Consider the following 72089-nt stretch of genomic DNA (forward strand, 5'->3'; position numbering starts at 1 on the left):
TATGAAAGGAGAGTGAACCCCACAATCAGGGCCAGTCAGCTGCTCAAGGAAGCCATCCAGGACCTGAGCTTCCTTCTAGTTTCTTGGGCTGCTATCTTTAGCCTGCACTTTGCATCCATGGTTAAAAGAGAAGAGCTCCAGTCATTCAAGGTAAGGAGGGCAGAAGGCAAAAGTGCATGGCAGCTGATTTGGTCTTTTGTTATCAGTAAAGTAAGAGCTTTTCTGGAAGTTCTATCACGTGCATATTTGCTTATGTCTGGTTGACAAGAACTAGGTCACATGGCTAAGGAAGTCTGGGAGGTGTTTTTAAGCACATTCAATCAGGCTAATGTGAAAAAGAAAGAAGGAAGGATGGATATTAGGTAGGCAACTAGCAACACCTGCTAAAAAGGGATTTAGAGAAAGAGAAGTGAATGAGGAATAAAGGGTCTCTGATCTAAAGGTCAGTCCTGAAGCCACTGCTGATGAATACAAAGAGTGAAGAAAGTACCACCTGGACAAAGCAGCCTTGGTCTTGACCTTGTTAACTCACCATGATTCTGAACTTTCAGATGCAGAAACTGAACTGTCAACACATCATTGGTGACACCCAAAACTGCAGAGGCAGGAAGAAAATGGCAAGATAATTTATTAGTTTACAACGAGAATGTTGCCGACAAGTGTGCCCTGCGTTGATGCTCACTAACCAAACAATCTCTCCCTGTAGGCAAATGCATACACGAAGCCAGGGCAAAAAGGTATGTGAATAGGGTGACTCTGATGGCTAATCTAGTAGAACCAAGCCACAGGTAGCCTGTGGCTCTCATCCTTCCCATGTTCTGCAGGTAGTAGTACGAGGAATAAAATACTGTGTCCTTGACCAACGCATGCTCACCTCTAGGCAGTGCAAGGGATGTGTTACCTGTTTGCCCCCCTGGTTGATGAACTCTTCTTTTTGACAGTCCCATGCTTTCCTTATATATGTTAATATATTCACCCTGGTTACCCCCAAGGCTCCATCTGGTAAATCAGTCAGGGAACTGACATGAAACATTTGGGAACTATACCGAATATCACTTGTAAAATTCTTAATCCTTTAGCAGGAAATGATAAGGGACATCTCTTGTAGAGTTCTTAATCTTTTTAGTAAACCTAGTTAAGTTTTCTTCCCTCCTTTCTTGGAAAAAAGGTCCTCTTCCTCAAATCCCGATAATTACCCTGAAACTGATGACTCAGATCCTCTGGCTATTGATAAGGGTCATCAGCCCATTGTTAGCAGAAATGGCTTTAGGCCAGATAGGGCCCTTAGAGTCTCAGAGGGGAAGGGACTTTAGGCCAAAGGTCTTTTTTTACTCTTTAAGAAATATATTAACCAAGCCTGTTTCCCTTTACTCGTTTAATAGGCAAATCAATAATAGAAATGATTTGATATATGAATTTAAATAATCAGTTTGTATCTTCTTTTCCTTGTCTAGGGACCGAGGCAGCACTTTAGCAAGAAACCCAAGACCCCACCCTGACTGAGGCAGAAAGGGAAAGAGCTCCACGAAACTCCAATAGTCAGGGACTATACGACCATTCTCAGCAGGAAGCAGATACAGGAGAAGAGACCTCCCGTCTCTCGACATCCATACTAATAATAAGGGGGTTCATGACTCTCAGAAAAGAGTTAGGCAGGAAAGTTAGTTAGGGGGTTTCGGGTCTGCCTGCAAAGACACTGAGGTCATCTTATCCTGGAAGGGGTCCGCCCTAATCCGCTCACAATTAAGTGAGCCAGAAGGCATTTTCTTAACTCAAAGAAAGAAGTAAGCAGAGAATTAGGTACCAGTTTAAGCCAGTCACTCACACCTGCGCAATGAAGACCCCAACGACCCTCAATTCACCTGAGCCTCATTATACCATCATTATAATATGATGCATTTGCCCAGAAGTTCATTAATATCATTAAAACAGACTGAATTATGGGAACGAACATGCATAGAAAGCGAATGATGAATCACTGGGTCCTGTCAATCTTAGTTGTCAATCAAGGAAGCCCACCCTTCTAAGAAAAGTAAGCACTCGCAGCAAATAGAGATAAAAACCTCAAAGGCTACCAGGCCTTTTTGAGCCACGTTTCTCTTGCTTAGTCTCGCTTTCACGCATGGAAGTATATTTTCCCTTCTAATAAAGCTTTTCTTTTCTGCTATATTTCGATGTCTTGCTCAATTCTTTGTTTGAGACATCAAGACCCTGGACGACGAGCCGGGAGAGGATCCTCACTTTCCAGTAACAGGACCACATACAAAGGTGAAGGCAGCTAATCTGCCAAGGGGCAGTGATGCACCCTGAGGCTGACTAAGGTGGGAAAGTATCATCATCCCTAGAATGATGTTGCTTTGGCTATAGCTCTAGGTGAAGGTTGCCTGACAGGAGCTGGAATTTTTGGTAGAGGAATACAGCCACAGCCAATCTATGACCTGTCAGAGAGAAAGCTGTGTTCCTGATGACACCTCCCATTACCAGAAGTGAGGGAGCATGGGAACCCCTAGATGCTGTGCCTAGAGGCCTCTCTCCTGTGGCACAGAGCAGGGTAGAGAAGGGCTGATGAGGGAATCTGGAGTGGCCAATGATGAAAATCCAGCACCCTCAAATGATGGTTCTATCTCTTTATGGTAGTATCCATATGTCTTCTCTGACTCAACAGGTCTTATTTTGTAGCTTTTAAATCACAGAGGTCAGTCATTCTACTCCATTTCCAAAGTTCTTCCTACACATGGCAGTCCAGTCCAGGGAATGGGCTGTTGTAATGAGGGTCAAAGCCTGTGCTCATTTTCTCTTCTTCTCTAGGATTTCAGTACTTCTTCCCTCACTGCGGTCACTTCAGTCTGAACCCCCAGTTAGCTCATTATTGACTTATCAGCTTTCCTTTCATACGTGGCTGCTAAAAAGCTACAGATAATTCTGTAGCTCCTTTCAGCCAACGGTACATGTTTTGTGATACATGGTTTTAGCTTCTTCTCTGGTTCCGTTGTATTTTCTTTCCATGTCTCTTTTTTCTTTTATTCCTTTTTTTAAATTTATATACATATTTCTTATATTGGAACACGAGGACACCTATGTCTGGGTTTCTCAACCTTAACATTATTGACAATTTGAGCCAGAGAATTCTTTGTTGTGAATGGGGAATAAGGTGTCTTTACTCACCGAATATTTAACCATGGGGATGTCTGTGCATTGTAGAATGTTTAGCAGGATTTCTGGCCTCTACCCACTAGATACCGGTACCCCAGCTCCCTCAATATCTCCTGGGAGGGTAAGTTTGATTTCTGTTCAGAACCACCACTCCAGATGAAGTGTATGCCAGAAGTGAAGTGAACCTATGAGTTATAATATGGTGAGGGTATATCCTCTACCTTATCTCTACTCTTTGAATCAGTTTACTAAATATATATATGTTTGAGAACACTTATTTAAGCAAGCATATTATGGAGTAGAATTTAATACTTGCATGAATTTTAAAGATAAAAGATCAAGAGCTACAGGCTATAATCCTTGATATAAACATCAACAAATACATGTAACAGCTGCGAGGCTGGATTTTTCTATGTCCTTTGCAGACATGTGACTATGGCTGAAGGCTCTGCATGTACTGTTTCTACTCAGCACCAAACACAACTGTCACCTGCTGCACAGGAAGGCGCTTGCAGCAAACATTTAGTAACTTTACCATGGGCTTGAGGAATTGGTTACCTCAAGCTTTGTGCAGTTTTCTGTTATCTTTCTGGCTCCAAATCTACTCCCTTCACTCGCATCTCCTAAATTGGATGCAGAGCAGTCAGGCTACCCCAGAATCCCGAGGGTCCCAATTCTATCCCCAAGCACTTATATCTATATAGATACAGGTATAGATATACATCTAGATACATCTTCATATGTATGTATATATTATATGTGTGTATGTATATCTATGTCTATATAAAGTACGCTTTCCGGCATTAGCTTCTGAGAGAACAATTTCTCTACTTCATTATATAAATATATATATAGCAAAGTGAGGGAAATTTGGGGTACAACTAATCTATAATTGAGGAAAGTCTCAAGTGTCAGATCAAGGAGCTTGACACAGGTTTAAAATTAAATAGTTTTTTCTACATATTTTGTTTTATTTGAACTTCCCTCTAAGCTGTGATCATTGGGGTTCTGGTTCTTCTTACAAAAGACTTAAAAAGACCTCTACACACTCCCTTCCACGCCTGGGATAAAAGTCCAAACTCTTGGCACAGTGCATGAAGCCCTTTCCATTCTGACTTGGTTTTATTTCATTCTGTAGTTTCATTTTTCCTCCTGGCCCTACGACACACCATAAGTTCTAACTCAGTACTTTTAAAGTGTGGTTTCAAGACCACCCGCATCACTATTAAAAGTGCAGTTCCTTGAGTTCCACTCAGCCTATGAAATCAGAATCTTTAAGAGTCTGCATTTTAACAAGTGCCTCAGTCTTATACACACTAAAGTCTGAGTCATTCCTACCTACCTTGATGTTCTCAACACCTTGGTATATGTTGTAAGACTTTTCAAATAACAAAACATACCAGAGTATATGTCACCATTTCCAAGCTAGAAAGTATGACCACCATATTCCTTCCAAATAGCAGGGTCTGGTCTTCCTCTAGAAGAAACAGCAAAGGTGTGAGAGAACATAGAATATAATTCCACTGGCTGAGGGTGGAAGAGCGAAGCCTCAAAAACTCTCATATGTGCATAAGAACCCATCTTTTCATGGTCTATGCCCAACTGTTCTTCTTTTTCACTAAATATTTGCACCCCACCAGGAACTCAGGCAGTATGGAATGCCATCTGCCTTTTACCTTTGGACTTGCAGACTCCTGGACCCTGCCCTTAAAGATTCTGATTTCCTAGGATGAGTGCTCTTTCTTCTCTGGTCTGCTGGACTCATTCTTTCCACAGAAGATCTAATGCAAATATTACCTCCTGCCCTGATTCTAGGCATAGTGAATCACTACCGCTTCCTCGCACTCCTGTAAAATTTCACTTGTCATTTTCTCACATATTTTGGATCTAACTCAAATGTCCCTCAGTCCCATACCCTGTGAGTATGAATGCAGTCACATTCATGACAATACCTGACTGTATCAGCTTGGTAGCCTTTTTTGTTGTTGTTGTTCTGGGAGCTCCAGCGCTATTTTCCTGTGTACAAGAATGGGTCTACACACGCTAGTGCTACTGCTGTTCCGCCACCAATTTCTCTCTCCCCTCTTGTCTCTCATCTCTCCCCCTCCCCGTGAACTCAAAAGCCAACGGCAGAATCCCTTCACACAAATCATCCGGACTCCAGTCCTGTTGGCTGGCATGGTGGTCTCCGTGTGTTCACATCTCCCTCCATATGGATAAGCATAAGCTTTGCCACGTGCGCATCTCTTTTCACAGAGACAGGGCTTTGAAGTCCAGAGGTGCTAAGTGGCTTGGGAACTGGATAAATACCAGAATAAGCACCAGAGGATGAAAGCCCGACTACGGCTTGAGTTGAGACGGCTGACACCGCTGGGCGCTGAACCTGACTCCAAGTTTCCTGGCAGCCACAGTATAAAGGGAACACCTGTTAGCCAACGCCGTTGTTTTCTTTGTTAGACAGAAGTAGGGCTGCCAGATGCTTTCTACAAAATCCTGGACGCACTTGATGCATTCCTATCAGCAAGCTAAAATACCTCCCGAACCTGGGCGCCCAGCTACACCCATGGAGCTTCCAGAAGCAACCCCTGAAGGGTCCTGGGGAGGGACGTGGGGCGGGTGCCCGTCCTCCTTCCAGATGGTCGCCGGCACCCTGGGCTCTCAGTGGCTTTGCTGGATGTGCGTGTCCTAGAACCACTTGGGGCGAGGAGGCAGTCAGCCTTTTCCTTTCCGCCCTTAGTAGGGAAGAAGGTGGTCCTCGGGTGGCTTGAACGTTCAGGCAGCAGGCTGTGATCCCAAGGGGGCGCCAGTCGAGGACCGCATCACTGCCTCGTCGGGTGCCCGTGCGGTGTCTCCCCGCGACCCTCAGCCTGGGTTTCAATCACCAGGATTCCCGCGGGAGCCCGCTGGCGGACTGGATCCTCTCGAGCTCCGGGGCGGAGCCTCCAGTGGGGGCGGGGTTTCGGCGCCCCTGCGAGGGAGGGGCGGGGCCCCGAGAGGAGGGCTCACGGGGCGGGGCCTCGAGGGGGCGGAGCGGGCCCTGGAGAGGGGCGTGACCAAGAGAGGCGGGCGGGGTCTCGGCGCCGGGAGGCGGCCCGGGCCGCGGCGGCGGAGCGGAGGGGCGGGGAGCCGAGGGGCGGGGGGCGGCCGGCCGCGGGGAGGCAGTGAGTCACCTGACCGCTGCCCGCGCCGCCCGCCGGGCTTGCTAGCTGCCGTCAGTCGGGCCGCGCGGCGCCTCGGCTCTGGTGAGTAGTTCGGCCATCCAGCCCGCCCTTCCCCGGGAGGGTCGGGGCGGCGGCGCGCGGTCTGTGCTGCAGGTCTTTGGGGGGCGGCCTGCAGGTTGCTCTGGGGTGGGCGGTGAGGCGGACCCGGGGCGGCTGCTTTCTGGGCAGGGGGCGCTTAGCGGGGCCTGCGGGGGGCGGCTACGGCGCCCTTTCCTAGAAGGCGCCGCGTCCTCCGGAAGGGGCGACTCGCCTGCTGGCCCGGGGTGCGCGGTCAGTTGTTTACGGGCCCGCGCTGTACTTTACCTCCGGGCGGGGCGGGGGGCGGGGATGTGCCGGCGGGCGCGCGGTCTGGGGCGCCGGCTCACCCAGCCCCCGCCTCTCGGTCACCCGGGTCCGAGCCTGGCTCCCCCCCGCCCCCCCGGCCCGCGCGGCGCGCCCGGCTGTGACACATCAGCACCGCCCGCGCGGCCGGGCCCCGGCTCGGTATTGTCCTCCTGCCCCCTCCCGCCTCCCTCCCTCCCTCCGCAGCGGCGGCGGCCACCGAGCTGTTCGCCTCCGGTCCTCCCAGCTTCGCTGTGTGTCGCGTGTAATCAGTCACGTAAGAACGGCCGAGTTCGTGGCCGGATTAACAAGACCACCTTGCGGGGCTGGGTTTAGCCCAGAGCGGTTTGGAGGACCGGAGCGCCCAGGGCTCCCTTTGTTGGAGTTTTGCCCACACGTTGTAATTAAGACTCCCACAATATGGTGAGAGACACCAGCTCGGTGCTGGTCTCGTGTAACACGAGTGCCACTGCTTTCTCATTCTTGCACGGCAGTTTCATGTCATTGAGTAGAATCTTGGGGAGTGCTTTTGTGCTTCAGCCTTCTGCGTTTAACTTGGGCTGATTCAAGGTATAGTGTAGTAGTAACTGTGAAAACGCGTGTGGGAAAAACAAGCTACAATGCTTGGTTGAAGGAACAAAGGCTGTTTTGGAGGGATGCTTATCTTTTTGGAGCATTATATCAGTACTGGGACAGTTACCCATGGAGGATGTCAGTACTAGGAGCTTATTCGCATATTTTAACACTCGTTACATCCCAGAGGGTATGCATTTAAGACAATTCAGAAAAATAAAGGGTGGAAAGAGAGGGCGTGTTAGTGACTGAGCACTTGAGCGCTTCACACGGTCAAGAGGAGAAATGGGAAGAGGTCCGCCTCTTCCTGGTCTTGGGTCATGGTGCAAGGGCTGGGCTGGGCTTGAAGACACTTGCCACTTCTGCCTTTGGGTTAAAGAAGCCTGGGGGGGGGAGGGGGAGACACTCGTGGTGAGTCATCTTGAAGTAGCATGGTCTTGGTTTAGTGATTGCTTTGCGTTGTGTAGTATTTAACCAATGGCTGTGTCCAGTGGTAGTTTATCATGGTTCAATGTGTTGGTTGGATAACAAGGTAGATTGACTCCTTAAAAAAGTTGGGTTGCTGAGTCATTTGTCCCAGCCTGAGAGGTAATTAGAAACAGCTGGTGTGGATACTGTCATCACATGCCTCCACTATAAAAGGCCAAGGAGCACTCAAGAGGGGTTGCTTCAGAGGGCTGAAAGGGATCCAGCTGGGGTTGTCTGTTTTGATCCAGGTAATCCGTTGGTGAAGTGCACAATCACTCTTAGGAAGTGGCCAAGTAGAGCTGAGGTGGTGTTTAAACACAGAGCAGCCTCGTGACCTACTGCCTGAGAATGAATTTGTGCTGGAGGGAGCTAAAACTGAGGAAGAAATTTATAGCTAGTGGTAGGTAACCTAATAGTATTTTAACAAAAATATTTCTCATACGTACATAGTTTTTTGTTTCCCTTTTGTGGTTTTGTTGTTGTGTGGCTTATGCATCTCACAAAGTGAACTTAATTTGTTCTTCATAAAGATTTCTTTAGGAGAACACAGAAGGAGACTTCCCCTTGGTTTTTAGCACATATACTAGTAGTTTCTGGTGGCAGAGGCAATGGTATGGATAGTGTGAATGGGATTAACAGGTCTCATTGTGTAGAGTATAGAAAGAGCTGTCTAATGAAAAGCAAACGTTTTCCTGTCTCAATCTCTTAGTTACGGTGCTAGTGTCTTTACATCTTAGATTGTTACTTCTTGCTTTAAAAATGACCCAGGCTTACCAATTCCCAGAGCTTACAACATTCAGGAATGAGGAATGTGGAGGAGGGAATCCGGCCCTTACCTGTGGTTAAAAGATTACTTCTTACTGATGGTTTATTTAAAACATTTGTCTTTGAAAAAATGGTTAATTTTATTGCTTTGGGACTAGAGGAGACTAGAAATCATGATTTTAAAAAAAGTATTAGGATCTCTAAGCTGGGCTGCAAAATTATTCATTTGGAAAAACATGAAAACTTTGATTTTTAAAATTTTACTTTTCTCTAAAATAAGAAAGACATTAACTTCAAGATACAGATTAATAGTAGTACATGCATATTATATAATGTGGGTGCATGCCCCCCTTTTCTGTTGGAGAACATAAAGAGTTTTTTAATCATTGCCAATAACATTCTTTCAATGACTGGAATACTTAAAAAAACTTACTTCCTCTTAAGACCTATCATTCTTTCAAAATGTTCTTAATATTCATTTAATTTTTATTTCGTATTTAGTTCTGTCCTTTTTATACTATAAAGTTTAGAAGCTTGAGTGTAAATATTTATTACATTGTTGATGTCAGGGAAAGGAAATACAGACAATACAGAGTTGCCCATTATATTTGATACCATGTATTTGAAATAGGAAAGAAGCCAGGTGGTTGGTTTGCTTAATGCATATGCTCTGGAGTGTAATATGTGAAAGGATCCGATGAGAATACCTGACAATTATCTACACATTGGAGAGTAATTTTTATATAACAGATTCTTTAAAATGACTCTGTACTGTTACTCCTTGAAGTCTGCATTTTTTGGGCCAAGTGTACACCCTCTTTATCAAGGATTAATAAGAACACATTTAGCAAATCATTTGAGAAGTGACATTTCCCCCTGTAGGAGAATGTACTACTTTATTTATAAAAGCAACCTTCTAGACATATTGGGAGATGTTTACCATTCAGTTCAGTCTCCTAGTCCAAATGTCTACACTCCTGGACTCTGAGAAGTGATGCTCAGAATAAAGATTGTGAAGCCCTTTTAAATGACCGCTTGTCAGAATTTCTCTTCACAATGCTTATCTCTCCAAGACTTATGTTTTAGGAATCATCTCCTCCTTGTAATTTTCTGACTAATGTTCTGTTAATGGGAAAATTGCTTTAATCCTCAAACTTGCATTTCCTGAGGGTTCTGCTAAATGGAGGCTATATTTTCTGTGGTGGATTGGATGATTTATGAAACTATTTTCTCTTAAAAAATATGCCAAGTAAGGTAATCTACTGGAGCCCAAGATATGGATAATTTGAGCACTATTTGCCCAAATCCAGGACCCTTGGAGAGAGAGAATATTTCAGGACTACAGATGAAATACATACTTACACCACAGTGGAAGCTGGACTCCTAGGTTACTCAGATCATAGCATTAACAGAACTGAAGTTACGAGTTTGACTGTCAATTGACAGAGATACTTTAAGTGAAGTGGTTAAAAGTGAGAGATCTGGAGCCAGACGGTCTAAGGTCAAGTTCTGGCTCCGTTACTAACCTGCTGTGAAGCCTTGGACAAGTTACTTGACTTGTCCAAGTAACTTGTGCCTGTTTCTCATCTGTAAAATGGGGATGATGATAATAGAATCTATACCATAGAGATTGTTTACAGATTAAGTCATTAATATGTGTTAAGTGGTTAGAGCATCAATACATGCTAGGTGTTATTATCTGTTGTTTAAAATCGGGGAAGTGCTTGGTTGCACAGCCACCTTTTGGCAGCCTCCTTGGGCTGAATTGCAGCCATTGATCAGAAGGATGGAGAAGAGCATGTGGGTGTCCAGCAGGTAGCTGCCACCAGAAAGGCAGCTCAAGTGAACATTCTGATGATAAATCAGTAGTAGCACCTCAGACACCCAACTTTGAGGGCCAGGTGGCGTTAACAGTCATAGCAAAATGCTCTAGAGGCAGTCATTACCAGTTAGTTGGAACTGACTTTTGAAGAAATCAAAATGCTTTCCACCTGCATCTAGTCTCTTCTCCCTGTTATACTTGAGGACGTCATGGTCTGGCAAATTGAGTAACTTGCCCACTCCCTCCCTGTTTATTAACATCAGGACATAACTTGTTTCTCGATTCTCATTTCTGAAGAGCTTCTTGGGAACATTTGAAGTGTGAGTTTACCTGCCAATTATTTCTGAGTATTTTTTTTCCTTTAAATGACATGCCTGTGCTAACAGAGAAAAATTATCCATGATAGGCAGTGGATATGTTTATCATATGATTTCTTGCACCTGTTAATAATTGAGAAAGGTTGTATCAAACATGGTGACTGTCCTTTCTACTGGAATGTAAGTTTCTTGGTGACGAAAGGATGTATCTTCTGTCTGTCTTCCATGGAACATTGAATGTGCCTCAGCTGTGCATGTTCGGTAAACTGTCGGTTGCTGCACTGGTGGTATAATAAAGGATTCATTTTAGTTCTGTGGTTTCGAAACTTGGAAATTTTTAAAGGGAAGGAGAGAACATTGTGTTGTATCTGTTAAGCTGTGTTAAATATGTACTGGGTTGAAACTGTTGATTATTTAGAATTCTGCTTTCTGTTTTCATCATTGGTGTAAGTATTGAGGAAGCAGCTGGATTTAAATCTTTAGTTCATCTCCTTAGAAAGAAAATTTGTCTCATGACTTTGAATTGAGCAAAGTATAATTTGGATTGTCTAGGTGTGAAACCTCTTACGCATCTAATAATTTTCCTTTAATATCATCGTTCCTCTAGAACATCCTTTGTTTTATACAGGGTCAGGGACAGTTTAGAGAATATTAATAGGATAATAAAAATTGCCCCTAAGCAACAAAGACATAGTGGTTGCCAGTACCTTGGTGGTTAATGATCGTTGCGGGATCACAGTGGGCATGCGGTGAAGTTAGCAGGCTGCTGGTTCCTCTCTCAGTGCTGGCACAGTTTAGAAAATGTTACCTTAATGCAGCTGAAATTGTGTGTAAATTATGTTCTTTTAAAAATTCAAATTATTTTCTTAATGCCTTAGGAAACTCGTTATTCAAAAGGATATTTTTGTAATAAAATATTCACAGCTATCTGGTAAAGTTATCTTCACCTTTTTTTTTTTTTCATTTATTAGATTAGATCAGAGTTATAGTTGACAGCTGCACACCATTCCCCATCCCCTATTAAAGTGGAATTACACTAAAAAGTGGTCTGTGTAGAGGGGTCGTTTTTTCAGTTCCTTTTTAGCTTGGACATTGGCAGTATCTCACCTCCAAGATTATTGATTATAGTAAGAGAGATGTCTTGTACCCCTCTCCTGCCTTTTTCCCCCGCTGATTTCTTCTTTTTACTTGTCTGCTTCCAGGATTCCCAGTGGGGATTTTTTTTTTTCTTTTGGCTTAAGGAGTTGAATGAACTCTTCTGTCTCTGTTGAAATGGGGAGACTCATCCACTCCACTGTCTGTTTACTGTTATCTTCATATCCTTATTCTTTATTCAGTGCCTTATTCCTCCTCTAAAGAATGCCAGCATCTTCCGGAAGTCAGCAAAATCAATGAAGGGAGTTACTCATCCATCAGAGAATTTGTTATAAAATATGTGGCTATAAAAGATTTATTAGTCTTTTAATAAATTTATTAGGTTGTAATTATTAGGTTGTCATTCTGTGGTAAGTGGTTTTTGGTAAGATCAGTAATTTCATTAGTGTGTATCTTGCCCTTAAGTCTTATTTTTAAAAATGTAACGTGGCTATCCAAGCTTGGCCCAAGACACTTTTAATTTTCAAGGTATCTAATATCTCTTTATTTACTCTTTTTTGAGAAGTATTTCGAGCATGGCTCAGGGTTCTCCTCTAGATAGAATTTATCACTTAAATTAGAAGAAAAAAACCATTGGCCCTTTTAATCATTTTTTCCACATTAGTCAAAGACTTTTGAAGTAGAAAATCGCCCAACCGAATAAGGTTACATACCTTCATTCCTGCCTGTCAACCAGAGAAATCAAAGGAAATGCCAGATAGGGATGAGTCTCTAGCTGTCAACTTTGCCTACTTAATTGGCTCTTTGTGGTAAAGGACTGTTACAAGTACTATTAAAATTCTAGATATATTTACATTGTAGAAAATGTGTTTGCCTCTAAGGGCATGCCTGTTGTCATTGGCCTAGTTTATTGTTCGTTCTGGACCCCGGGGGTGGAGGAAGCTAGGGTACCTCTTCCTTTCTGGAGCAGGTTGGCAGCAGAGGAGCCCAGGTACTGGCAACATCTCTGCCATTGCTCCTCAGACTCCGTGTGGTATGTCCTCCCCCTCTTGAGTTGACTTTAAGCAGCTCTTTAATCCCTGAAAAGTAAAGAATAAGTGTGTTTTTAAGTTTCAAAGCATTTTAGTCTCTTACTGTGCCTGCTGCCCCTCTCCCCAAACTTACACACAAACACAGATTTAACTTTTGGTGTGTGTAGAGAGTTGGGTTGCTAACTTCAACATTCTTGGTATGCTTACATCTTTGGTATTAGGTTTACGTTTGATTTATGAAACAAATATTTATCCCTTCATACGCCAGGAACTTTTGTAGATATTGGCAATACTGAGCTTTTCAGAAATTACAGTCTCGCAGACAAGCAAACCATTGCTATAGCTTGTGTTAATTGCTATACTAGCAAGATTGTCAAGTGTGCCTTGGAACCATAGAATATGAGAAGCCTAAATTTTGGGAAATCAGGAAAGCATTAGGCATATCAGTGATAAATGAGTAGTTTAGTGGGGGGAGCAGCTTGTTTTGACTGCTCTTTTGAGAGGCTTAGCAATAAAGAAGAGTAGAGAAAGATAGATTTTAGTAGGGGGAGTTTGGGTTTGCAGGTTGTGTGTCTGTGTATGTATACATTTAAAAATACGGTCATTGGGAAAAGGTTGAAGATTTAGGACATGTCTTTTTTTGCCTTAATGGTTGCAGGATGGCTGCCACTTATTCAAGTGTCATAAGTAAATAGGACTCAGTCTCTTGGAAGAAGACAATTTTTTTCTGGGATATCTCTTTATCAGGGATAAAAACCTCTTTCCCCACTGCCTCAAGTGGATGCCATCTCTGTCATCTCCTCTCTATTCATGAGCCAACACTGCACAAAGGCCCATGTCTAAATCAGCCAATGTCACGGGAAATGGGACCACTGCGATTGGCTTAAATGGATCGTGTTTCATCTTGAGTTGGAACTGGAGCTGCTTCCCTAGAAACGTGTGGCCTCCGACAGGGAGTAGATCTGTGAGTACAGTCAAGGTTCGGTTAGAAAATGAGGGGATGAAGGCACTGGGCAGTCGCTGCGTCATCTTTGCCTGCCGCTTCTGCCACCAGTCTGCACAGACACAAACTTCTGAGTAGAAAAAGAGAATGCAGTTGTCTTTGGAATTTTTTGGTGATTTCTTTCCCCTTTTATCTCATTATATTTACTATTATACCAAGTATTACTTTCACAATCAGATCAATCAAATAAATGTTTTATTTAAAAATTATTTAAAAATTGAGAACGCCATTCTAATCCCCTGAAATACATATAGAAGAAATATATTTCTTTCAGTCTTCTAAACAGTGCTCAAGTTCTTTGTCCTTCTCTTTAACACTTTCAGGGAAAAGAGAATATATCATTATATCTTGTGGCTTCTGATTGTATATATACCAGAGAACTGCTCTCTTTTAATCTGCCGGGCGTGCCCACCTGTTATATCTGTGACTCCTACTGACTGACAAGGCTGGCCTGGCTCCAACAGAGTGGTCGTTTCTTTGCCTGGATGGGCGGGCATTCTTTGGAACCCAAACTCTTATATCAGGGAAAGAAATGGAAATATCATTTCCTCTCTACACACACCCCACTCCTAGTAGGAAAAGCTGTCCTGTGGTTAGCTTCTTTGCCATTCTTTTCAGATTTCAAGAATAATGCCACTTTAAGTTTATACATTGTTCTTGTAGCACTCCTAAACTTTTAGAGCACTTTGATATGTTCAGAGCACTTTCATGTGTCATTCTTGTTCCTTTTTCTAAATCTCAGGTTTTGGTGCTTTGTGTGCTATATGAAAGGCAAACAAATGATGTAAATACATAAACACTTTGTTGTACATTTACAAAATAGAAATTCATTGCTAATGGATTTTATACTATTTGATAATAACTATAAGGCTATGATAGAGTGGGCTTCTGAAATGGTATTACGTTTTTGTATAGAATTTAGAAAAGTTAGAATACTGCCAAAATAATTTTGTCTCAAATAAAAAAAAACAATATCTTTTACCCACTCGGTTGTTCCTCAGATAATATTTAAACAGAAATATTTCAGCTTTTTCTTTCTACAGGCCTCAAATGATTACTTATTTGACTTAATCTTATAATTATTATATTTTGGAAAGTAGCTATTGAGGGCTTAGGTGGAAAGCCTACAGCTTGGAAATCCCCATTTTAGAGATGGTAACTTGACTCCCAAGTTAACATAAATAATAAGAAATTGATTTAAACATTTTAGTTTTAGCTGTGTACATTGAGATACTACTGTATGTAGCACTATGGGAGCTGCCAGGGATTAGTGGATTAGGTTATTTTTAAATAAATCATTTTAATTTAATACCTCTACTTAAAAAGTTTCAAATCTGTGATTCAGGCAATGTTTTAATTTAATTATTCCACTGAAACCGCTGCTTTATTTAATGAAAATTGTTGCTTAAGATTATTTTTACTCTTCATCTTATAGTTTTTTTTTGACTCAAATTTATAATGAGTTGGAACAAGATGGTGTTTAAGGAATGGTTAGAAATTTGAAGGGCACGTTTTTGGTTATTGTTTTGTCTTGCTTTTTTTTCAGTTACTTTGCATACTATGTGTGTTAACTCTTAGACCTACAGAGGTTACTCTGACCTTGATCTTATTTTAGGGCTTTCACTTACTCTAGGCACATAATTAGATTATGGTTATAATTATTACAGTTTGAAAACAAAACATGAAGAATCTTTAATATTTCAATTTGAATATAGGAGATGGACACTTAATACTTTGTATTGAAAGTAACCTTTAGCGAATATCTCCTAGCAGTCCTAGAATTTTCCATGTATGGTATAGCTATTGACTTTAAGGTCAGCATAGTTTAGTGTCAGATTCCTTTTAGTGATATGTGAAATTTTTAAAATATAATCTAAGAAGTATTAATAAGAAATTAACCAAATATTGAGTAATAAATATTTGCTATTCCTTTAATGCCCTTTTAATCTGTTTACCATTGTTCTCATCACACACAGTGTACTTCTATTACTTATTGTTCTACCTCTCTTCACTTTTACCTTCCCCTGCCCCGCCCCCTCCGCCCCCCTAAACACACACATGTACCCACGCCACTTAGGTCATGTGGTATAAATTGAAATGTAATATTTGGACCTGGGGGCCAGAAGAGCTTTTCAACCTTTAAGTTACTGACCCTCTCAAGGACTTCAGTTTCTTCATCCATAACAGAAGTGGGGGAAGTGGGTCATCCTGGAAGAATGTGCTCTTTTAATTAGAAATCTTTAGCCCTGTGAAATCAGCAGTTATCTTGAGCAGATTTGTACAGTTTTATATTTTCTTTTTACCTCGTTGAGATCTTTTATTAGGCTTACCAAATTTTTATATTTAAAGGTTCAGGAATCTCTTCATTTTGTAACTTAATTCTTGGGTTAGTAAAACCTTTTAAAATGCAGTTTTCTTTTGGTCACTTGCATCGTAATGGCAATAATAATAATGATGATTAAGTATTAGCAATCCTGTGCCAAGCACTGTGCTATGAAATGCACCAAACCGTTCAGTCCTTACAGTCAAGGTTGATGTCGTTTTCCTTATGGGGAATCTGACGAGTGTCGTACAGAAGGTCACACAGTTGTTAGTTTCCACAGTCTTCATTATAGCTGAGTACGCCTGTTCTTTTCAGTATTATCCTGTCAAGTAGTGTTACAACAACCTAAAACTGATTTTCTTTTGCATTTCATAATTCTGTGTATTAGTTTAGCCCGTTATCCTTTTCAAAGGGTTTTGTGAAACCAGTAGGGCAAGAGCTGCCCACTGAAGGCTCACGAACGCACCCTGCCTGGTCCACACGGCTAGACCTGACCTGACGGTCTTCCCCATTCTCTTCCTTTAACAGGGTTCTTTTTTCCCACATCAGATCATTTTATTTTAGATTTCTGTGCAATTTAATTTTGTTCTTTTGTGATTACTGTGAAGATAGCAGTGGAGGGTACTATGTTTCAGAGTTGCCCATGAATTTTGTACATAGTGACATTCCTCCACTGATGACTGGAGGAATTATCCATGATTAAGGGGGAAAAGTAATGGACATGTTTTGGGAGGCTTCAAGACAAGCGAAATAAATGTGAACTGCAATTTTAATGAAAGCGAATTTTTGTTTATAGTTATTGTCTATTTTAACATTTTTCTGATTATAAAGTAATATGTGTTTATGGTTTAATAATTTAAATGCAGAAACAAAGATTACCTAGATGTAAACATTGTTAATATTTTGATATGCCTCCTAACTAGAGGTGAAGGAGCCAAGGTTTCTGGACATGTTAAATGTGAGATGCCTTTTAGAAATACGTGTAGTAATTCGAGTATGCAGTTGGATGCATGAATATGAAGTTCAGACAATAGTCACAATTAGACCAGATGTAAATATGAGAGTGTACAGCAGGTCTGCGAGCGATCATGTGCTTGCTGTGGATCTGGGCGAGTTCAGAGGAGAAATCTAAAGATTAAGGAAGATTTCCAGTGTTTAGAGGTTTGGAAGAGGTGGAGGATCCACCAAAGAAAATTGATAAGTAGCTGCCAGTAAGATGGGAAATCAGAGGTTTATAGTATCCTGGAAGCCAAGTGAAGAAAGGATTTCAGGGAAGGAATGGTTGACCTGCTGAGTGTTGCCGGGATGCTGTATGGGAAGACTGAAAATTGGCGTTTTTGACCACATGGAGGTCACTGGTCGTCACAAAGTGGTTTTCATGGAGTGGAGGGGAGAAAGCCTGATTTGGGTGGGCTCAAATGAAATTGGGAAGAGATGGCATGACTATACATGGCTTTTGTTGGGAGTTCAATAAAGGAGAGCAGAGAATTGCACTTTAGATAGGAGGGTGGAGGGAGGGTCAAGCAATTTTAAGAGAAGAGCCATTGCAGTAAGTTTTGTGCGATAATGGGAATGCTGTGTAATTTTTTTCCCTCATTTTTTTCTTGAGACTTTGCAGAAGTTTGTCCATTTTATTGATCTTCTCTAAGAATCAGCTTGTGGTTTAATTCATCAGTTCTACCAAAAGCAAAGGCAAAAAACTTCATTACTAAGGTGCTTTTTTTTTTTTTTTTTTGGTGGAAGAACAACAGATTTCATCAGGTTCTATAAGACAGAGAACCAGTGCTCTAGTGATTTGGCAGTTCAGCAGCTCGTTTCTTCAGAAGATACCCTTAAATTTTTAAAGAATCTGTTTGAATTGATATCACTGTCAATATAAAATATTAAGTAGTGTGTATAACATTGTTCTCAAACAAGAAGAAATCTTACTGTATTTTTCCTACCCTCCCCATTTCCTAATTTTGTCAAAATCTAAGATTTTAGTTAAAGGTTGATTTTTCTCTTTATCAAAATTTTTTCTATTTATAGAATCTTCAAAAAGTTGCATTAAGAGTCAACTAAATTATCAACAATTTAGACTTAACTGAGTTTTACTTTTTTTGTTTACTATCCATTTAAACATCTTTTTAGTTAAAGTAATACATGTTCTTGGTTTAAAAAAAATAGGGATATTTATCATAAAGCAACCTTATTTGTTACATCCCATCCCACCTCTAATTCTGTTTTATGGTTAATACTTATCTTTATCCATTTCTGCTATTTATCTTTTTGGTAGTTACCTCTGTGTTTCTAAGATGTTTATACCTCAGTTTATTTATGAATGTAAGACATCTGTTGATTTACTGTTACCATGGATGTTGATTTTGTTTACTTCTACCATCTCCCAACCTACATTTATAATCATTTTATTTCTGTTCTTGGTTACCTCTGCACCTCCAATTTTTTAAAAATTTGGTCTCATTAATCTAAGTATCTTTTCACTCTGCATGAGTCATATAGAAATACTACCTTTCCTTTCAGTTATCTCTGATTCCATCTTTCAGCCTGTCAGTTTTATTTTGTCAGGTTTAATAATATTTACATTTCATTCTATAACTGTAATTAAGTCTTACATTATTTGTCTGTTCTCAAAACCAGTGAACAGTGTTCATGTTGTAATATCTGTGCAGTATCGGGCACTGGAAAGCTAAGTAAGTGTGAATCATTCTTCTCTCCCTACGGTTTTACTTTTGCCCTGTGCCACTCAAAAAACCTTTCTAGCGACAAATTCAAATAAGAGCTAACAATTACTGAGTACTCATTACATGCCAGGCTCTGTTCTGAGAACACCAAGTACATTATTTAATTTGGTCCTCCCAACAAGAAGTGCTATCCTTGTCCCTACTTTTCAAAAAAAATAAATCAATAAATAAATCGTCAGAGAGATGGAAGATATAAACTAACTTACTCAACTGGTCAACTGGCAGGGGTCATCAAGGTATCAAAGGCTATTCTGTGCTATCCACACAGTGATCTCTAGAGCAGCTAGCTAACTGCTGTGTTTGTGAGGTTTGCTATAGTCTTTCAGTCCTTAGGTGTGCTCCCTGGTAGCCACTCTCTGTCTTTATCTCCAGCCCCTAACTGTGTGATCTTAGGTCTTCAGGGGCAAATACTCAGAAAGTGGCTTAGGAATGAGGGTAGCCTCGGAGGAGGCTGGGTGAGTTTTGGAATTTCACTCTTGGGGGGAACTTTTGGGAATTTTCACTCCTTGCTTTTTTTTTCCCCTCTGAGTTTCTTGTGGGAGCCCTACGTTAACTGGGTAGTAACCACTGCACCTTCTTTTCTGCCCATCAGTTGCGCATCTTCAAAAAATCTAGTTTCAGCACTTCCTTATAAGGGAATGAGGCAAGGATGCCTCTCTCGCCACTTTCACTATTCAGTCATTGCCAAAAGGGAAACAAGAAATACATGTCAAGATGAGAAAGGTGTAAAACTCACTATTTGCAAATGACATAATTGTGCCCAAAGAAAATGCTGAGGAGTCTATAAAACAACTATCAGAACTAACGAGTGAGTTAAGGCTGCAGAATTCAAGGTTCATATTTAAAAAATCAATTTAATGTTTACATAATAGCAGCAGAAAACCAGAAAATGAGGTTTAACAAACAAGTTAGTTTATAGTAACTATAAAAAAAGACCTAAACATAAAATACTTAGGAATAAGCTAAACAAAAGATATGCAAAACCTCTTTACTAAAAATATCAGAATAATCCTGAGAGAAATTAAAGAAGACCTGCGTGGGGAGATATGCTATGTTCATGCATCTAGGGACTCAATTTGTTAGATGTTGGTTCTCCCCAGATTCTTACAGTAGATTCATTGCAATCCTAATCAAAATTCTACCAGCTCCCAGGGTTGGGGAGCACGGCATAGGGAATGCAGTTCGCTTTAATGTATTGACTAGGTGGAGAGCCAGAGGAGAGAAAGAACAATTAGGGGGATCATTTTATAAACCATATAAATGTCTAATCTATGTACTGTATACTTGAAACTAATAAAATAAAATAAAAATTCTACTGGCTCTTACAACTCAGGAATAAGAAGAAAACAGCCCAGTTAAAAATGAGTAGAAGAATCGAACAGACATTTCACAACAGAAGATCTATAAATGGCCAATGGCATATATAAAGATGCTTAACATCATTAGCCATCAGGAAACAAATTAAAACCACAGTGAGAAATCACCGTGCATTTGTTAGGGAAGCCAAAGATTAAAAATACCAAGGGTTGGTGAAAATGTGGAACAACTGAAATTGTCTACACTGTTGATAACAATGTAAAATGTACAGTTGCTTTGGAAAACTGTTTAGCATTTTCCGAGTAGTTAAACATAAATCTACCACATCACTTAGCTCTTCTACACCTTATTTACCCAATGGAAATGAAGTATATGTCCATGCAGATGGTCACTGAAGCTTTATTACAGTAATCTTGAACTGGAAACAATGCAATTGCCCATCTTTATTACAATAGTCCGTCAACAGTTAAATGGATAAACAAATGGTGCTATATCCATATAATGGATATTATTCAGCAATAAAAAAAAACCAAACTACTGATGTACACAATATGATTCTCATTAAGCTGAGTGAAAGAAACCAAAATCAAGAGTACAATGTGTAATTTCATTTATATTAAAATCATGGAAAACGCATGTTAATCTAAAGTGACAAGGCAGATTATTGGTTATCTGGAGGGAGGGGATCAGGGAAGGAGAGACCTCAAGGGACATGTGGAATTTTGAGGAATGACAGAAATTTCTATATCTTGATTGTGGTGGTGGTTTTATGCACAGATTACAAGTGTCAAAACTCACTGAACTGTACACTGTAAATAGTGCAGTTTGTTCTATATAATCATACCTCAAAGTTGATAGATAAAATAGTGACCGACAAATACATGATAAAAATGTGTTCCGTAAATTAGTTTTATTTATACGGGACAATTCTAGTAGCTCATTTTCATAACAGTCATATTTCACTGAGATATGACAATCCTTTTAAGGATCAAGTAAGTAGCTGCCACTTGTGTTAAGCAAATAAAAGACTTCAGTATTTCCTAAGTTCTTTGTAGTAAGAAAGTATAATAGTGGAATTAGTTTTTCTTGTTTTGGTTATGGAGTTTGGATTGCCTATGTTCCTTCTATTTCCTTCCAAGCTATTTAAACTTATTACCAAAAATTATCAAAGTTGGATTTGTTGACTTGGAAAGTAAAACATTTACCTTTTGTTTCTGACCTGTTAGTAGGTAAATCTGTAAACATCTTCAAACTTCTCGAACCATTCAGACTGCTCCCCTCTAAGTATAACTTCAGCTTTATAATCTCAGAAATGGAATTATGCCAAGTAAATATAACAAAGCTCTATGATTAAATATGTACATTTTAAATTAGGGAAAATAAATGGGAAAAAAAATCCTAACTTTCTCTATGCATGTAACCTCACCTAATTAATAATCATGAGCTGCAAAAATTGCCTCCATTTTAAAAACAGTAGGGCATGTGTAGTTAGTTTTAACATGGATTGCCAGTGTCTTTGTAAAAGTCCTTCACAGCATTGTCATTGTTGGTGCTGCTGTAAGCTTTTCTGTTACTTAATTCAAACTTTTGTTTTTCATTTGCATTCAGCTTTTTTTGATATATTCATCTTTGTACCTTGTCCACAGTCATACTTATGATTTTTTCATAAGGCTGAGAGAAATGGATTTAGAAAATGGGATGATCAGATATGGTGTTTAAACAAGTGTAATATTTAAGATCTGCAAAAGGTTAAAGAAAATAGAAAACATTGGTCACTGAGTTCTTTTTCCTGGCTCTTTCTAGAAGTTGAGTCAGGTCTTGGAATGTTGGGGAGAAATTCTTCAATGAAATTCTTTCCTATGGGCATCTCCACCTTAAATTAAAAAAAAAAATATATATATATGTGTGTGTGTGTGTGTGTATATATTTATATATTTTTTTATATATATATTTTAATAAAGGCCCTTAAAGGAGAGACAAAGCGCTGAAGGTGTACACACATGATCCTGTTGGGTCTTTGCCATTCACTTGAAAACAAGATAACAGTCACCTAATTTCCAAAGAGCACTGGCAGCCTGGATATCGCCAGCGTATTGTAACAGTATCTGGCTTAGGGGATTTTGAAATTTAGGAGAGAGCCAAGGAGGATGGCATAGTAAGAGAAACTTGCCCGTCGTCTGAACCATTGGAGACCCTGCCCTGAAACCGAATGAGGCAAAATTAATTGACAGGGCACCGGAGGGGGTTGGCAGGCAGAAGCTGTAAGGTGGAAAGAGTAAAAATCCAAATGGCTGCTCAGAAGGAGGGGAAGGCAGATTCTAAGGACTTGACCAGGCTGCAGATGAAGGGCACTGCTTTTTGTAAAGGCCAAAGACAGTTACATATTGCACCATTTCTGTTATCCAAGGTCACTAATCACTTATGCCCCATCCCCCGCCCCCCGCCGTAAACCCTGGGGAAAAGAACTATTTGGGGAATCATTGTTCTCTTTAATCGAATATTATGGTTAAGTGGGAATTGATCAGAAAGTAGTTTTTATTTGAAGACTTACTGCAACTATCTTTAGAAATGTCCATGTTCCTGTGCAAATTGATTATAACCATCATTGTCTCTCTCACTGTGAGGTGTCGTTTTTACTTTGAACATCTCTAGTTTTGTTATTCTTGAATGTAGAGACTGTTATTTGTGTTTTCACGGCACCTCCTCTGTTGCTTGGCACGGATATCACTTGTCGCAAGAACATTTGTCATTGTTCGGTGACCGTCAAACATGTTTGGATGATAGTCTTTCTTTTAAATGAATCTTTGGTGTTAGATGATTTCGTGTGCCCTTCTACACTGAGAATTAAAAAACAACAAAATCCGATGAGACTTGAGGTCAGTAAGATCCTAGCTTTTTGGACATGTGGAATTTCATCCCCAGACACGACATCGTCTGAATTTCTGCTATGAAGCGCCGCAGACCTGGCTGCATGATCAGATATATACCTTAGATTTTTACAAATTTGTTTTAAAGTAAATTATCCTTAAATTCATTAACATGATAAAGCCACAGATTCTCGTTTCATTTTCTTTATGATTTTGAAGGCAAAAACATCAAGTGGTAATGTATTAAAACTTAAATTGTGTATGTTGACCAGAAAGCACAAGTTATTTCCAAATCGAGGTGCAGGAAGCTTTAAAATGCATGTTCACCCTTTATCAGCATTACTGAGTGAGTCAGCAATTTGCTAAGGTCAGCAAACCTTTATTTTGAATTTTAGCAATAGTGTATATTTCCAAGAACATAGAAAAATTCAGGTATAACATAGGAATCTAAATTTGATGTTAATCAATTAACAGGATTTTAGATCCGGAAGGTTCCTTGGAGATGTTAAATCTTTTTAGGTTTGAGAAATGTTGGAAAATGACAGATGTTAGAAGGATGTGTGTCATACCTAACTTAGTCATTACTGGGTACAAATGGGTTATTGACCACTTGGATGGTTTGCAGAATTAGGAAAATTGATTTTCAGATGAACTTTCTGTAGTGCCCCATGCCATTGAGGCCAGGGTCGAAGTGGCTTCATTCGTTCGTCATTTGTAGTATCTGTGCCCGTAGTGGCTAAGCTTTGCTCTTTGGTCATTTGTCTTGCGGGTATATTTTGAGCTCCCAGAGGGATGAGCTAGGACTCCCATTCACTCCTCAGGGCTCTTGCAGAGCTGTCCAGGAACTTTTCTCCAAGAGCTTGCCTCGGTGGCATTATTGTTCCCATATGTATTAGAATAGCTAGCTGACTGTGCTGTGTTTGGAAGAAAATGTAGATGATCTAGGTTTTGGATTTGTACTAAAAATGGCCAAGTCATTCGTTCAGAAGCAAGTACCTGCAATGGACCAGATACTTTGTTATATGCTTGAGGGCAGAAAATAAGTTAGGCGATAAGGTTTTGACATTTAATTTGAGACCTAAAAGGTCAGGAGTTAGACAGCTGAAGAGCAGGAGAAGTCCAGGGAGTGGACACAGCATGTGTAAAGGCCCAGAGGTCGGAAGGATTTTGGTGTCTGTGGGGCAGGAAGGTATGATGGCGAGGCTGGAAAATAGCACGAGAGGGGAGACAAAGTCTTGAGGTAAAGCTGGTTTAATAGAAAACCTGGACACACAGATCTGGAGGACATGCTAAGAATTTAGAATTGATCATAAGGATTTTGGAAGAGATCATAAAATTTAGGCAAAGGAGAAACCACTTTAACATGGGAGAATCAATTAGAGGGGATCAAGAGGGCTTAAGGGAAATGAAACTTTGTTGTTATTAGTAGCAGCTGATATTTATCTGTGTGCTATGGGCTAGATAATATGCTAAGCCCTTTACCCTCACTGTCTCATGTGAACCTCACATGAGGATGCTGTTGTAATCCCAATTCCCAGCAAAGGCAGGAAGGATCAGCAGCTTGTCCAGGCTCATGCAGTTAGTAAGTGTCAGAGCTGGGGTTTGAACCCAGGCAGTGTATGATTCTAGACCAGTGCTGTTAGCCACTTGGCTTGTGCTTTCAGTGGGTGAGGTGATGGTCTATTAGTGGTTCTTGAAATTGAGTGGATCACACTGGAAATTTTTTTTTTTAATAGAACAGTAGAAATTGGAGTACTTTGTACTAGAACAGATAAAACATTGACATGTGAAAGTTTGTTTCACTTTTTATTTTATATAACTGTATCGTACATAGGCGAGATTTTATTTTATTTTATATAACTATATCGTACATGGGTAAGCCATTGCAAAAAGTAAACGTTTATCTCTGCAAGAGCCAGTGGTATCTTGGACTAGAATTGTGACAGTGCGTGTGGACAGAACTGGGTTTCAGTGCGAAGAGGCAGAGGCACCAGGGATCGATCAGAGATTGGATAGAGGCTCCGAATGTGGGGCGCTTTCTTGGATGAGTCTCTGGTTTCCGCTGGGAGCAGGATCAGTCATGGGGTGCCTGTGCTCAGCCTTTTTTTAGAGGGATCCTCCTGGTGGCTCTCATACTACCTGATTCTCTAGCTTCTCTCAGCTGCGGCCGATGTACTTGGGGTTTGCTTATCATCTAAATCTGTATCTTACAGCAAATCTGTAAGCTGCTGTGGACTTAGGAGGTGATTTGTCACCCAGATGGCCTAAACGGGTGGGTCGAGCCAAGAATAAATTCTCTGTCTGGAAATTGAGGTGAGTAGTGAGCCAGCTGGAGGCAGCAGGCGACACAGGCACACGTGGGTGAACAGTGGCTCTAGAGCGAACGTATGGGAATTGTTTTTGCTGTAGTCCCCTTGGAGTCCAAAGAACCTTTAGATTCCAGTGTTGAAGGGTCGGCAGCCCTCTTTCTGAAGTGCAGGTCCAGTTCATTTGTTCCTGGCTATCTGTGAGGCCCTGACCTTACTCTCACGTATGACCTTTGCATGATAACCGGCTCCCCTCATTGCTGCGCTGTCTCCATACTATGCACTCAGCAGATACTAACTGGAAACAGAACATGGTGTCATGGTGTTTGGTACGAATCCTGTCTGACTGGTTTTTTGACGCTTCTTACTGAGCCCCAATTTCCTCATCTGTAAAGTTGGGATGATATAAGAGCACCCGTGTCGTAGGGTTAGTGCGAGGAGTAGGTGAGAACTCAGAATTCAGAGTTCAGTGAGTATTTGTGGTTAGTAGTCGGTATTTTTAGGACAGTTTCTGGAGAGACTGAAACGTTTATGAACAAAGACGGTGGGAAGGAGCCAGCATAGACAGAGAAGCTGTACAGAAGTAAGAGTGAGTGTTGAGAAAAGCATTAGATTTCAGAGAAACAAGGATGGTGTGAGATCAAGAGCAAACATTAGTGGATTGTTTCAAAAAGAGAGGAACCTGTGGAGGTGGTAGGAGGGGCGCGCTCTCTGAGATTGGGTCCCAGTTATGGTGGTCTACTGGGAGAGATGCTTACTGGGGAGGAAGGCGGCGACTTGGAAGGCTGTGGTGAATGAGAGACAGGGACATACCAAATAATTGATAAATAGTGCTGAGACTTGGAGACTGTACTATTAATTTATAATGACACCAGTCTGCATGTTTTGATAGTTTTTCCTGGCTGTGCTGTGTTCAGCAGAATAAGAAGATGTAAAAGTAAGATTAGTGTAGTTTTAAGCGTTTGCAGGGCAGATGCCAGGAAAGAATAAGGAGGTTGGGGACTTGGGAGCAGGGACATAGTAAGGCAAGTGGTCACCTGCCGAGTCCTGCTTGGCTGGTGGTGGTGACAGTCTTAGAGAAAGTGGAGGGCAGTGGTCTGTGGGGTACCCCACACACAAGGTACGTAATTTCTTTGAATGATGGTTCTTCCCTACTATTCTTAACACTAATTCCTTGCATTGATAACTGAAATGTTAAGACCAGTTGTTAAAGGGAATTACCTACTTTTGCTTCTGTTCATACCCTAGAAATTGAGTTAGTTCTAGGACATCATTTTGAAGTTGCCATGATTTCATGTGGCATGCTGAATCGGTAAATGACGGGGCAGAGTTTAACCGTGTGAGAGATTCAGTTTTTATTGACGGATTACGATGAACTTAGCATTTCAGCTCTATTGAACACTTTAAAAATAAACACCCAAATAGAATGGAATTTATGTCTTTCATGTGTTTGTGACTAAAACAGCTTGTCTTTGAGGTGGTATTCACCCATGATATGGGCCTTGTCTGCCTGAAATTTTCAGTAGTCCTTATTTCTCCTTTCATTTTGTTTGGAATATAGTAAATCTGAAAACAGTAACATTTATTTATTCAGTCACTGAAGATTTGAGGACCTTTATGCTTCAGGCAGTGAGTAAGATGTCAGAAGAACAAAAGTAAATGACACAGGCACTATACCTGTGAGCTCGTCAGCTTCCATCAACATGGTCACTGTGTCTAAGTGGGGTGCACTAAGCTTGGAGGTGCTCACATAGGCCATTGAGATCTGGAAGGAAATATTAGAACTTGTCACCTCTTACTTTCAGCCTCTGGTGTTTTAAGACATACGTAGTGCATATCTGAAATATATAGACGAACATGCATATATTAGACTATTGCAAGTAGTGTGTATATGATCAAAAAATGTTTGGAGGCTACCATAGGGTCGTATTTAAAAAAATATACATCTTTGATAACTTTCTCTTAGTTTTAACGTTTTGAGAAAACCAAGAGGTTTTTTTGCGTGATAACCCATGTTCTTAATGATGAAGTAGTTGTACTTGTTGCCTATACTTTGTAAGACTTGTTATAGAAAAAGACTCATTTCTAAGACTCGGCCTGACACATGTCAGTCTTTTCTTATAGAAGTCATTTTCTTCTTTGTGTTGGAGGAAATTTACCTTTCGTAGAACGCGTCCCTTGTTCTGAAGCGCCAAGACCTCCCACCAGCTGTGAGATGTCAGGCTATGGGGCACGGAGAATTGATGGACCACCATGTGCTTGTTCCACTGTTTGGTCCCGTCCCAAACTGTAATCTCCGATGACCGCCCCCCCCAACCCATTAATGTCTTAAAGCAACAGGAATGGGGTGACACCCAGAAATTTCTTGGCCCATGTTTGCTCATTGCAGGTGTTTTCAAGATGAAAAACATCTCACTTTCAGAGAGCCACGTAATCCTTGGTTCAAAAACTTCTTTCCTCCCCTACTCCGAGAACCTTTTTCCTAAAATAGTTAGAAAAACTGATATCGAGACCCGTTTTTAAATGAGGTATGTTGAAGAAAATGCTTCTAAGTTTGCTAACAGTTCTTTCAATTTTTGTTTTAGTGATGAGTGTTTGAATTTATATTTGACACTGTCATTTTAAAAATCATTTTAAACAAGATCTTAAGTAAATGCAATCTCGCATGGTTCTTTGCAGGTTTGATGGCAATTAGAAGCATGCTTTCACTGAACTTCCCAGCACCATTTGTTATGCAGAATGTCTCTGAGTGAGAACGCGGTTTTTGCCTATGAATCTTCTGTGCACAGCACCAATGTGCTGCTCAGCCTCGACGACCAGCGGAAGAAGGACGTGCTGTGCGATGTCACCGTCCTCGTGGAGGGCCAGCCATTCCGCGCCCACCGGTCTGTGCTGGCGGCATGCAGCAGCTACTTCCACTCGAGAATCTTAGACCAGGCTGATGAGGAGCTTAACATTACTCTCCCAGAAGAGGTGAGTGACGAGCACATGCCTCTGGAAATCGCCCTGATTTTAATTTAATTTAACTTGATTAAATCTCTTACAGTTTATTAATTTAAAAATAAAACAGTCTGCTTGTCATTGAGGCTCAGGAGCAGTTCCCAGGTTCTGCAACAACGCATTTCTTTACCTTTTTTCATAAAATTATGACATTTTACATGTAAAATTAATTATTTTGGGTGTTAGTTAAAAGTATTTATTGAGCGGTTAAATAACTTGACCCACTGTTACGACATTTCAAGAGCCGCTCAGAGAGGTCACCCTACCTGCCATTCTCTCCCTTTGGCCTTTTTCCTGTCATGGGAAACTGTGGCTGGGTTTCGCTTGTAAACCATCGGATAGATCATCCACTTTTCTGAGACGTGCCCTCATGGAGAGTCGATGCTCCATAAGTGTTCTCCTCTCCTCTGTCTTTTTTCTTGAGATCGTGTCTGCACATCGGCAGAAAAAAGACAATTTATTTATAGAGCCCCGTTTTTACACATCTTATTCCACCAGCCTGGTTTGGAGCTCAAACACCTAAACTAACCCTTATTAGAACAGCTTGCTTTAGTTAGTTAGTAACTACAGCTAGACGAACCTTGAGCCCTGTGACACTGGAACACAAATTAGAATCTGTTAACAGGAATTTGGAGCAAGTATGTAGAACTTTTGTGTACAGTAGGCTCGTGTGGGCTGCCCTGTGACAGGTACTGAGGCTACGTTAGCCATGCATACTTCCATGAAATCATATCTGCCGTTTGGGGAGTCAACAGGTTGTAGGTTCTGTGGCAGAGGTTGGAGCAAGTAATGCAAAACCAAGAAAATGACACAGAAGGCCAACTATAGGTCAGCCATTGTTTCTAAAATGTAGCTGTGCATGTCATAGTGGTCGCATACTTCATATGGTCTATATTTTCAAATTACGTAATGAAATTTTCCAAGTAGAGCAAAGTTTTATTCATGAGTTTGGGAGGAAAGGTGTATGCATGCATGCATGTATGTGTGTGTATGTATGTATGTATGCATTCATTCTAATTTGAGTGTAAATTTTATGTTTTCACATATTTAAAGTGTTTCATCATAGTGACATTAAAAATATCATACAGCTAACTCACTGTCTTAAAAGCCTTTCTTTGATTATTTTAACTTATTTTTTAATTAAAATCTTACTGAGATCATTATACATTCACAAACAATGCAGAGAGATCTCTTGCACACTTTGCCCAGCTTCTTACAGTTGTAATATTTTGCAAAGTTATAGTATAATATCACAATCAGGATACTGAAGTTAATACAATACACCGTCTTACTCACTTTTCCCTGGTTTAACTTGTGCTAAGTTGTATGTATGTATGTGAAGTTCTATACAGTTTCATCTTCCGTGTGGGTCCACGTATGCCCCACCACGTCAAGATACTGAATAGTTGTTTTTTTGTAACCACACCCACTTCCTTCCCACCCTCCATCTCTAACTTAGACCCTGGCAACCACTAATCTTTGCTCCTTTTCTAAAGTTTTGTCGTTTCAAAAATGTTGTATAGTTGTAATCATACAGTATGTGACCTTTTGAGATTGGCTTTTTTCCATTGACGCTGACCTTATTTCCCTTAAGATTCATCTAGGTTGTGTATGTCAGTAGTTTGGTCCTTTTTATTGCCAAGCAGTATTCTATAGTATGAATGTACCAGTATTTATTAAATTCTTCACCTATTGAAGGAAATCAGGCTAATTCCAGTTTTTGGTTATTACAGATAAAGTTGCTATAAATATTTGTGTACAGGTTTTTGTATGAACATAAGTTTTTATTTCTCTGGGATAAAGAACAAGATTGTAATTGCTGGGACCTATGGTAGTTGCATGTTTAGTTTTATAAGAAACTACCAAACTGTTTTTCAAAGTGGCTGTACCATTTTACATTTCTATTGGCAATGTATGATGGACCCATTTTCTCTGCATCTTCACCAGTATTTGGTGTTGTCACTATTTTTTATTTTAACCCATTTAAAAGCTAGTTAAGTATTCACAGCTTAGAATGTTTTTAAGAAGATCACAAAAACTATATCTTCATCACTCTTACAGGAACTTAGTGTTTTAAAATTAATTTTGTATTTTTAATGCAGAACAAGGCTTTCTCTGCACTTCAGTAGGTTCCATTTGCCCCCACTTTGCAGGGGCAGGTAGGTTCATTGTAAATGTACAAGTTTCTGCTTAAAGTTTTCTGAATTTACGAACCTTTGCCGAAACAGTGCTAGGCATGATTTTTAGAATTTCACTTTGATCACTTTTTAAATCTAAATCTTTAAATATTTTATAAGAAAATTTTGAGCATGAGAGAAAGGTAACAGTTACCATTTACTGTGCATTTACCATCAATCAAGACTACTTTAAGTACTTTAGATGTATTTTATCCTTAAAATGTTAACTTTTGTAGTTGTTAGCAGTTTGAAATATAGTGGCCTCATGGAGCTAGGCTGACAACAGACACCTGGCACTTGACTATGTGTGTGTTGCAAGTTGTGTCCATCCTACTTTCTTTCATAGGTTATTTCAGGTAATGTGAAAAAATTGTGATAATGTTTATGTCTTCATTTACCTCATGTGAGTAAACCATGATCCGTGTGTCAGTAAGAGAGATGGGGTCCCAACGAATAGTGTGTGATAAACATGCTTTTCCGGACTCCCTTAGCTTTATATTTCTCAGAAGATTTTTTTCTACCCATTTCAAATGCTGATTTTATAATTATCACAAATAAGTTATTCATCTCTATGCCCCTTCTACTTCTCTTACATTTATCTACTGGACAGCTTTGAAGTGATGCATTTGTTTTTATTTTGTATATTAACAGGTGACAGTTAAAGGATTTGAACCTTTAATTCAGTTTGCCTACACTGCCAAACTGTTTTTAAATAAAGACAACGTGGATGAAGTGTGCAAGTGTGTGGAATTTTTAGGTGTGCATGATATCGAAGAATCCTGCTTTCAGTTTCTCAAATTTAAGTTTTTGGACTCCACCGCAGACCAGCAAGAATGCCCAAGAAAAAAATGCTTCCCATCACACTGTCAGAATACAGACCTTAAATTTTCACTTTTGGACCAGAGGGATTTAGAAATTGATGAAGTGGAGAAATTTTTGGAAAATAAAAATGTTCAGACTCCTCAGTGTAAACTCCGTGGGTATCAAGGAAATGCAAAAATATCACCTCCTCTACAAGACAGTGCTAGTCAGACATGTGAGTCCATGTGCTTAGAGAAGGATGCTGCTCTGGCTTTGCCATCTTTATGCCCCAAATACCGAAAATTTCAAAAAGCATTTGGAACTGACAGAGTTCGTACTGTGGAATCTGGTGTCAAAGACGTTCACACTTCTGTTCACCCAAATGAGACATCCGAAAATGAATGTCTGGGAGGAAGCCAGGACTGTGCAGATTTGCAGGTGGTTTTAAAATGTGAGGACAGTAAATTAGCAGTGGAACATGAAGAAGCCAAGAAAGATCTTGCTTCTCAGTGCCCATCAGAAAAAGCAGAAGTGACCCCTTTCCCCCATAATTCTTCTACAGACCCTCCTGGGCTCTACTCTCTGTCTCTTATACACACTTACGACCAGTATGGTGACTTGAATTTTGCTGGTATGCAAAACACAGCAGGGTTAACAGAAAAGCCTTTGTCAGGTCCAGATATCGGAGAAGAGAAAACATTTGGTGAAAGTCAAGATTTACATTTGAAATCCGACCCTGGCCCCAGAGAAGATAGTAACCTTGCCTGTAGTGATCGGAGTAGTGTGGAACGAGAAGTGGCAGAGCACCTAGCAAAAGGCTTCTGGAGTGACATTTGCAGCACGGACTCTCCTTGCCAAATGCAGTTGTCACCTGCCGTGGCCAAAGATGGTTCGGAACAAATCTATTCACAGAAACGGTCCGAGTGTCCCTGGTTAGGTATCAGGATTAGCGAAAGCCCAGAACCGGGTCAGAGGACTTTTGCAACATTGAGTTCTGTCAACTGCCCTTTCATAAGCACTCTGAGTACCGAAGCCTGTTCAAGCAGTTTGGAAATTGGAAACGATGATTATGTTTCAGAACCCCAGCAGGAACCTTGTCCCTATGCTTGTGTGATTAGCTTGGGGGACGACTCTGAGACGGATACCGAAGGAGACAGTGAACCGTGTTCAGCCAGAGAACAAGAATGTGAGGTGAGAGGAACGTGAGTGTGTCGTTAAGTCATTGCTTTACCACCGTTAATGGAGATTTGCTCTGTGTCAGCTCCATTTGCACCAGTAAGGAAATGAGCAGGCTCAGGGAGGGAGGAGGAAACCCATACACAGTTGTAAAACCATGTGACCCATTCTAGAAGTGTGATGAAGTTAGGAACGTCCGTGTTCATATATTTCAAGCAGGTTCGTTTATGTTAACCATGGCGTGGATTCACACATTGGCTGTTTAACTGTTTATAGCAAATGCCATACCCCAGGAGGAAGAGGAAAAATGATTCTGTAATCATTACATGGTAATTCCTGGAAAAATGTAGCATATATTCAGTCCTTTTCATTTTCACAAGGATCTCTAGACCTAGGACTACTCACTTGGTAGTGACTTAGCAATGACTAGTTGCAGGAATGTGGCTTTAAATGCAGAATTTTCTTTACGTTAGGTTTTCGTAGCCATTATTTTTTTCTTATTTTTCTTTAGCCCTTTCATCTATTAATTTAATGAATATCTTAATAATTTAGCATGTGTTACATGTAATTGGGATGATATTAATCATACTAAGCTTGATCCGTGTACTTTGTGTACAAATGTTTGTATTCGATAGCTGTTTTTTTTTTTTTTTGTAAAAACATTACTGTGATTCTAGTAATAATAAGGGCTTGTGAGTTCTTTATCATTTTCTTTGGTTTTACACTTGTTGGATGACACAGGTTTGACAGAGTATAAGAGTTTTTTTTCTCCTTAGCTTTGGAAGGAGCTTTAAGAAGTAATATGCGTGCATGAGTTACAACTATAGATTTCTGTATGACATTTATAAATCCATTGTTTGAAACTATGGAAAGAATGTTAAAAATAAAATATTTAAGAAATTTTAAAACATTTTAATTTTTATAACAAACTAGGTTGCCAAAGAAACTGACCAGTGTTTTATTTGCATTTTTGATCATTAATATAAATTGTCCCAAGTTTAGTCATTTAAAAAAAATCTTTTTCCAAATTTATATATGTTGAAAATGAATTTAAAATATTTATAAAGTTTTTCCAATTATTTCTACATTGGTAAGTGAAATGTGTAGCTTTTGAAATGAGTTAGGTGAAACTACCATTTCCTGACAGAAAAATAAAATTTTTGAAGTCCTCTAGAAATACTAGTGTAATTATACCAGTATTAAATCAGAGCCACACAGTAATATAAATCAAGGAATAACATGGATTTTTTTTTTTTTTTTCGGTTTGGTTAAAAACACTTTAGAAAGAGGCATAAAGATATCTGTGGGGTATTAACATGCCCTAGTAAAATCTGTTTTTTCATATTAAATACATTAATACTTGTATTACTGTGTTTGATTTGCTGATAAAATACCCGCTTCTCAATTTATTTGTCTTCTGAACCCTCTTTAAAAGAGAACTAGAAATCTCAAATTATCAGTCTTTATTATAAGGGATTGTATAGAAATTGAGAATAAAGGTCTTTTTTTTAAGTCTAAACGAAGTTCTCTGGAAAACAAAGTTGTGTATCTGCCTCATCCTGGGTTTAAGTGTAATTACAAAATGCAGCAACAATTACTAATGTTTATTTCACATTCTAGGTAAAGCTGCCATTTAATGCACAACGAATAATTTCACTCTCTCGAAATGATTTTCAATCCTTGTTGAAAATGCACAAACTAACTCCCGAACAACTGGATTGTATCCATGATATTCGGAGAAGAAGTAAAAACAGAATTGCTGCACAGCGCTGTCGCAAGAGAAAGCTTGACTGTATACAGAATCTTGAATCAGAAATCGAGAAACTGGTAAGTATACAAGTTTCTTACTATTTAAATTCCACCACATTCATTCGTTCTTTTTGTGTGCGTGTGTGTAGAGGAAGTAGCTATTTCAATTTTTTTCCTAAGTCAGATTATAATGATCATATAATAATAATATGTAAATTAAAGATTATTTCTGGATGCTTTTATTTTTTAATGATTTACAAATGAAGGATAATTTTACTATCTACCTAATTCTTAGTAGCTGAGTAAGGATTAAAGAAATTATAAAGCACTTCAATTGTGCTGAGTTTAGCGTGTATAAAAGTTAATGGTTCAGTTATTAGTTAACATAAACTGTAGACTTGAATAACTTGTTTAGGTTTATACCACCCCAAAAAAACCAAACCAACTTGGGTCTGTCTTCTAAGGGAAAAAATTTACATGCTGATATGAATGGAAAATTTTCAGATCTAATGGGACTAAGTGGGAAGAATGCTTACTTTATTGAATCTTACTTTCTATTCTAGCATCAAAACACATATTAACTGAAATACGGATTAATTTCCACCCACGTTTCTCTGTTTTCCCTAGTGATTGGTAGAAGGAAGCAGTGTATGAAAAAACAACTGTGAGTGCAGGCCAGCTAAAGCTAAAAACGTGCTTAGAGACAGCAGGGAAACAGTACCTAGAAGTAAAAACATTCCTGGAATATTCAGTTTTGGGTCCTTGTTAATTATTGGTGAGTTTAAAATTGTGATTGTAGCAAACTTTTAAGCCTGGACAGTCTAGCTATGAATAGCAATTAAACAGGAACAATTTAGAAAAAGAAAACTATGCCTTTATGTACCTTCAAAAAAGTGGAAAATTAAAAATGTATTATTTATATATTTTGCATATACTTTAATTATGCAACAAGAGGAATGTATAACTAGAAAAAAGATGAAGTATAGCTGTATAAAAAGATGAAAGAGAAACCAGATGTTTTACAAATAGAGGCATGAGAGATATAGAAAAATCTATGTGCTATTTTTAAATGATTAAAGTGGTTAGGATCAAGGATGGAAAGTTACAAATTCAGTAATATTTACCCAGTATTTTGGGGGTGCGTATTAGTCCACACTTGTAAGCACTAGTATTTCTTATCCAACTTGGAATTAAACACTTGCCTTTAGACAGAGTTGGCATTTTACCTTTTGTTATTATTCTCTACTGTAATACAGAGATGCTTTTTAGGCTGTTGGGTCATATAGAACTATACGAAATTTATGTAAAATCACACTATTAGAGTTCTTAGATCTGCTGCTTATAGTTCTGTCAGCTGATGAGAAGAGAGAAAGAAAACTGGATAAAAATAATATATAACTGTAGATGGAATTTATCCAGTTTTCTTTCTCTCCTAAAAACAATAAGGAAAACAAAACAAAACTTTCACATTGATCAAATTGGGTTCATCGGTAACTTTATTTTATAAATGGGTACTAAGCAGATATTTTGGAGAGTAGCTATTACCTTTTAGAAATATTTTATTTCCTGGCTTATAGGTCTTATTTATATTTTTTCGATTGAGGTCAGACATTGGATTGCTGCACAATTGATGTTTTTACTAAATTTCAAATATTTATGACGAAGGGGGCCTTGCTACTTTCTTTGGACTTTCTGTCTCCTCTGCCTTTGCTTCATCAGAGAGACAGGTGGGAGATACAGCGGTTAAAAGTATGGAATTCTGAATCAGACTCCCATCTGTGGCACTTTGTAACTTTGGGCAGGCTATTTAATTTCTCTTTTCTCAAATTCCTCATCTGTAAAATGGGATAACACTAGTTCTTACTCTATGGAGCGGATGTTCATTTAGGAAGATTAAATGAGTTAATATATCTAAAAGACTTAGGAAACTTCCTGGTACATAGTAAGTACTCAATAAATATTACCTTTTTTATTATTATTATTCTTGTAATACTATTATTTATCAATTTTCAGTTTTCTCTCCTTTAACTGCTTCTTTCTTAATATCTCTACCTAAACTGTGAACTCTGGGTTTGGACCTCACCCTTAAATTGCCTCTCATATGGTCAGTAGAGTAACTGTTGGTTAATTTCCAATTCAGAGGGATATGTGGTTTCCAGGCAGTTTTTATGAAATAATAAAAAAAAAAATTAGAGTAGTCAATATCCTGTTTACCTATTGTATTAATTCGGACTCTTTGGCTGCGAGCAGCAGAAAGCATCTGGATGGATGGATGGATGGATGAATGAATGAATTTGTTGTAAGGATATGTGTGTCTAATATGGAAGCCAAAGAATAGATACAGGCCTCATAAATAGCATAGAACAAGAAAGTGGAAAACTGGCAGGAGCCCAGAAAACCTTCTCTCAGCGCAGCTCTGTGCACTCGCTCGCCCTCCACACCACAGGGTGGCTTTGTGTATGTGGCTGGTGTGACTGCAGCACAGCTCCTAATACTAATAGTTTTACTCTCCTCCAGGGAGTGGTCCAGAGGCAAACAACAGTTTTAAGTCAGTTCAATAAATTAAGTCCAGACGGCTATGGACTAATGCCTATAAATTCAGTTCTAAATTCCCATTTGAGGAGAGCATTGAGTTGGCCTGTTTTGCCTCAGGTGTCCCCTTCTGTGACTAGAGAGCGGGGACGAATAGCAGCATGGCTGCCAAGAGCCCAGCTCTCTGGGCTGGCAGTGCGGACAGCCTGATGGGTCTGTTCACCCAGGTGCGTACCAGTCAGACCTTAGCTCAGTCTCTCCTCTTCCAAAATATCCTCAGATAAAACATATTAGAATTTTTTTAAAAAATTAGAATGACTTGCCTTGTGTTTTAGCTTCTTTGAACTCTCTGCTGAGTCCTTCACACTGCTATCAGTTCTAGTGATTTGTACAGCAAACTCCAGTTGCAAAGTATAGGGGAACATTATAAATTTCAGTCCTGCTACAGATCTCTCTCTCAGATGAAACATAGCAGAAAGTGAGCTACTTATAGCTTAGAAGAAAAAGAAAGCTGGTCCTTTTCCTAGAAGTAAAAGAATTTGATGCTTAGGATATTTATTACATTAAGAAGTTTACTTAGAACTTAGATCCTGGTTATTGGGTGACGTTATGGAAAAGAACCAATTACTTACAGCCAACTTCCATCACAGCTTTGTATTTAGTAGTACAGAGAGTTGGGAATATAGAGGAGTATGATGGATGTTCTGTTTTTTAATTTTTGGGCGCATGGCCAATAGACAAGCAGTATTTCCCAGTCTTTATGGTCTGGATGGGATTTTAGCAAACCTATTTAAGAGAAATTACTTGTTTCATAAATAGCCATTTCTATATAGCCAATAGTAGATTGGATTAACATATAAATAAATTTATAATATATATTGCCCTACTCTGGGAATATTCAGGCAAAGGGCCCCATATTTTAGTAAACCTTGGTCTTTGGCTATTAGCTGTAAACCATTTGCAGTTGGTCCTAAGAGTAATAGCATAATAGACTGGATGGATCAGCACATGAAAAAAACGTTTTGATTACAATAAGAATAACGACTTTAAAATGTCTTCAAGGTAGATTGAGAAGATATTTACCATATATAAAGGACACTTTTATAATCTTAATGTGCTGGGAAAGCCAAAAGGAAATGTTCATATTCAGTAAATTAATGAGTTGTATTTTTCAACAAGAAATTCTGTCAGTCAAAGTAGGATTTTTAAGAAAAGGAAAGGTGTGGTAATGACTTTTAACATTTATTTTGAATTTGATAGTATGTTAGAGGTTAGGCTTTAATTAATTCAGCATTGCTTTCACTATAAAGATTGAATATGCAAATATAAGGCCTTGAACAAAGTTCAAGAATCATTCAACTTCTGTGTGTTTAGAATTTAAAGGATTCTTTACAAGGCCCATGTTTATTCTTCTCTGGAAGATTAATTTATAAATTAGAAAATATATATGTCTCTAATACCACTTAAGCTTCAAACAAAGGAAACCGGAAATGAAGAAAACCTTGCTCTTTAATTTAAAAAAAGTTAAATTACTAAAATATATTTCTATAATAAGGTATCAACTATTGATTGAAAGCAGCTTATAAGTGATCGGGAATCAGAATATTCACAAAACACTGGAACTCAGTGTTCAGACATCATTTTGTTTCATTGTCTCTGTCCATGGTGATGGTACAGTGAAGCGACCTCATCCGTCCTTAGTGTTCTGCATTTTGTGTTGAAGATTGTATTATTTTATTAAAAGTAAGCCTGTTTTAGTCACATTGTGCTGGCTGCTCTACCCATATGCACACTGCCATCTCCAGACACACCCACGTGCCCTTCTGAATCCTGGCCTCTGCTGCTCTGTGATGCCCTTGAGCAGCATATCTTGGAATGTGATCTTTGTACCATTGTCATCAGAGTTGTCTGGGGGTGCCCCCTCAACACACACATTCCTTAGTCCCATCCTGGACTCGTGGGAATATATGTTTTATAAAAGTTCCCAGGGTAAGTCTTTATAATGCACATTAAGTTTTGAGAACCTACTGCACTAGAACACAGAGGAGGCTTCGGGGTCAAGCAGCTGGAAATTCTGCCTGGCCACTTGGTAGACTCGTGGCTGGGGACATTATTTTACTTCTAATACCCACAATCCCTGTTTGATAATATAGGGATAAGAATAGTATCTCCCTTAGGATGGGTGCAAGGATCAGATGCCATCAGGGATGGAAAGCTTTTTGTACTGCTCAGAACATATTCAGGGCTCAATAAATACTAGTAGTTGTATTTTAAATAAAAGTGGTTCTCTCTCCTTTCTATGAACATCTGCTGGCCATTACATATTAAATGTTGTACTGGGTACAGGAAATCAAAGATGAATGAGATATAATCCTTGCCAATAATGCTTATTTCATAGGGAGCCAGGTTTATGTGTTTTTATTTTTTCTTGAGATTCATCTCCCCCTCTCCCCCAATTCTAAATATTTTAAGCTGTCATAAAAGTTAAACGAATAATACAATAAACAATCTCATGTAGATTCAGTAGTTACAGACATATAATTGCAACATATGTCTTCTCTTTCCTTCTGTGGGTCTCTGTCTCTTTCTGGCCAGATTTGTGTCTGGGAATTGCAAAATACCCTTTATAGTGGGAATTGCAAAATAGTAATTTTCCTTATTCTGTCATTCCACTTACACTTCTTTGTATTCCTCTTTAAAAAGAACTTTTCTTCCCTACTCCTTGCCCTCCTTCCCATCTCACTCCTTTAGTGTCACTATGGACTCGTGGGTTAATTTTTTTCTAATTTCTTAGAGTCCATAATAGGTTGACATTTTTTCAAACTTGGCTGGGGAGAGCCCCATCAAGCCAACTCCTATGACCTTTGGACATGACGCCGTTAGTGCTTTTGTGCCATCTAGAACAAGAAGTCACAGGCTCACCTGTACCTCTCTTGTCCCAAGATTTGGAATCACCCCTTTTTCTAAAATTCTGGGGTTTTTTTTTGAGCAGATATATTAGGCTTTAGAAAGCATGCTTGCTGCTGGAATGTTGCTTCTTCTGGGACCTTTCAGTAAACAGCTGGGAAGTAAGAAAGAGTGTGTGTGCGTGTGTGTGCGCACGCATGTGTGTATGCATGTATCAAATCATGAGTGCATTCAGTATGTACATGATGCTTCAATAAAAGTAAAAAGCATATTAGAAATCATGAGGTTTATAAGACATTTCCAACCAAAATTTAGAGTAGAGTTTTTGTATTTGCTTCTTTTTTATGTTTGTATTTTTTCTCTTTCCGTTATAGGGAAAATCTCGGCTCCCAATTACATTAATATATTTATTATTTGCTTTATGCTAGTATATGTAAGTCACAAAATTGTAATGCCAATATTAATATTAACAATAAACCGATTAAGTAAAATTTAAGATTTCTTTGCCTTTTTTGTCCTTAAATATGTATACCATCATGTACTGAAGTTTAAAGTTTAAAAGTTATTTGAAACAGTTCTTTGTCTATGTTAGCAATTCGATATACAGTTAAATTAGTTTCCGTTTATATTTATTACTAGGATTTACTCTTCACATTTTTATTCGTTTCATTTTTGAATATAAAAACATTTGTATGTCAGAAGTTAAAACTATATTTTAAAAAAGCTGTACTCCAAAAGCTTGATCTCATCCTCTCCCTACATTCTATTGATAGCTATTTCCTCTAGGTATCCATTTTTATTAGTCTCTGGATTTTTTTCCTTGTGTTTCTTTTCTAAAAACAGGTTAATATTTCATGTGTATTATTATTATCCTTTCTCGCTACATAGAAGTACTCCTTGTACACTATTCTGTAATTTACTCTTCTCATTTAAGAAGTGGTTTCTCTTCTTACAGCTCTGAAATACTAATTGTGGCTGTAGCACAGTCTATTCAAAAACAGTTTCTTACTGGTGGACATTTGGGATGTTGCAGTAAATAACTGTGTACGTTGTTTTTTGATGTTTGAATTGTATCTTTAGGATAGATTCCTAGAATTGGAATTATTAGGTTTAAGGGTAAATACATAGGTAATTTTGTTACATATTAATAAATTCCACTTGGTATGGGTTGTAGCATTTTACCTTCCCTCCACAGTATTTGTATGTCTGTCTGTGCCCACACCTCAGCAAAGAGTTTGCTGTCAGCTTTTGGTTTTGTTCATTCTGATGGTGAGAACTGGTATCTCATGGTAATTTTTATTTTTATCTCTCTTATGAGTGAAATTTAGCATTTTATTCAAATTTTAAGGGCCATTTGTATATTTCTCTGAGCTGTCTGTGCAGAGGTTTTACACTGTAGGGAACTGTTAGTCACCTTTTCTAGTAGTGAATACGCCTTAACCTAAAATAAATCGACACCATCATATAGCTCTTTTGGTGCCAAATTCTTACACTCTTTATCTTTATTGGGCGAGTTATGTTTTAAATGATTTTTTAAAACTTCTTATATTTGAATGAAAATGTGGATTGGGAAGTAAATTTGTTATGTTGTGAAGAAATGCAGAATAGTACTAGAACATGAGTTTTATTCATTTTTTTTATAGATCTGTGATTAAAGTCACAGCACTTCAGACTTATGGGTTATAAAGTTGCATTGTAAGATAATTAAAATATATTGTAGCAATAGGTAGCAGGATACTGGTTGTGCGTATGTTTGGAAGATGTCTTTAATAATGATAAGAAGTGATGAACTTGAATTACTTTTATTTATTTAACCATCAGTTATTAATCTGAGTGCTATTGAAGTAAATTTGTGCTTTAAATTAGACCAAAATGGAAAAGTCACCAACTTCCTAGAAACATGTTTGTGTAGGAGTTAGCTTAAAGTGTGGAGGACAGATGGGAGCACTTAATTTATGGAGGTAATCATGGTAGAGTTTTAGGGGTGTACCTGTTGGATTTAGTTATAAAGAAGTGAGCCACCTTGTATGGAACATACTTAAAGAGGATAGTAATGTCATCCTTTATTTGGTGGAATAGGAGTAGTAAGAATATTTAAGATCATTCTAATGTTTATCTAAAGATACAGAAGTTAAAAATATTTGTATTCTCCCTAGGATCTGTAGGTTAGTGGGTGCTGATTGCATTAAATGTGTTTCTTCTCTGGACAGGCAGTCCTAGGTGCTGTTCTCACTCTCTAGGCACCTGCAGACTCATTTTGTCAGAAGGCTGCAGCTGACAAACTCTCTGTAAGAAAAAAATGGACTTGTTGAACATCGATCTTAGTTTTATTTATTCATTTATAGATAAACATATAGATATATATTATTGACCTATACTTATTTTTCAAAACAGAACTATTCTGTAAAATTCTAAACAAATTGGAGAACACAATATAAAAATGTAGTACTTTATAGGTATTGTGTATTTTCACAATATTAGATACTCCTGGCCCCCCACCCACCAAATTCTTCACACTTGTAACTAACTCATGCACTAGCCTTCTGAGTCTGGGCATGCTAACTTCAGAGTCCCATCTATAAAATGAGTTTAATATCACTTTAATCAGGAGTCATTGTGTGAATTGTGTATTTGAAACGCAATTGAGATTGTGCCAATCTTGTGCTAAATGTTTTCAAATACACAAAGTAAATACTCAACAAATGTTAATCATTATTAGAAACTTGCAGTGATTTGAGTCGCAGTAGTTATCATCAGATGTATTCTTTTGGTTATATTCTATCTCAAATATCAAGTCAGTCTTTGTTTATCTGCAGTCCACGAATCCAAAAAAGCTCTGAACACCATACAAGTTTGTCATAAACTGTTTTGGCAAAAAAAACCAAAAAAAACAAAAACAAAAAAAACCCCAAAAGACTGGTATGCAAACTGACATTAGGCTATGCAGAGTCTTTGCCCTACTTTGTGCATTATTTGATATTTTCATGTGTTTTTAGAAGTATGGAGATGTTTGATAGTGGGGTGCTGCTCCAAACCCTGCTAGAGGAATTAGGTGTGTATCTCTGTTATCTTTCTAAAATCTGAAAAATTCTGAATCCCAAGATACATCTAGCCTAAGAGTTTTGCATGAGGGATTATGGACTTGAGGTATTTAATATATTTTTGAATTGAATTGAAAGGAAAAATTCCATGCGATTTTATTTAATAAGAAAGTACCGTAGATACTAATGTTTGATCGCCTTAGAAATGTCGATTGAGTTCATAAACAACAGTAGTTGTATTTTCTTTCTTGCCTTCACAGCAAAATGAAAAGGAGAGCTTGTTGAAGGAAAGAGATCACATTTTGTCAACTCTGGGCGAGACAAAGCAGAACCTAACTGGACTTTGCCAGCAAGTCTGTAAAGAAGCAGCTCTAAGTCAAGAACAAATCCAGATACTCGCCAAGTACTCAGCCTCAGATTGCCCACTTTCATTTTTAATTTCTGAAAAAGAAAAAAATACTTCTGAGGGTCCGCTCATGTTACCATCAGTTTTGAGTTTACCCGAGGGGCCTCCGGCTGTGCCACCCATGTGCGAGCAAAGCCCTCGCTGTGCCAGTGTGAAGAGCCGTGAGTTGGGCTGCGTGCAGGGGCCGGAGTCAAGGCGGACTACTGTCACAGCTTCCGAACAAGCTGGACCTGCGGGACAGTGTCGGCAGAGCGCAGGCATCTCAGATTTCTGTCAGCAGATGACAGATAAATGTACTACTGATGAGTAAACTTGCATTCATTTCCTTGAAACCATCTGATTTTCTACTGAAGTTTTGACATTTGTCTTGAAAACCTAACATCGCCATCTGTCTCTGAACAATACTGTTTGTTCCCGCAGTAGTTGGCTGTTAAGGGAATTCCTCCAAAGTCAGCCCTGACTTTTCCCTGACTCCACAAGAGATACAGAGGTGATTTGCCTCCTGGATACCAGAAAAAAAAAAAATCACATGTGAAAATGTAGTAAGCCTTTAAAAACTTATGTTTTAAAGAATAATAACTATTAGTACTAACTCTTCTCCTCTTCCAAAATAAATATGAGAATGAAACATGCAGCCTATCAGACAATAGTTTAATAGCTTGAAATGTCTGCAGCTAGTTCCTACTAAAGAAGTAGCCTGTAAAAGTTTAATAATCTGACCTTTTGCAATATTCTGGTTTATTTAAAAGAAAATTTCTCTCCAAGTAATGCTGATAGAGTTTAGATCTACTCAGAAGTAGGGTGTCAACTCCTGGGAATATTTGTGTAGAACCGCAGTGTGAAAAAGAAAGAAAGCATCTTACCTGAATCCTGGAGCTTTGCTCTTCAGCTCCTACGAAAACCAGGGACTGGTTGGCCTGCACTGTGAGTCCTGGGCTACATTGGAAATATGTAGGAAGCAGGACAGACAGGCGGTTGGCCTAAGGCAGAGGTTTCTGCTCCTTCTCATTGTCGACTTTAGAAATTCTGGTTGAATAAACAGATAGGTGTCATGTTCCCTGTTTTCTTTTTTTTTTTTCTCTTTAGTCTCTACCGTATCTGGGTCCATCATGATCTTTCCATTCCTTGACAGTCTTGTCTCTTTTGAGCGAGCATGTTGGCACAGTTGTCTCAGCCTTCCTGGCATCTTGGAGGGCTTATCAAAATACAAGGCCGTTCGCCTTCCCACCATAGCTCGCCCCTGCAAAAACCACACGTCACAGGGAGAGAAAGTTGCCTGCTTTTGTTAGGAGTGGCAGTTGTTTTTCATCCTGTTGTTGAAATCCTATGGTTTACTCGTAAAAAACATTATTATAGTTAAAAATGTATCTACAGTAACCGTGCGGGTATGTGAAATAGGATATAAAACCATCTTGTTTCACTGTGGGTTTGAATTTGGAAACCAGATTTAATCTTGCTCCCCTCCCCAGATCTGGTGTATGAGGGCACACAAATCATTTTGACTTGGGCATTTAAAAATCCGTCTTTGTATTTATTCAGTTCTGTTTTACAACATAGTTTTTATAATCTGAGTGCTTATCCCATAATGTTTCGTAGTAGTTCTTACTTAGCCAGTCTGGTGTTACAAATGAAAGCTATCGATATTGACCTTCTCAGCAATTAAAAAAACTGCATATATTCTTCACAGAAGCACTTGCAGAACTCAGTTTTAAAGGGCACAAAGGAGTAATATATAGTGTTTGGATTAGAAAGTACTTCATTTCATCAGGATCAGACTCCTAAGGAAAAGACTTCTATAGATCGCATCCTGAATCTAGCGGAGGACCTGTGTAACTAATGTGGGAGACAGCCATCCATTATGGAGGAATGAGTCTGAAGCAAGTAGACCTTTGCTGTGAGAGTATATGGGGACCACATCTAATATTTCAGAGTAATTTGTCAAATGTTACCCTTTTTGATGGGCGGAGGGGTTGTGGAGAGACATTCCTAGTATATTTTCAGTGGCTTATATGTTATTTCTGTTATTGACTCAGTTATTATAAGAGAAAACTAGTCAGGCTTGTTTATTTTCTAAAGGCTTTTATAAATACACTCGAATTTTTCAGGGAGAATGATATTAACTCTATGATAACGCATCCCATACTATAAAAGACTTATGTGTGTAAGTATGTATATACACACACATATATAATCCCATGTAGCTCTTTGGTATTTGTAATATTAAATTTTAAGTCCAAAATATAATATGAAAATGTTCCTGGTTTACAAAATGTAAAATCTTCTACAAACCAATGGAATCCTTGATTTCCTACCTCAGTGTATACTCACCTGTCTGTTGTACCAGTACGTGTCTGTGCAAATGTCAAATGATCTTTTGCTTTAATTGCTACTGTACATAACTGCTTTGAAAGCTTGCTTCCTATTTCATGGTAAAACAATGTTGTCTCCAGAGTTTAAATATGATTTTTAAGACGTTTGGTTGAAATTTCTCTCTACATATGAACAGTTTAGCATTAAGGCTTTATTTTAATGATAGTCTGATCATTAGCCAACTGTAATATTTTGTAAAATATAGCATTTCTTTTACTAGCCAGCATAGAATACAAGTAACTACACTACCTCATACCTCCATGACTTTCAAGTTATAATACAGAGGGACAGAAAGATAAAAAAGGTTTTTTATCTTTGACATTTGGCCATAAGGTGGGAAAATTTTCTGTATATTGCATAGCATTACACATTTATGCCTATTTTAAAGTTGATTTCTAAAGAAGTTTTTTTCTAAGGAAATTTGTTTTAAATTGATTTTGTTTTCAGGGTGCCGAAGACAAATGATAGGATTATGTATATACAGTGTATATCTTTTCCTTCATGCAGAATTTTGGAAAGGTTTTCAGTTTGTAATTACATATTTACATGATCATTGTTCCTTATTTTCTGAATTGGTTTCAATTTTTGATTTTTAAAAAGCTGTTATGTCTAACTCAGTAAAATAACATTACCTTAAAAGTATTTTCATTATTTGAATTCCGCACCCGTGGCCATTAATTTGTTGTTAAATGGTTATATTCAAAGCAAATATGGATATAAATCTTGGTTCTCCATTTGTAAATTTTATAACATAATTTACTGTAGCTTAATACTCAACCAATTTTAAATAAGGGATTAAATATATTTGATGCAGTAGACGATACAGGCTGCATGTGGACACTCAACCACATTAACAACGGGAAAAATAATGAAACAAATGGCAATGTTATAGTGAATTCTCAGGTGAACGTTTTTCAGTTATAAAACATCTATTTTGAATTTGTAAATATTTTAAGTGTTTTATCAAGGCATGTAATAAACTATTCTTTGAAACCTTTTGGAGAAATGAAAATTTAAAGCCCCAAATGGCAATATTAATTGTAAATAAACATCTATTGATTCTTTTTGTATCTTTCTTAATATAATTTCTAACAATGCAATAAAACCACTAAATTTATATATCCATATCTTATTAAAATTATGTTTCATTAAAAGTAAATTTTCACAGTATTTAATTTACATTTTCTTCTTAATGTGCTTATCAAAATGTAGCAAAATTATAAATGTTAGATGTCGGTGACAAATTGACAGTTAAATAAAATTCCCTATAATTGCTTCTAACTGAATAGAGTTGTACATTCCATTTTCTCACCTCTTGTGTGAATTTACTAATCTTAATCTTTCGATCAGTAATCAGTATGACTATGGCATTTGAGGGAATTTTTATTATTAGATTATCATCCCTGAAAAAAAAGTATTCCCAGCACTCAGATATTTAAGGAAGCACAGATTTTAGCCTTGCTTCTGATGTACTAAATTTCAGTCTTAAGATAGAGACGTGGGACTTTTTAAGGGGATACTGTGTCTATCAGTCCCTAGTTTCTAAAGACTTAACCTGCCGAATCAGTGCTACCATGTTACATTCAGTTTCTAACCAGGCCTTTGTAATCCGGCTTTGAGCAGCTGGCGATACAGAACATGGTCTCTGGTCTAGTAATAGTGATTCTCAATTTGGGGTCAAAATTGCGTCCTAGGCAATTTGCAGGTGTGGGATATGGGATATGGCATCTAGCGGGTAGAGGCCACGAAGGCTGCCAAACATCCTACAGTGCACAGGCCAGTGCTCACAACAAAATTATCCACCCAGGATATCAACTGTGCTGAGGTTGAGAAACCTTCACAAGACCAACGATGGAGTCCAGATGATGTGGAAGAAAGTGCTCAGTCATGTGAGACAGTGTGGTAGCTACAGGAGTTCAAAGGAAGCATGAATAAGAAATGTGGAATTTCAGGCTTTGCAAGATTTCAGTATGAGGTTAGTCTCAGGAGAAGAGGCAACGTGGCACCAATAAGCCTGGTATGTTAATGGAATAAAGGGAGGCAGTGTCACAATGGGCGAGGGGATTCAGCCTACTGTAAGCTCCATGAAGATAGGGCCCCATGAGTGTCCTGTTCCTAGCTGTGTCCCCAACATCTTGGGATAGTGCCTTGCAAATACCTTGTCACTGAGGGCCTGAGGTCAGACTTCATGGGTTTCCCTGTGGAAACCAAAATTAGGGCAGGGCGTTCCCTTTCTACATTCCTCCTCTTGAAGTTCTCTTGCAGTGCTGGGCTTAATACTGTACTGCTCAACCAGGGCTGTGGCCAGTCACCTGGAGGAGAGCAGACCTGCTGTCACCTTTATGAGGCCACTCACGTTTATGAGGCCACTTCCCTAATGCCGGCCTCTGCTTTTCGGGGTAACTTCCTGTGCCTGTCAGTAGATCTTTGGTTTCTCAGAGGCTCTGAAATGGATCCAATAATGTACTAGTAAGTCAAAAAGGTACCAAACTGAAAATTAACTCACTATTTTATTTTCCATCCTCAATTCTTTCCTGCTTCATTGTCCAATATGGCATATCAGAGGATCTGTAGTGAGAGTAAATTACAATATAAAAAGGTTGCTATAAGAAAATACATGAAAGATAGTTCGGTAATAAAACGCTAGCAACAAATGATAGTCCAACTTTGACTATAAATCCCTTTCCATTAGTAAACTTGCAGAGAAAAAAACCCATTCAAAAATTAAATCCCTTTGGAAATTAAAATCCAAAGACGAAGTCTATAAGAATTAAATAACAAATTAAGTTGCCCTCATGAGTTTAATGTACACACATGTTAGGAAAAATACATCCAAAATCTATCCGAATTTCTCATTTGGATCAGCCTCAGCCGAAGGAGTTCTTGATTCCTCGGTGGAGCTGAGGTTCTTAAAGAAGCTGTAGCTGGACTTATCTCTCATGGGGTAGTAGTTCCCTCCAGGCCCCAGAAGAAACGAGAGACCAGTCTCTGATGTGCTCACTTTTTATTTTTTATTTTTATGTTTTTATTTATTTTTTATGCCTATAACACTTGGTCTTCCTAGGTGGTCTCCCATCCAAGTACTAACGAGGCCCGACCCTGCTTAGCTTCCGAGATCAGACGAGATTGAGCACGTTCAGGGTGGTCATGGCCAGTGCTCACTTTTTAGAGTGGAGACTTATCACAAAATTATCACAGCCTTGGCCCCACACCTGACCTTGTTTGGAAACAAGCCACTCAGAGGCGCTATAGTGGTTATCTCAGACAAAGCTATGTTCCCGATCTCAGTACCTAGTGCTGCCAAAGACCGGAGGATAAACTCAGTGGTACCTGAAAACAAGAATATCTTGTTTCTGCTCCCCAAGATGCCAGTGTTCTGGAACTCGCAGCCTGTGCTCTTAATATCAACTGGGAGAATTTTGGCTTAATTTTGGCTTTGTGCATTGTTTGCGTCTGGGATCAGAGAGGCCTTCTCATTGCATAACGCCTTCATTTACATTTTCCCCTTCCCAAGAGGGGGTGTTTCTGGCACCCTGGACCCACTGCGTGAGGGCTCCCTCTAGGGATTTCGGGGCCACTCCTGCGTATAGGCATTTTCAGGCCTGAGCTGCAGTGGTGTTCAGGCTGTTCTTTACTATGCAAGGTTCAGGCCTAAGAGAGCTGTCTCCTAGAGATGTTTTTTTTTTTTTTTCTTTACGTGCACTAAAGCAATCCAGAGGCAACTAGAGACAAGTCATATGAATCCAAAGCTAGAACCTCGCCGTTCCCTCCTTGAGCCTAAACTCAGAATGGAAGTTGCGGGTAGTGATGGGGGTAGTGCTGGTGACCCCGCCCTGGCACTACGGGTTAAAAGCTAGAACCTTGCTAGCACTCTGGAATGCTTTGGAACCCTGCTCCCTAGAAAATATCAGGAAAGCAGCACATATTCGTCCTAGTACCACCTAAAGCCCTGCAAAGTGTCCCCTGGAGAGTGGGCAGTGGTGCCCTGAGGCTGCCCTGGGCCTTTGCTTATAAGACTGCTGCGCTGTTGGTGTTAGAGAGGATGCCCACAGGCCTTTGGCCTGCAAGTTAATTTATGCCAAATTGCTCCCATTTTTAAAGGCCTCTTGCAGTCTACTAAGGAAGGGGGGCTTTTGGGGGATGTTTCTGCCAATTGGGTTTATGTTCACAGATAGTACATTTGAGAAAGTAGGGATTGGATGACAGGCATCAAGGGGAAACTGATCTAAGGACCCTCTCCGTCTGATTTCCTTCTCTCACATACCCTGGGTGTCTGCCACAGCTGTTGGGCTCCATAGGTACTGTGCTCTGGGAATACAGCTGTTCCTGGGATAAGTGCTCTAACAGCTGGAGATTGGCTGGTTTTCAACACAGGTGGCACAAATATGATAACCTCGAATGTCTCATTATTAACTCTTGAGTCACCTTAGATGCTTAGCATTGAGTCAGTACAACTTCTGAGTCCCTGAAAGAATGTCTCAGTCTCTGTGAGAGGTGATCTGCAGTTCTCCTGAGGTCCTGGTGACTTTTGCTTAAAAAATGCCCACTCAGGCTTTTCAAAGGCCTAAGGAGGGCAGTTGGGACTCCACAGAAAGTCTGTGGAGTAAAATACCATATGCTAAAATGACCCTTGAGATTCCAAATGCTTACAGCTGGGTTTGAAACCTCTCGCCCAGGCCACTTGCACCACCGAGAAAAAACCCACAGGGCTTAACAACCTCCATACACCACCAACACCCGCGTTCCCCAGCCTCCGCCACACGGTGTGGTGGCCACTATGTCCCAGGTCTCGTGCATGTCTTGCTGCCCAAATTCCATTCGGATTTTGATTTCTCAATGTCTCTAAACACTGTCCCACCCCCAAAACGGTTGGGTTCCCAGAGGAACATTCCATATCCCCTTTTGAGTTATGAACAATTAGAAAAATCAAATAAAGAAATGGTGGATGAAAAACCAAAATAAAACTTCAGTTATGGATGACGGCTAGATGAAGGAGAAGCTCAGAGCGAGAGCCTAGTGGGGCTTGGGCACGAGGCAAGCTTTCCTTATCGGTTGTGCGAGGTTGTTAGCGGGAGCTAACTTTTCTCCACTGCTGGTTTCCGTGGAGAGACTTCTGCAGGCAGCACCTCATCACCCACACTGCCTCAGCTCTTGGCCACATGGGACGTGAAGGAGCAGGGCCAACAGATGCTCTTTGGAGACAGGCATATCGCAAGGGGAAGGATGACCACACCCGAACGGAGAACGACCAGGTAATCTTTCCAAATTTATCAGTCAGCTGGGTCACTCCAGCCTCTCCAGGGACGGAACGAGTCAAGAAGAGGTTAAGCGAAGCTCTTCCTCCAGAGGCCTGAGCATAGGCGGGTAAGGAGATGAATCACGTGGGTGTGGTGAGTCTGGGGGGCTTTGAACAGTTTGTCAGAGAGAACAAGGTATCCAAAGAGAAGCAGCCCCAGTGAAAGCCATGAACTCACCCTCCCACCTCATTCCCCCATTCCCTCATCCCCCCATCCTCCATCCCCACCCCATCCCCCCATCCTCCCACACCGCCCCTAGTGAGAACAGAGGTTCAGGTTTAAAAACAAAGTGTTCCCTGTCCCCACTAAATTAAGGACTTTTTAAAGCAATGCTGCATTATATTTTTAAAAGTTAAAACAACAGCAAAACTAAAGTGTTACCTTCCTGCTTAACCCCAAACACTTCTTCTTCCTCTCCCTCAGCATTATCATCCACACTGTTCTTGAAGTATAAATGAAAAGATAATGGAAAAGATTTTAAAAATCGTTTCATGTAAATGCCGCCATCTTTTCAGCGGACACTTTTTGTCGCCCCTCTCAGCTTACACTCACGGTCAGAAAGCCAGCTTGTTTCCTAGACAGTTAATTTCCTTTTTTCAGAGGACTGGACTAAATCATTTTCTAGATACCATACTGATATGCAGGTTTCTGATGTGATATTAATTTCTTGCAATGGGATGCTGATAGTAATACCCAGAGCACTACTAAATGTGGAAACATCTACTGTGATCTTTCTAAAGTAATACCTTTTCTGACCACCTCAGAAACTTGGAGTCCTTTTGCTTTGGACTGTTAATCTCAAATAAATTTTTTTTTTTTGTAAAATAACTAGACTTATGTTTCGCTTGCTTTGATTTAAATGATAACCTTACATGAACAAAACGACTACTGGTACTTTTAAAATAAATTTTTCTGAAGAATTGTTTTTAAAGGCCATGTTTTGCCATTGGCTGAGCTTTTTATCTGGTTTTTAGAAGACCTCAATACTATGCTCAGCGTCTGATATTTGAGGAACTGTGGAAAATCTAATTTGCCATCAATCTTCCATACTATTTCTAGAACTTTGGGTATCTGCTCAGACAGTCCTGTTTTGGCTACATGGATGAATGAGCAGCCTCTGGGACGGGAACCTAACGTGGGTAGAATCAAAAATGGGGGTTTAAAACTTACAAGAGTGAGGAGTGGAGTGCGTATGAATTAAGGAGACCCCATGGCTAAGATGAGGTAGAGGAACTTGGCTAGAATAAGCCCTTCATGGACTGGCCTTGTGTCCACTAGGGCCTAGGAAAGCAGACAGCTGCAGGCGCACTTTAAATCAGGTAAAGACGAAGTAAGCACTTAAGGGCTAAGGATTTGCACAAATTTAGGCAGTGACTCCAGCCCAAGACCAAGTCCTTGCAGAAAAGGGACTGTGGGGATGAATAGAACATAGACCTAGAGTTAAGATAGACTGAAACCTGGTTTTGAGGCTTAGTCAATGTATAACCATAGGAAATGACTTAATTTCTCCCAGATGTAGTTTCCTTATCTGTCTGTCTTCCATATTTGGGTCTTCTGGCCCTTGGGGTCAAAGTAAGATTGACTCAAACTTTCATTCACACCCTGTGAAAATCAACTCTCCAAATCAACTCTTACATATTTTTTCAAATGCTCTCTTTAAACTGGGGATGGGGATGGATTTCTGGTGTATGAATGTGGGTATTAGTGATAGGACTGGCTTAGAGTCTCATGGTCACCCCATCTTAGGCACCTGCTTCCATCAAACTAGTTCAGCTTATCATTGATTGTCTTGTACTGTGTTTTACACATTGTTGATGAAGCCATTAAAACAATCATTTCCTTTAGTTCCATCAAAATGAATAAATAAATAGGTAAGTACGTAAATAAATAAGTAAGTAGCTCCGGCACCAGACTTTTCTGAGTAGGTTTTATTGAACATTTGGAAAATACTGTTTTTCTATCACAGCAATGCAGACGTTTCAAAGTGAACACTGTTAGATAGCTCTGTCTTAAGATCTTCCCCTCCACTGGGGAATTTTCACAGGCTGCCCAACCTCATGTCTGTCTCAGCCTCATGCCATCCTGCTGGCTCCTGTCTCTTCTCTTCATTCCCTTGATTGTCCTAGGGACTGCACAGTCTTCTCTCTGGCACATGTGGAGCAGCTCAGCCCTCTCTAGTCTGAGCTTCTGAGGATGGCGTTAGACCATCTTCATTTACAAAGCCACACAAGGACTCAGCAGAACAGGGGGAATTTTGTAGAGCAGGATCTGCCCTGTCTGGAAAGCAGCTCATTCATATAGTCATTCATTCATCCGTTCATTCATTTACTCTCTCACTCATTCATTTATTCATTCAAGAGATACCTAGTAAGCCTCAGGAGGAACCACTAAACACTGTTCTGGATTCCACGGATTCATTAGAGAATCTCTGCCCTCACTGAGTTTATGTTGTAATTAAGATAGATAGAGAACAGACAGAATTATAAAGCATATAGTATATTAGGTGGTGAAGAGGGACATGAAAAAAATATGCACAGAAGAAGGATAGGAATGACAGTTTTAGATAAGGTGGCAATGGAAAGTCATCTGAGAAGATGACATTTGAATAAAGAACTTAAGAAGGTGAAGTGAGTTTTAGTTGGTTATAAATTGCACATTATTGTTGGCTTAAATTATAAGTAAAAAGGGAGAAAATTCCAATGTTGTATGTTTGTAGTAGGATTAAACAAAACAAGGTATAGAAAAGTTCCTATAGGTCAGTTAGTACATATCTAGCATGTAATAAGTTTTAGTCTTCTTTTTGTGTAGAATGGTGCCATCCAATATAATACCTATGAGCCACAAGAGGCTATTTTAATTTACATGAATTTAAATAAAAGAATATTAAGAAATGTAGTTTCTCACTAGGCACATTTCAAATTCTCCACCTGTGGCTAGTGGCTGCCATTTTGTACAGTGCAGATATAGGACATACTCATCAGTTGTAGAAAGTTCTGTTGGGTAGTGCTAAACAGAATGTCTAACATGATAAATCAAGAAAGAGGCATCTTTGTATACAACAGGAGCGTAGTGGCGCTTTGTTACTTTAGGATTTCAGTTCAAGCCTCAAAGCTGAGGACAATGGGAGACAAATGCTCGCACACAGAAAAGAGCCATGTCGGCATAGACACATCCATGTGGGACTTACCGAAGGTGACCACATTAGTCTTTTGAGCAGACTATCTCTGATCTCCAGCCTGGTTAAGAGGAGGCTCGTGATTCATTCAGAGACCAGAATCTTTCAGGTGAGTTCACAAAAGAGGAGAGAGATACAGAGCGGGGAGGGGGAGCTTCTGTTCCTACGATCGAGTGTTGTAGGGGCTCCCAGGAGAGCCTCACAGAGACGGGCTGTCTGGAGGAAGGGGAGGCTGACATCTCACTCCCGGCTGGATGTGTCTGAGCTGCAGAAACGTGCGTTTCCCCTTTTGCTGCTCTCAGAGGGAATTAGGAAAGGGCTTTTGGGTGAACTTTATGTGTGTGCTTAAGAATTTGGAGGGGTCCGTGTGAAGGGCGGCATTACCTGCTCCTCGATGGAGAAGTCTAACAGTATGGGGGGCCGGCTGTGGAAACAGGCTGGGGAGAGCGAGCAGCAGGGGAACAGCCTGCCCTGCTCCTTGTGGCCACCACGGAGAGGCCCACATTGGTGTGGAGTGTACGCCATAGTGGGTAGGCAGGCTAATGCCCTCTAAGAACCTGCCTTCATGACAAGGGACAAACTCTATGTACAGTGAAGGGCAAGTGTCTGGGTGGAGCATCGTTGTCAGATGTCAGGTGGAAGGTGCCTCACCCATGTCCCCATGGCAGATCTCAAATATGCCTCGTGTAGGAGAGCTGATGTGCGGGTTGACTTGTCTTGACAGAAGAGATCAACGGCGAAGAGGAAACTATAAACAAGGGCTCACAAGAAAGAGGAATGCAAAGCCAGCGAGTGAAAGAAGAGACCTCTCGTCTACCCCCTGGGGCTGGTCCCAGAGCCACGAAACCAAGCAGGTCAAGTTAACACAATTGCCAGAACAGGCCAAGCAGGACTGTGGTCCCGAGGGTGAGTCCGGAAGGGGCAGGCGTGGCTCAGCCCACCATTCCTTGCAGTGCGGGTCCAGTATTACCGGATCTTTGAGTTTTCAAAAGAGGCCAGACTGCTGGTTTTTTGTGTGAAACCATTTAATTTTCAAAAATAGCATATATTTCAGATTCTGTTCTGGTCTTTTTGAAGACCTGAAAACGAAACTATTCTTTTAGTCAAAAACAATGGTGAGTTTTCAGATGTGCCCAAGCTATCACCAGGGGGTAGGGAGGAGACATTAACAGAGAAGTGATCATAAGCGGTGGAGGAAAAACCAAACCATTACTGGATCGGTATCTTCTGAGGTTGGCTCATTTACTGCACCCTACAGGTATATAACGAAAAGGTTTAGTTTTTATTTCAAGCTCCATTATGTACTGTTGCACTGAGACATTTGCTAGTAAAATGTGTAATCTTTCTTCTCTATTTCCTACTTATGGTCTTGTAGTCTGATTTTTCTTTTCATCTCTTTCTCATGAAACTAGTTTCTAAAATTTATTTCGCATAGATCTTCCCTTCCAGTCTCTTCTTCTAGGTCTCCACCATTGAGCATAGCATCTGGGGGGCATCCTAGGTATGGCATCAGATTCTTTGTCTCTTTGCCTACTGAAAAGTAGGATCTATGTCCCCTCTCCTTGAATGTGAATGGATTTGTGACTGCTTTGGCCAATAGAATACAACACTATGGAAGTGTTTCTATGTGGCTTCTGAGCCTGGGTCACAAAAAACCATGTTGCTTCCATTCCCTACCCCTAAGAATACTTGTTCTTGGAACCCTTGGTCACCAAAGACAAGTCCAACTACTCCGAGGCCATCAGGCTGAGAGAAAGTGCAAGTCACATGGAAAGGCCATGTGTAGGCACTCCCATTGACAGTACCAGTTGAACCTCAAGTCATTCCAGGCTTGGTGCCAGATATGTGAGTAAAGAAGCCTCCAGATCATTCTACCCCACAGTCACTCAAGCCATGCCCAGCTGTTTAAGTCTCCCCAGCTCAGGCCTCAGATATCATGGAGCAAAGACAAGTCATCCTTGTCCCTGACTCACAGAATCCATGAGCATAAAAAAAATGTAGTTATGCCACTAAGTTTCAAGTGGTTTGTTACATAGCAATAGATGATAACTGAAACACTAGAAAGTTGGACTCCACACTCCAACGGCCTTCTTGATCTCGCTATTTGGATGTCTAATCATCATCTCAAAGTTCATATAACCAAAACAGGCTTTGGGGCACACTTTCTTGACCTGAATCCTGCTCCTCATCTAGCCATTTCCATCTCAGTAAATTATACCATTGCTCAAGGCAAAATCCTTGTTATCATTCCTCACTTCTCCCTTTATTTTATTTCTCATATTCGATCCACCAGCAATGTGTGCTGGTTCTACCACAAAACATATCTTTAATCCAACAAAGTGGTCCTCTCACCTGGTGCCAGCGTTCTCATCCGAGACGTTCCCATTTCTCCGCCGACCAATGAGAGGGCTTCCAACAGGTCTCCTGCTTTCTCTCTTGTTCCATTTACGTTTCTTTCTACACGAAAGAAAGAGAGTGACTTTTGTGACATGTGAGCAGATCGTATCCCTCCTCTGCTCAAAATCGCTTCGGTGGTTTCCTTTTTCTTTCGAAATAAAATATAAACTTTTTACCATGGCCTCCAATCCTTTCTGTTCCACCAATTACGCTCTTCTCTTCTTGTCTTTCAGTCAGAGGTCCTCTCTCTGTTCCTTCAACTTGCAAAAGTTTTCCCCCATCTCCACTTGAAAAGGAGCTGGCCAAAAACTAGTTGGGAATCCTTAGCTAACCACTCACCTCCAGCCTACAAAGGTGGTTGAAAAGATGGCGAGTTTATTGCAGGAGATAGACAATTTCTTTAGAAAAAGTTGTTACAGTGCTGGGAGTCTAACTTTCTGAAGCTTAGCAAGAGGGCTATGAGAGGCCCACTAGTTAAGCCATGACATGGTCACTTAGGGTTTGGGGGATGCAAAGGACTGGTATCTGATTCATGAAAACAACAAGCGAAAACAGCTCTTGGATGGAAGATGGATGAACACCTGTGGCAGCAGACCAGGGAGCTGCATTTGGGAAGAAGTGGGATTTTTGCCCTGGTATGGGTGAGAGTTATAGGATTCTAGACACTAGGTGTGGAATCTAAGGGAGGGCCATTTGTCTGGGATCATTTCCAAAGGGATCTTATACAAGAGGGCTTCTGCCAGGTGGTGAGGCAGCTTTGAAAGAAAAAAGCTGAGATTTACCCTCAGGTAGAGAAGCTGAGGAGAGATTGCAAGAAGCTGAGCAATGCAGGTCAAAAAGCTGAGCAGGAGGCTGGGTAAAGAGGGTTAGGGAAGAGTATTCTGAGCCCCAGCAATTGCATGTGCCAAAGCCTAGGGATGAGAAAGGGCCTGACTTATTTGTGAAATTAAAAGGTCTTTAGCATGATTGGAAGCAGTGTGTATGGTCAGGGTGGTGATGGCTCCAGGTTGGGGGAGTGGCTCGTGATAAGCCCGGAGAGGAATGACAGGAATCCAGCTCTTAGCTATATTGTGGAGTTTGGAATTTATCTCAAAGAGAATGGGAAACTTTTGAAAGATGCGATGTGAATGGTCTTGTGTGTTAGGAAATTTGCTTTGCCTATGGTGAGGGGATCGTGGAGTGAGAGAGTGGAATTGGAGAGACCAGTAAGAGCCTGTGGCTGCAGTCAGACAGGACGTCATGGAGGGCTGGACTAGGCAAGCAAAACAGTGGGCAGATTCATGAATCATATAGGAAAGAGATGACTGATTTGAGGTGGGGACAAGGACTGGTAAAGAAGAAAGAAGAACCGTGAACTATTCCCAGATTTCTTTCTTAAATAACAGAGTAGAAGATGTTGCTGTTCTATGAAGTGGTGAACACGAGATCCAAGCAGGTTTGAGGGACAGATGCTGAATCCAGTGACAAATATACAGCACGAGAGGGACAATGTATGCCCCATGTGGAAATGTCTATCTGGTAGTTGATATATAAGCCTTGGGCTTATATATCAAGGATTTGGGCAAAATCTTTACATTTATGCCATTAACAAACATATGGGCACTTTCGAAGCCATGTGAGTAACGTGTGTACGGTGAGTAGAGAAGATAGCCCGGGACAGACCCCGAAGGAATACGGATGGTTAGAAAAGAAGAACCCACAGAGGAGATGAGAAGGAGGAGAGGAGGAGAAGGAAAAGCAAAAGATAAAAATAATATGGAAGAGCGGTGTGAGGAAGGAGACACACCCCTTCTGTAAGAGCAGATCAAACATCTCCACTGTGATGAGGTGTTCAGGGCGACCTTGACCACCAAGTCTAGGGGGACTAGGTGACTTGGTTGCTGAGAGGTGGAGAGACAAAGATAATACATGTAGAGAACGCTTGCTCCACTTTAGCCAACAAACCTGTGAAAGAAAGTATCTTAACATTCAACTAATGACAGAGGACGTTTAAATAAAACTAAAGTTTTTATAGGCAAAGATTTAAAAGATTGTCAAAACTTAATGTCAACAAGTATGTAAAGAAATGAACACTATCAGTCGAGAGATAAATTGGTACAAACTTTCTAGTGGTGGTTTGACACGTAATAAATTTATTCACAAAGTTGTTTAAGATTTTATGGTCTAGTTAGAGAAATGTGGTTAACACTGCATTTGATGATGGTATTATTGTAGGATACCACAGGTTCTAGACTGGGGGACTTTTATATTACAGTGGGTTTGTTTTTTATTTATGTTTTTATCATGGTGAAATATACATAACAAAATTTACCATTTCAACCATTTTCAGGTGTGCAATTCAGTGATATCAAGTACATTTACAGTGTTGTACGACCAACACCACTATCCGTTTCCAGAACTTTCTCATCATCTAAACTGAAGCCCTGTGGCCATTAAACAGTAACTCCCCTCACTGCTCAGGCTCTGCTAACCACCATTCTGCTTTCTGCCTGTATAAATTCGATTACTCTAGGAACTTCATATGAGTGGAATTATATAATTGTCCTTTTGTGTGGGTGGCTTAGACAACAGAAATTTATTTTCCTGAAGTTCTGAAGTCTGGAAGACCAAGGTGCCAGTGGGGTTGGTTTCTGGGGAAACATCTCTCTTTGGCCTTAGACGTCTGCCTTCTAGCTGTGTCCTCACATGGCCTTTCCTCTCTGTGCTCAGAGAGAGATTTCCGGTGTTTCTTCTTCTTATAATGACACCAATGCCAGTCCTATGGGGTTAAGGCCCCACTCTTATGACCTCATTTAACTTTACCCCCCTAAAGGCCATATTGCCAAATATAGTCCCACTGGGACTTAGGGTTTCAACATACGTATTGTGAGGGGACACGATTCAGTCCATAGCAAAGGAATGACATCAAGGTGTTAGCTCTGGTCGAATAAATTATTTTCAATTAAAATTCTAAGATATTTTTGTGGGAGGTATGGGGTAGAGAGTTAAAGAACTTGGAAAATCTGACTCCTTCATCCTAAAGGATAAATACTTGAAGATGGTAAAGGATATTCTGAATAAAAATGGGCATGAGGTGAGATTGGGAAGATTATTCATGCCATGTATTAAAAAATATTATAAAATTTTATTAGTTAAAACTGTAGAAATGGGCTGAAGTTAGATTTCTCATTATTTATATATTATTATATATTAATCATATATTACATTATAAATTTATATTTATATAATATGTTACATATTAAATATATTTATAATGTGTTTATTCATATTTTGATACAGGTTTACATTTGTATATGTTTATATATAATATGTATGAAATATGTATATTTTATTTTGAACATAGGATAAAATATATACATGAGTCTTCAGGAAAGGGGAAGTTTTCATTTATTTTTTTGTGTGATAAATGATGCTAGAGCAAATAGTAGGGAAAAATTTCTTTTTATATCGTAATCAAAAACAAATTTCAGGCTTATTACAGTTAAATAGGAATAAATCAAATCATGGAAAGATAAAATACAAGTGAAACTTTATCAAACCTTTGAAGATGCCAGTACTCTGTAAACTTAGAAGCAATAGAATTAAAATTATATGAAAGATAGATTTTAATAGATAAAGGTCAAAACTTCTGTATATTTAAAAAGGAGAAATAAAAAATAATCAAAACTTTCATTACCTATATGAAAGATATCATGGTGACAGATGAGGCAACATTTTGATTTATATTCAGGGCTCCCTTTCTATGGGCCTGATACAATATAAATTACTTCCTCTCTTTCTCCCTGAATAATGTAAACTATAAACTGATGTATGGGTATGAGTGTGTGTGCATGTGTGTGTGCATGTGTATAGTGGTGTCTGGCATATCTGGATGAGTGTGTAAGTGTGTGTGTGTGTGTGTATATGAGTAATTTGCTCTTTAAACAGTCTAATCATATGTATTATTTTCTCCTGTAATCCTGTTTGGAGGACCACTATGTCTTACCCAGATTGCAGAATGTTGGGCTAGGGAGGTGGGGACCAAGGGCGGGGTATCAGACGACTTTGCAGAGACTAACCCTGCTCCCTCCTGTGAGATCTGTTGGAGTTAGTACAATCCTTTTCCTTCTCACGTTCTCACTCCCACAGCCTCCACAGTCCCTTTGGAGTTTTCCATGTGGCCTGGCATCTGCTCCCTCACTTTTACCCTTTTCTTAGGCTTTTCTTTTGGAATGATTGGTCCAAAGAGATGGGTCGATGCTTCATCCTCGACCCGGGGGAGAGAGAGGACTCTCGCCACGCCAGTCAGGTCACTTCTTCTGCCTGTTTCTTCATGGATGTGGGCAGGAAGGGTGCTTTGGAATGATGGCAATTAAAGGTAAAAGCAAAAACTGATTTGGCACCAAGATTTAAAAGTCAACCAAGCCATGCTAAAGGGCTAATATCTTTACTATGTAAACATTTGACAGAACTCAATAAAAAACACCAAACTTCAAAGGATGAAAGAGCAACACACATGAACAGGCAATATGCAGAAGAGCAAACAGGAGTTCTCAGCAAGCACAAGGTCAAGGACTTTAGAGTTAGAGTGCACAGGTTAAAATTCCGTCTCCTCCACCTGTTACCTGTGCATCTCTATATCTCGATTTCCTCATCTGTAAGCGGGAATAATGATGATGATGGTGATGATAATGAAGATATTGATGACGATAAAAGTAGCACTTACCTCATGGTTGTTTTAAGTACCAAATGAGTTTATAAATGTAAGGCTTTTAGACTATCTCTGGCATATACACTATTTAAATGATAGATGAATATTGTTATTATTCGAAATGTAAAAAAATGCTAAATAAAAAATAGCTAAAAATTTTCTGTTACATTAGAAAATATAGAAACAGTGAGGGGTAGTGAAATTGCCATTCTCACGGGAGGATGGTAGGATTTAAAATAGGTTTCGTTTTTTGAGAAAGTAGTTTGTTATTGGTAGTTTATGGTATACCAGCCATAAACTTTTATCCAGTAACATTACTCGTAGAAATCCATCCTGAAGAATAATCCCAAAAGTTCCATTATGTACCAAGATGTTCATCATAGCATTATTTAGTACAGTAAATAGTTGGGAACTAGCCTGTAGAAATGGAAAAAAGTAAATTTCTATACATGAACTCAAGATGTAGTGAGGGCTTTTCCTGGGCCATACACCACGCTCATCTCTTTCCGTGAATTATTTCACTTAATTCTCACAATAACCTCGAAAGGTAGATATAACTATTATCCTGATTTAGGAGTTTTATTCAACTAATAAACGGTTTATGATAAACATGGAATAACATGAAAAATGTGACAAACGCTAAATATAAAAGCAAGACACTTAAGTACCCAGAATGATTATAACCATGCATATTAAAATCTCTCTGTGAATATAAAAATATTGAAAGGAATTCTACCAAAGACGAACAGTTCTTTTTGTTCAAATTTGCTTTTATCAGTACACATGAGTCTTGAGATAATAACCACTACAACAAGAAAACTATCAAACATAATTTTAAAAAACAAAAACCTAAAAGCAAAAAATTTAAGGAGATGTCAGCCAGAAATTTAAAAGCAAGAAGTTACATTTCACTTAGCTAAAAGCTGAAATCTTGACTGTGGCCTCCACGGCCTCCCATGATGGGCTCCCTCTCCTTCTCTCAGGCGGGCCTCATCCCCTAGCCCTTGTCCTCTGTTGGGTCCTCAGCTCCACAAAGCTCCTCTTTCTCAACACATCAGGCACTGTCACTCCATGGGATGTTGGCCCAAGTCATCCATCCTCCTGGGATTCCTTTCTTGCAGAAACTTCTAACCTCCTTCTCGGGGACATTTACCCAATGCCACTTTCTCAATGAGACTCCTGTAGTTCAGACTGCATGATACCTCCATCCTAGCATCCTAGTTCCAAACCCCATATCATGCTCTTTATTTTCTCTTTCCATAACACCTGTGCTCTTGTTAAGGGTAGAAGATTTTCAAGTGAGCCAACTAGCTAAGTCAGCTACAGGGAAGAAATATCTTTAGATACCAGAAGTTGTCCTACTTGCTTGTGTGTGGTTTAGGAAATGTATTGTATAAAATATGAAGATGGCCAATGTCTACTTCTGTAATCCATTTACTTGTTAATTAAGGGTGTTGTTCCGGGCAAAGATATGCTAACAGCCAACTTCCACTTCTGTAATCTGCTTGCTTGTTCAGGAGACCACCAGGATATGGCCTTAAGCTTTATCAGCTGCCTCCTCTGAAAGCTCGGGGCTGATCTCCTCTAGCCCTGCGTGGTAGAGAGTCAGTCGCTGGCTGGCTAACAAAGGCTCATAATTAATCTCAATTGGCTACGTGGGTCTCAGAATCATTCGCGCCATAACACCCTTCCAACATCGTATAAAATTGGCTTATATCTTTTGTCTAGTGTTTATTATCTGTTTCGCTCCACTAGAATGTAAGCACGTCAAAGGCAGGAGATTTGTTTGCTCCATTTTGCATCTCAAGTACCCAAGATGACGCCTGGAACCTAGGAGAGTCTCCAAAAATGTTTGATGAATGTTACTGATGGTGGCATCCCGTAGTAAAGGACTGAAGAGTGAAAAAGATTCTTGCAAGGTGAGTTTGGGCGATGCAAACAGTGGATTACTTAGAAAGTGATTATAGTAGATCTTATGCCATTTGACTTATCAGTATTGCTGATCTTAAGTCATCTGCTCCACCAAAAAAAAATTGGGTTAAAGCTTCGCAGCTGTGATACTATAGGGCTTACGTTATCCAGGTTTTATTTCGCCTATAAATCAGTCAGTGCCTTATAAGAATTTTAACATGGAGAAAGGTCCAAAGTTGTATACTTTAGAATGTGTTTTGTCCTAGCTCTTTTGTGACTCTTCAATAGTTGTGGCTTTGTCAGAACTTGCTGCACATTATCTTTTTCCTTTCTGTCTATAGATGGCAGCACGCCACTACCTACAGTCAGAAAAACAGGCTGAGTTTGTAAGTCAGAGCTGTTGGTCAGGAGAGAGCAGCTAATGAGTAATCAGTCCAAGCTGAATGGCAAATTAATGTCTTCATTAAGTGAACTAACCGGCTTCCTTTATAAACAAGGTCAGAATATTTATAACCCAGTGCATTTCATAAAGCAAAACCCAGCTACACAGGTGTAACTTTGCTATGGAACTCACGATTTATCTGCATGAAGTGTATGCAAAACCTCACTCGGAAACCATCTTTAATAAGGACTGGTACCACTCTGATGTAATCATTAATAAAAGTCACCCTTGCTAGTAACCTCGTTTTTCTCACTCTAGGTAAGTGAGAAGGTGATTACCTTAAACAGAAGCCACTCATACAAGATGATATTGGGTGGCTTGTTCCAAATTGCATTTTTACTAGTAAAAATGAAGTGTGATCCTTATTGATCAAATTCGTCTACCACTTAGGTCAGATGAGAATTTATTTAACATTTAGAGTGGGTCACACAGGTATAAAGTTTGATGTTTACTGACTACTATGGGTCACGTTTAGGTGAATTTCATGCTTAATCTTGTCATCATTGTCAGAAAACTATGTGAAAGGCGCAGTAACGCTTTGCAAAATGACCAGGTGTCAGGGAACTGGTGACTTTCTGGTTCGAGATCAGTGCTGTCTGATAGAAATATAAAGCAAAGCACGAATGTGAGTTGCATGTGAAATTGCATGTACATTTAAAATTTTCTAGAAGCTGCATCAAAAAAGTTAAAAGAAAGAGGTGAAGTTAATCTTAATTCTGTATTATATTTTATTGAAACTGATGTATCAGAAAGTATTTTTGCTGGCAATCAATATAAAAATTATTGAGGTGTTGTACGTTCTTTTTCTCACACTAAGCATTAGAAATCTGGTGTATATTTTGCACTCATAGCTCATCTCAGTTCAGACTAACTGCATTTCAAGTGCTCAGTATCCATGTGTGGCCAGTGCTCGCTGTGATATCCAGCTGGGCTCTGAAGACTTAGCACCTGCTTTAGGTTAAAATGTTTCTCTCAAATTCTTATGCTGAAGACCTCACCCCCAGTACCTCAGACGGTGACCTTATTCAGAAATAGGGTGTCTGTAGAGATAATCAAGTTAAAATGAGGTGATCAGGGACCACCTTAATCCAACATGACCGATGTTTTCATAAAATGGGGAAACTGGCAGGCAGACTCGCACAGGGAGAACGCCACGTGCAGCTGAAGGTGGAGATGGGGTGACGCGTCTACAAGCCAAGGAACACGAAAGATTGTCAGCAAACCACTAGGAGCTCAGGGAAAGGTCTGGAGCAGATGCTCCTTCAGAGCTTCAGAAGGGACCGACTCTGGTGACGCCTTGGCCTTGGACGTTCAGCCTCCAGAACTGTGAGACAAAACGTTTCTGTTGTTTAAGTCACTCAGTTTGATGTACTTTGTTAGGCAGCCCAAGGAGATGTATACAGTTTCTTTTGTTGATAGTGTCACTTCGTTCCATAACTCTGCAGGCTCCCTTTTCTTGCTTTGATCCTTTCTCCTGCTACTGCTGCACTCTTCCCTCTGTTGTCAGGCAGCCTTCCAGAATCTTCCAGCCTCTCCTTCCTTGGCTTACCTGTAGGCAGGGGGTTTCCATGGCAGTAAACACGAAATGGCTTATGGTGAGTGGTGGGAGGCCTGAGTCGCTTCAGGTCTCTATGAGGTAATATTGTCCACTAGGCTGTCCACTTGGAGTTGTTGTGGAGCAAGTTAAGTGCTGATCTAGAAAGTTCTTTGAAAACCATAAATAACTGCATAGATGAGATTGCGTATATTGCGTATCTTACTTGCATGTAGTAGGCACTCAAAGTTGGGATAAAGTGTTCTGCAAATTACTTTGATTTCTTCTCCTTGTAATTATCTGGGGTCCCTATTTCATAGAAGGGAATGAATGAAAGGGGGTAGGGCCCTGCCACTTTTTTGTCATCTGGTGGTAACGGGCTTCTAGTGGTCGCCATTCTAGCATGTAATGTACCTTTCTCCAGCCAGTGAATAGCCCCTCCCCCACTCACAAACCATGTGGTATGGGTGACATGATCCCACCCCATCTCTAGAAATGAGTCCCAATGTGTATGCATATGAGTATGTACACACACATACACACACATCCTATTGGTCTGTTTCTTTGGAAAACCCTGACTAATACACCCATTGTTCTTATTCATAGAAAGGGGAACAGTATTTATAGATGTCATAAATGCTTAAAAAGATGTCAGACAAGGTGCAGGAGACCCCTAGCCTTAACCCAATTTCCTAGTGAAAATATCAAAAGTTGGACCAACATATGCCTATAGTCATAATGATGTAACATAATTTTTAAAGTCTTTAGGGTCCCCCAAATTTCAGTCTTTGCTTTGTTCTAGCCCTATCCCAGCTGTTTGTACTAAATACTCAATTATCTGCAGGCTTCCAACTCATCGTGGGCCCAAGGAGAGGCCACCAAGGCAGCACATCAACAGAACTGTCCTTGCCAGATAATGAAATGTAGAAATAGTTTTTGGCTGCTTCATAACTGAAAGTTGTTCATCCTTGAAATGCCCTTTCCAGGGAAGTCAGGCTGCCGACCCGGCCTCTTTCTGTCTGGCTCTCTTAGGTGCTTAGGTTTCAAATGCTATTGTGTTCTTTCCCAAGACAAGATCTGCCATGTCCTTCCCACCTGCAAACTTCATGCCCATGGCTCCTGTCTTAGCTCTCTCTGATTCGATTTTGGATGGACTCCTTCAGAAGCTGCTATCTGAAGTCCCAGGGTTCTCCGCTGGGCTGTGTTCTGCCTTGCCCACCAAAGACTATCCCTGTGGTTGTTCCTAGGTGCTTTGAACCAGAAACTCTCCTCTTTGTACTCTCTCTGGCTGTGAGTTTTGATCCCTGTTCTGAGCTTACCGTTTCTTTCTCCTTTGCCTCACTTTTCTAGTTTCTTTCTTTGTGTATCTTCTCCGACTAGCTCAGTTCACCTTAGCCCTTGACATTTTGCACCAAATAGTAGTTTGTGCTAGTCCCTTGCCCTGATGCTGGTAGCCAGATGACAAGAAGAAGATATTAAAGGTGACCTTTACACCTGTGAATTGAGAGACAATGCTTTTGGACTTCTCTGAGAAAATAGTTCTTGCTTTTTTCAGTTGGGGTAAAATGATATATTAAAAAATCTATTTCTTTTTTACTTAGATTTTAAAATATCTTTATTAGCAAATGTACTTTTTAATATATTTTATCTAAAGAAATATTACTGCTTCTTATAGTTTTGGTGAATATTCCTTTTTATTTCTTCTTTCTCTACTCTCTGGCATAATGGACATTTAAATTACATACAGTTTTATTATCTACTGTATTAACTAAACTTATTTTTGATGTTAGTTTTGAAAGATGGATGACAAGAATATTTAAATTTGACTCTTTAAAGATATAAGGGTACATTACCAAGTAGAAAGTTACTATTTTTGTCTGATAACTGGCACCATTACCCTGTCCTTAAGACATCTGACTGACTAGCAGGTCATATGAACAAATCTAAAAATGGCAAAAGTATACACCAGCCATGAGGAAGCCATGACTAGTGTGTGGGCACATGGAGGGGTGAAGAATTGGGACCAGTCCTCCAATATACCACAACCCTTTTCTTCTTTGGGTATGGCGCTGTTGGAAAGATGTTCCATGTTCAGACATGTCTATAATAGAAGACAAAAAACCAAAATCTAGTTGGAAGCAGATGGGAGAAAATTCTGATAATATCCTCATTCTTAACAAGTCTCTGGTGATGCTCAGGTTGTTATACTTCTAAAGATTGGTTCTTCTGTTTCTCTAGAGAACTCTGACTAATCTAGTAGGCAAGAAGTAAGCTCATTTGTAGCTATAAGCCACTGAGGCTTTGGAGTTATTTGTTACTGCAGCATAACCTGGCCTAATCTGACTCATACATACAGTGGGATTTTTCACAAACATAAAAGAAGCAGAATATGGAAGACTGAACCTCCTGTTGTCATCCATTAGGGGAAGACGATCTGTATTATTTGGGATCTGCAATCTGAAGGCCTATGAGCCTTTTGGGTTACCCTTTGATGTGTACTTGCAATTGGACTTTTATGTTCAGACCAAGGAGTATATTTCTACTTCTCTGAAATATCTTTTCCTCCACATAAACGGTGTGTTTGTTAACTCTCTCACAAGCCCTAATCTCAATTTTTGCCTCTATTTTTTTTCCCATTGCATAATGTTCAGAGACTCCACTGATAACTATCTAGTGAGCACTGGAACATTCCACTGACAAAAGAGGAGCAACTGCTATGGGCTGGGCAGCCTGAAGCTCTACTCAACAGGCAGCCCTCATAAAAACTTAGATTGCTTACTCTTCTGCCCAGGTGTCTCTTGGAAAAGGCAAGTAGAGAAACCCAAACAATTACCCAAAACAAACCTGCGTGTGGCAGGTAACTCGGGAAGCTTCCACTAAAATTTCTAGGCAATCATTTTAATTCCTTGCCTCCTTGTTGTCAGCAGGAATGTGATCTGGCTCACAAGAGCTACTTGAACAATGATAATGCTCTCAGTTGGTAAATATTGCTTCATAGGGACTCCCCTACTCATCAATCTCAAGTTTGAAATATAGCTCTGTGAGATGGCAGGGCTGTGTTCTTCCCACTGATTCCTGGCACAACCCCAGTAATGGCTGTGGATAGGTTCAGCTGTTTGTGAAACTTTGGAAAGCAGCTTCTAGCATCTCTTACTTGTTTTGTGAGTCCGAAGTAAGATGAGAACTGCACAGTCCCAAGGTGGGCAAATGAGATTCCAGTCATGATGGAGGTCAAGGAAGAAGGCAGTACTGTCCATCTCTGTATGAGGCATTTGCTGTATCTTATCTCCAACACCTTTCCATAAAGCAGGTCCTACTCCCCTCTCTTTAGAGATGAGGAAATAGAGCCTTAATTAGGCACACTGCTGGTGAGTGAGAAAATTAGAATTTGAATCCAGATACTTTTGATTTTAAAGTTCTTCCCACTCCCCCAGTGGTTCTGGGAGAATCCAGGGCATCTATACGTTTTAAAAGTTCCATGGTTGTTTTTATTGTCAGTTGGGTTGAAAATTGTACATGAAGGCAGTGGCTCTTAAAATTTAGCATGCATGAAAACCACCTGCTTGGCTTATGAACACATAGATGGCTGGCACCACACCAAGACTCTGATTCAGGTCTTGGTTGGAGCCCAAGGATTTGCACTTCTAACAAGTTCCCAAGTGATGCTCGGGACTTGGGGACTACATATAAGAACCACCACTGCATCCAGGTGAACTCAGAGAGCTGTTTGAAACGGAAATCAACGTAAATGGAAAGGAAATCAGGTATCTGGAGAGTCACCTTAGCTGCAATGGTTGAGAATAAGTCCTTATAAAACCTTTATAAACTTATAAAACCAACACCTTTAAAGAAAATATATCTGCCATTGGTGGATGGTCAGAATAGAAACATTAAATGCCAGGGCAGAAAATATATCCAATAGTAATCATGTGGAAAGAAGGGACTAAAGGGTCAGTTTCTACCTTCCCCTTTGATTCCCTGGATATCAAGCCACCTTATGAACAGCAATTTGTTTAATTTAATTTGATTAATTTATTTTGTTTCCCCCGGGGACGATCTCAAGCGTGACTATTTTTCAGGACTACCACTTTGCATAATCCCTATAGTCGCCATTCACAGTGAATTGTATGTAAATGGTGCCCCCTGGAGGAATGAAAAAGAATAACATCTCTTATAAATGAACTAGCACTGTTATTTATACCTGATTTGTGTGCCCCACGAGATTAATCCTCTCACATTAAGCTGGCTAAACTTAGGACTAGTCCCTGGGACCTATGATAACACTATTTCTGAGAAGCCTGTCTTTGAGAAAGGTTTTCCTAGGCATTACTTCAAGTGACCCAAGCCCTAAAATTCTTGAAATAAGTGAAAATGGTAAGAGAAGGTGCTTAAGAAACATAAATGCTATCATGGTATGTATCTCTCTCCTCTTTCTTTTGTGGGCATGCAATTATTTCATGATTTGAATAAGAAGGTAGGAACTGTGACTGAAACCTTTGAACAGGTATTTAGACACTTATTAGTGTTCCCTTTTGTCCAGAGAATGGGACAGCCAGGAGGGCCAGATATTTTCCAGTCTCTCATCTGCTCCCATATCAAAAAAACAGGAGCTTTCCAAATATCTCACTTTTTAGGGTCTTTAAGCTGGCTCAATGGGGACACCTCATTAAACAAATGTGTGTCTTTTTGAGAGAGCAAGATGTCTCTTGGTTGAACACTTTGGTCTAGAAGAGTGATTATTATTTTACCAGAGCCATGAAATCCTGAAGAAGCTCTGCATAAGACCCATGTCTCTTGACCCTCTTGCCCCCATTGGAAAGTCCCACTTATCCTTGGTGTTCATGCTTCTCTGTGACCTGTGAGTTTTCCAAGAACACGTGTTCAAAGCATAGGTCCACCCCGTCATAGCTATGTTACCTTACTTAACCTTTTAGGCCTTCTGTTTTTTTATTTATGGGATAGTTATAACAATTACGCATAGAGAGATATAGCTAGATAAGGCTGAAAGGAGTAACTGACACCTCTTTGCATTATATAAATATTACTTGTTACTGTCATTATTCAGACAGATTTGTTAAGAAGGCCTCAAGAATGATTTTACGTGTTGCGTAGTGAAGGGTTTGGAAAGTGTTTAATTAGTAGAGACAGTGTTGAGGAGTCCAATCCATGTACAATCAGTAGAGCTAGAGAGGCATTAAGGGTAGTGAGATAAGAGAATCAATAGAGACTTATGAACTCCTGAGGAAGGAACTCATCTTGAGAGCAGGATATCAAGAATATATGATTCCACTGTCATGGTAAGAAGGGGCTGTGGATGTGGCAGGTATGTGTCAGAGAGAAGAAACGATGATACCCAGGCCTGTGCAACTCAAGCTTTCTCATTTCTCTTGAGTCATCTACCTTCCTCTAATAAGAGTTGTTTATACTGCTGGTCATAGACTGTTAGGGTCCAGAAATCAGTTTATATGAGCTGTGATCAGCGTTCAAAAAATAAAACAGAATATAGAATATCAGTGTCCACTGCACATAGCAAGTACATTTTTTAAAATAATGTTTTTATTTTTTAATTATAGTTGGCATACAATATTATACTAGTTTCAGATGTGAAACATGGTGATTAGATATTTATACATCTTATGAAGTGATCACCCTGATAAAGCTAATACCCATTTGATATCATATAGTTATTACATTATTATTGATTATGTTCCTTATGCTATACTTTACATCCCCAAGACTATTTCATAACTACCAATTTGTACTTCTTAATCCTGGTCCCTTTTTTACCCACCCTCCAGACCGCTCTCCCATCTGACACCTTTCAAAATGTTCTCTGTATCTATGAGTTTGTTTCTGTTTTGTTTGTTCATTAATTTTGTTCTTTAGATTCCACATGTAAGTGAAATCATATGGCATTTGTCTTTCTCTGTGCGACTTACTCCACTCAGCACACTACCCTCTAGGTCTATCCATGTTGTTGCAGATGGCAAGATTTCATTCATTTTTAAGGCTGAGTAATATTTCGTTGTATATATGTACCACCTTTTCTTTATTCATTCATCTATTGGTGGATACCTATGTTGCTTCCATATCTTAGCTATTGTAAATAATGCTGCAATGAACGTATGGATTCTTACATCCCTTTGAAGTAGTGCTTCAGGTTTTTTTAGATAAATACTCATAAGTAAGTTCTTCTTTGTCTCTTATTATAGCCTTTGTTTTAAAGTCTATTTTGTCTGGTATAAGTATTGCTACTCTAGCTTTTTGTTTTTGTTTCCATTTTCATGAAACATCTTTTTTCATCCCTTTACTTTCAGTCTATGTAAGTCTCTTGTAGGCAGCATATGTAAAGGTTTTTTTCTTATCCATTCAGCCACGTTATCTTTTAATTGGAGCATTTACTCCATTTACATTGAAAATAATTGTTGATAGAGATAGTTATTGCCATTTTATTATTCATATTTTTAAATCTCTTTTCTTCTTTTTAAAGAAGTCCCTCTAACATTTCTTATAATAATGTTTTGATGTTGATGAATTCCTTTTTCTTATCTGGAAAGCTCTTTCACTGTCCTTTGGTTCTAAATGATAGCTTTCCTGGGTAGAGTAATCTTGGTTGTAGGTCTTTGCTTTTAATCACTTTGAATACTTCCTTCCAATCCCTTCTGGCCTGCAAAATTTCTGTTGAGAAATCAGATGATAGTCTTATGGGAGCTTCCTTGTAGGTAACTAGATGCTTTTTAGATTCTCTTTTTGTCTTTAACCTTTGACATTTTAATTGTGTGTGTCTTGGCGTGGGCCTCTTTGGGTTCATCTTGTTGAGGACTCTCTTCACTTCTTTGGCTTTTTTGTCTATTTCCTTCACTAAGGTAGGGACATTTTCCATCATTATTTCTTCAAAAAGATTTTAAATTCCTTGCTCTCTCTCTTCTCTTTCTGGTACCCTTATGATGTGAATGTTGGTACACTTGATGTTGTCTCAGAGGCCCCTTAAACTATCTGCATTTTTTTTTTTTTGGATATTTTCTGTTTTGATTGGCTATTTTCTGCTACCTTATCTTCTAAATTGCTGATTTGACCCTCTGCTTCAATATAGCATTGATTATCCTGTAATGTAGTCTTCATTTCAGTTATTGTATTCTTTTTTTCTGACTGGTTCTTTTT

At 39.6% G+C, this 72089-nt stretch overlaps 1 protein-coding gene across 4 annotated transcripts; it reads left to right on the forward strand.

Moving 5' to 3' along the window:
* The first annotated feature begins 6286 nt into the window (after positions 1 to 6286).
* BACH1 (BTB domain and CNC homolog 1) lies at positions 6287 to 46768 on the forward strand. 4 transcript variants are annotated; one of them, XM_039858033.1, is made up of 6 exons: positions 6355 to 6395; positions 25231 to 25330; positions 28003 to 28296; positions 31152 to 32492; positions 34098 to 34304; positions 42967 to 46768. In XM_039858033.1, exons 3-6 carry the CDS (start codon positions 28063 to 28065, stop codon positions 43420 to 43422), a joined length of 2238 nt encoding a protein of 745 aa, XP_039713967.1. In that variant the 5' UTR covers positions 6355 to 6395; positions 25231 to 25330; positions 28003 to 28062; the 3' UTR covers positions 43423 to 46768. The 4 variants fall into 4 exon arrangements, with proteins under 4 accessions (XP_039713965.1, XP_039713969.1, XP_039713967.1 ...); XM_039858031.1 differs by lacking the exon at positions 25231 to 25330 and having other exon boundaries at positions 6287 to 6395; XM_039858035.1 differs by lacking the exons at positions 25231 to 25330; positions 42967 to 46768 and adding an exon at positions 42662 to 42853 and having other exon boundaries at positions 6287 to 6395.
* Positions 46769 to 72089: the final 25321 nt, after the last annotated feature.

The sequence above is a fragment of the Pteropus medius genome, unplaced genomic scaffold (assembly GCF_902729225.1).
Source record: "Pteropus medius unplaced genomic scaffold, Ma_sr-lr_union100, whole genome shotgun sequence".
NCBI lineage: Eukaryota > Metazoa > Chordata > Mammalia > Chiroptera > Pteropodidae > Pteropus > Pteropus medius.

Excerpts from the sequence above, each read along its gene's own strand:
- BACH1 (XM_039858031.1), top strand. The coding sequence starts at position 28,063 with ATGTCTCTGAGTGAGAACGCGGTTTTTGCCTATGAATCTTCTGTGCAC. Across the intron at positions 32,493-34,097 it reads CCAGAGAACAAGAATGTGAG|GTAAAGCTGCCATTTAATGC; the intron begins GTGAGAGGAACG and ends TTCACATTCTAG. Across the intron at positions 34,305-42,966 it reads AATCAGAAATCGAGAAACTG|CAAAATGAAAAGGAGAGCTT; the intron begins GTAAGTATACAA and ends TTGCCTTCACAG.